Source organism: Caenorhabditis remanei, chromosome II (assembly GCF_010183535.1).
Source record: "Caenorhabditis remanei strain PX506 chromosome II, whole genome shotgun sequence".
Classification (NCBI taxonomy): domain Eukaryota; kingdom Metazoa; phylum Nematoda; class Chromadorea; order Rhabditida; family Rhabditidae; genus Caenorhabditis; species Caenorhabditis remanei.
The window spans coordinates 18,423,892-18,494,691 of record NC_071329.1 but is presented as its reverse complement, the minus strand read 5'-3'; the positions used below and the strand labels follow the sequence as shown (position 1 = coordinate 18,494,691).

Below are 70,800 nucleotides of genomic sequence, written 5' to 3'. Positions count from 1 at the left end.
CGCTGAAACTCGCTGAAAATCGCTTCAGAATTGTCCAAAACGGAAATAGTGTCTGTCTGGTCACCAGAGCAAGATATTTGGATAAAGAGGAGATTTTCAAGTGTCGACCGAGGTAACATGGGCGTTTTTAGCACCAAAATTGGGTCGGAAACCGATTTTTCCCATTCAAAATCGAAAAAATCCCGCCGATGCACCATATAGCTAGTGGGCGTGGCTTAAAACTGATTTTTTGATGATTAAAGTCCGCTCAAAATGCTATTTTCGGCTGTGCAAATCACTAAAAACGGCCAATAGTCTCCAAAAACTCACCGATGCACCAAATTGGGCGTGGCTTAAATTTCCGAAGCTTTATGGGGGAAAACATACCACTAGTACCCGTTGATTATGCTAATTAAAGTGCTATGGTTTTTCCCCATAAAGCTTCGGAAATCTGCCGAAAATTGGTGGCGAAATGCCCCGGAGCCCTGAATTATGGTGGGCGGAGCCTGAAAACCTTTTTTAACACCTTAAAAACTTTTTCCGCTCAAAAAAAGGTCCGCTCAAAAAAATCGAATTTAGAATGCAAAAACGCCAAAAACTAAAATCCGTATATTAGCGGCCCACGTCTTCTTACAACTGCGTAACTAGTTTTAATTAAAAATTTGCCAATTTCCGAGAGAAAATTATGCAAAAATAGATGAAAAATGGTGAAAATCTGTTTCGCGCCAGAAGAAAACTCTGCGTCTCTCGCCGATACTCTCTCGTTTGCGGCGGAGCGCAGTTGTAACGAAAATGCTCCGCTAATAGGTCTAAAAGTGGGTTTTGAAAGATTTTTAGGTCAAAAATGGATTTTTGGCGTTTTTCGAACTAAAATCAATTCGGAAACCATTTTTCCGACATAAAAATCGATAAAATCCGTCGAAAAACTTCTGAAAACTAGACTAAAATACGGCTAAATTCGCGCCGATGCACCATATAGTGGGCAGAGCCTAAAGAGGGTTTTTTGACGTTTTAAAGATAAGAATCCGCTCAAAAAACCGAATTTTGAATGTTAACATCACTAAAAACGGCCAAAAACTCGTCGATGCACCATGTCGATGTTCTTTGTATTTTCAGCATCCGCGTCATGTTTCAATACGATTTGACTGAGGAGGAGATCAATCGTGCTGTGGAAGCGATTGGAGCAGCTGCTCGTCAACTTTAAATTTCTGAAATTCCAGAATTTTTGGATTTTGACGTCTTCTGATTCTCCAGAATTCAGAATTTTTGAATTTTTTCTTTTTTTTTGTTGAATATTTCATTTCATTTCATTCATTCATTATGATAATTACTATGACAATCAATTATAGCCAATTATAGCCAATTTTATAGACACCCAAAGAGAATATACTGTACTTGTTACCCGTTTTATTGATTGATTATGAAAAATTTGCTTTTTTTTTCTGAAAAATTTGAAAAACTTGAAGTTTTTGGTTACAGAATCCCTTGATTTTATATATTTTTCAGAATTTTCAGATTCCGGAAGATTCCTTTTTTTTGGAAAAATTGATATGATTGGAAAGCTGAAGACGTGAGGATTCTGAATCCGTTTTCAGATTTTGAAAAATGTGAAAATTTACCGATTTTTAGCGATTTTAAGTCTGAAAATTGCTATTTTCAGCCAAAAAATCGCTATAACTCCGCCCATTTTCACATTTTTCGAAATCTGAGAACAGATTCAGAATCCTCACGTCTTCAGCTTTCCAATCATATCAAAAATTCCAAAATCCATCCGAAATTCCAGATGTCCCTTCCCCTCTCAACTGGAACATACTCAATCAACGGTCGGAAATACCGTAAGACTGCGTATCAGAAAGTGGGCGGAGCCTCCGCGACGGAGATTACTGTAGATCAATTCGAAGACACTCCAGATGTCTATGAGGACGAACCGTCGATTGGATGCATCGCGCCGCCACGTTAGTCTGAAAATCTGAAAATTTTCAGACAAAAAATTTTTTTTTCGAAAACATGTTTTCTCTAAAAAAGTCATATATATACATTTTCAACTACGCTGAATCTGAAAATCACGTTTATTTTTATTGAAAACCTCTAAAAATCCCGAAAATCCCAAATTCCGTCGTGTACTCCTCGTGGACAAGTGAAAAAAAATTTCAAAATTTTTTTTTCAGCCGGTCTCCCCGCTCTAAAACAGAAAATCGGCAAAGCGACGGCAAAATCTGAAACTACAGTATCCATGGATCCACAACCGACAGAAGACGAGAGGATTACTGTAGTTGGAGGCAAGAAATGGATGGCGACGTGGGTTTTTTGGAATTTTTATGAGTTTTTAGCTAAAAAATGCGATTTTTGGTGAAAAATCACATTTTCAGCACGAAAATTTGCTTTAAAATCGTTTTTTCTACGTAAAAATCATTAAAAACCACTAAAATCTCATTAAAACTGGTCGATGCACCATATGACCAGTGGGCGTGGCCTGAAAATGTAATTTTGGAGTTTTTAGGCTGAAAATACGATTTTTGTCGGTTTCAGCATAGAATTTTGCTTTAAAACCGTTTTTTTTTTACGTAAAAACCATTAAAATCCGTAAAATTCCGCGAAAATCCCGCCGTGCACCATTTGGTCAGTGGGCGTGGCCTAAAATCGGTATTTCTGAAATTTCCGCGTTTTCAGTCTGAAAATGTGCTCGAAACGCCTTTTTATGCGAAGAACCTTCAAAAACTGCCAAAGATCCTCAAAATACGGCTAAAACCCTGCCGATGCACCATGTGGTTAGTGGGCGTGGCCTAAAAACGGAATTTCTCAAATTTTTGCCGTTTTCAGCCTGAAAATGTGCTCAAAAACCCGTTTTTCAGACCGAAAAAATTGAAAAATTGCCAAAAATCACTGAAATGCGGCTAAAACGCCGCCGATGCACCATGTGGTTAGTGGGCGTGGCTTAAAATCGTGATTTTTGAAATTTTCGCGTTTTCAGTCTGAAAATGTGCTCGAAACGCCTTTTTATGCGGAGAAACCACAAAAATTGCCAAAAAACCACCAAAATACGACTAAAACTCCGCCGATGCACCATATGGTTAGTGGGCGTGGCCTGAAAACGGAATTTTTGAAATTTTTGCGTTTTCAGCTTGAAAATGTGCGCTACAAATCCGTTTTTTAGGCCAAAAAACTTGAAAAATTGCCAGAATTCACTGAAAGTGGGCGGAGCCTAATTTTAGAATTAAAAAAAAAAATTTTTGACGTTTTGAAGCTAAAACCCCACCACCGATGCACCATATCTCGCAAAAATGGGCGTGGCTTAGCTAGTGGGCGGAGCCTAATTAGCCTAATTAGATTAATTACTCTTCAGAATCCAAGTCCCTGCATGCTTCATAGGAAAATTGATTGGAATGAATCGACGCGCACTGAATTCATTGGAAAATGATACGCAGTGTCGAGTGAAGACGCCGCGAAGGGAGCAGAAGGATAAACCGTGTGGTAAGTGTATGGCTGAAAATGGCTGAAAATATGGCTGAAAATTACTGAAAAACGCCGGAAACTATCTGAAAATCGCTGAAAATCGCCAAAAAACATCTGAAATTCACCATGTTACATGAAAATGCATAAATTAGGTCTAGTTTGGCTGAAAATTTACTCAAAACACTAAAAATATCGAAAAAAGCGCTAAATTTTGCTTAAAATTGTTGAAAATCGAATTTGAATTGTCCAAAATCCAAGAAATTTCCTTTTTCTTGAATTTCAGAAAAAATTTCAGAAATCACGTCGATCATCAGTCTGGAATGTGTTCAACGCTGTCTCGATCGCATCGAGATTTTTGTGGATGACGCGAGGAAATCTGTAATTAATTAATTAGTAATTAATTAATCAAATAATTAATTCCAGTCCCGCCCCACCCACTTCGTCGCCTTCCCCTGCGATCACCCTGAGATTCAGGAGAATTTCGAAGTGTTCAAGAAGTTGGTGATGGATAGTAACGAGTTTCATGTAAGCAAGATTCAGAATTCCGATTTTTGAGAATTTCTAGAATCTGGAGACTCAGAATGGTAGAATTCCGGAGATTCTGATAGTTCAGAAGACGCCAAATTCAAAAAATTGAAATTCACGACTATAAAATTATTTTGACGAAATTCAAAGTTCTGAAAACGGCTTCAGAATCCTCACGTCTTCCGCTTCCCATTCATATTAAATTCCAAGACATCCCGACAGTCTGGACACACAGACAGACACTCCCTAAGCTCTCTTGCCTAAATGATGTCTGTCTGTGTGTCCCGAATGTCCGGATATCCTGGAAGTTTACACGAATGGGAAGCTGAAGACGAGAGGATTCAGAATCCGTTTTCAGATTTTGAAAAATGTAAAAATTGACCGATTTACAGCGATTTTCACCCAAAACTAGTGATTTTCAGACTTAAAATCGGATTTTTTGAATTTGACGTCTTCTGAATAACCAGAATCTCCAGAATTCTATCATTCCGAGTCTCAGGATTCTCAAAATTCAGAATTGCGGGAATTCAGCGTCTTCTGAATCTACAGAATCCAAAACGCGGTATCAGATTTTGAAAAACGTGAAAATTGTTCGATTTATAACGACTTTCACTCAAAAATAGCGATTTTCAGACTTAAAACCGCTGTAAATCAATCAATTCCCATATTTTTCAAAATCTGAAAATGGCTTTAGAATCCTCACGTCTTCAGCTTTCCAATGATATCAAATTCGAGGACATCCAGACATTCTGGACACACAGACAGACACTCCAAAGCTCTCTTGCCTAAATAGTGTCTGTCTGTGTGTCCACAACGTCCGGATGTCCTGAATTTGATATGATTGGAAAGCTGAAGACGTGAGGATTCTGAATCCGTTTGAAGATTTTTAAAATTTTGAATTCCAGGAGTCCACTCGTAACCCGCAACTATTCACCAAGACGTCTCGCCTCCATTTGACAATTTCAGTCGTCCGACTGTTCGATGAATCGGATATGAAGAAGATGGAGGAGGCATTCAGAGTGATTCACGACGAGATTAAGTATGCGAATTTTGGATTTTTAAATCTGAATCCGGATTCTGAATCCTTACGTCCTCAGGATTCTGAATCCGGTTTCAGATTTTGAAAATAGTGGAAATTGACCGATTTACAGCAATTTTAAGTTTGAAAATTGCTATTTTCAGACTTAAAATCGCTGTAAATCGGCCAATTTTCACATTTTTCAAAATCCTAAAGCGGATTCAGAATCCTCACGTCTTCAGCTTTCCAATCATATCGAATTCCAGGACATCCTGACATTTTGGACACACAGACAGACACTATTTAGGCAAGAGAGCTTAGGGAGTGTCTGTCTGTGTGTCCCGAATGTCCGGATGTCCTGGAATTTGATATGATTGGGAAGCTGAAGACGTGAGGATTCTGAATCCGTTATCGGATTTTGAGAAATGTGAGAAGTCATCGATTTTCAGCGATTTTAAGTCTGAAAATCGCTATTTTTGGGTGAAAATTGCTGTGAATCGATTAGATATTCGCGTTTCGGATTCTGTAGATTCAGAAGACGTTGAGTTCCCGAAATTCTGAATTTCAATTTTTCCAGAATCCGGAGACTCTGAATGGTAGAATTCTGGGGATTCTGGTAGCTTAGAAGACGTCAAATTCAAAAAATCCGATTTTTACCTAAAAATCACTATTTTCAGACTTAAAATCGATGTGAATCGATCAATTTTTACATTTTTCAAAATCTGAAGCCGAATTCAGAATCCTCACGTCTTCAGCTTTCCGTTTATATCAAATTCCAAGACATCCGGACATTCTGGACACACAGATAGACACTATTTAGGCGAGAGAACTTAAGAGTGTCTGTCTGTGTGTCCGGATTTCCGGATGTCTTGGAATTTGATATGAATGGAAAGCTGAAGACGTGAGGATTCTGAATTCGGTTTCAGATTTTGAAAATAATGAAGATTGATCGATGTACATCAATTTTAAGCATACTTGTCACGGGCCGGGCCGGGCCGGGCCGGGCCGATTTCCAAATTTTCACCGGCCCGGCCCGGGTCGGCCCGGTCGGCCCGGGTGAAGCGACTTTTTTCAAAAAACATGTTTTTTTCAGCAGTAATTTTAGAAAAAGTGGTGTTTGGGGCATTTTCTGCAAAAATTCGACTGAATTGACGATTTTTATTATTTTTTCTACAGTGAATTTAGTGATAAAAAAGCACTTGAAAATTATTTTTGGGGTGCAAAAATTAAAAAAAATTTTCCACCCGGGCCGACCGGGCCGGGCCGGGCCGGCAAAATTTTTCCTCGGCCCGGCCCGCGGGCCGGGCCACCCAAATGACAAGTATGATTTTAAGTCTGAAAATCGCTATTTTTTGGGTAAAACATCTGAATTCAGATTCAGAATCCCCCACGTCTTCTAGAAATTTCTGATTTCCAGACCCCTTCTCGACTCCGCCCCCCTCATCGCAGACATCCAAGGAATCGATATGATGAACGACGATCCGTCGCAAGTTTCTGTGATCTACGCGAAAATAAAAGGAGAAAAAGTGCAAAAAATCGCGAATTTCGTCTCCAGACGACTCGTTGAACTTCTCGGTGGAAATTCTGGAAATTCAGAAGACGTCGTCACGGATTCAGAAGACGTCAAACTTCACATGACACTTATGAATTCGAGATATGTCTCACAACAAGACAAAAAGAATTCAAAAAATTCGTTTAATGCGAAGAAAATGTTGGAGGATTTGAAGGAAATGCACTTTGGAACCATTCAGATTAACGAGGTAATTAACTAGGCCACCGGTTGGGAAACTCGGCCACCAGTTGAAAAATTCAGAAAATTTGAAGAAAATCGGTGAAATTTTGACAAAAATCCGTTAAAAACCGAAAAAATTGACGTGGCCGAGTTTTTGCGTTTTCAAGGCCACCGGTTGGAAAACTAGGCCACCAATTGAAAATCAAAAAAAATTGGTTAAAAACGGAAAAAATGGGTAAAATTTTGGAAATTTTGGAAAAAAAAACCGAAAAAATTTAATGGCTGAGTTTTTTCGTTTTCTAGGCCACCGCCTGGAAAACTAGGCCGGCAGTTGAAAAATTCAGAAAATTTGAAGAAAATCGATTGAAAATGAGCCAGATTTCGAAAAAATCCGTTAAGAACCGAAAAAAATGACGTGGCCGAGTTTTTGCGATTTCTAGGCCACCAGTTGAAAATCAAAAAAAAAGTTAAAAATGAAAAAAAATGATGGCCGAGTTTTTTGGTTTTCTAGGCCACGACTTGAAAAAGTTAGGTCACCATGAATTTTTTTTTGAAAATTGGTTAAAAATTGCTGAATTTGCAAAAATCCGACAAAAACAAAAAAAATTGGGGTGGCCGAGTTTTTTTATAGTTTTCTAGGCCACCAGGAAAATCAAAAAAAGGTTGAAAATGGGTAAAATTTAGCAAATTTTCTAAAAAAAACCGAAAAAAAATTGATGGCCGAGTCTTCGGATTTTCTAGGCCAGCGGTTGGAAAACTAGGCCACCAGTTGAAAAATTCAGAAAATTTGAAGAAAATCGGTGAAATTTTGACAAAAATCCGTTAAAAACCGAAAAAATTGACGTGGCCGAGTTTTCGCATTTTCTAGGCCACCGGTTGGGAAACTAGGCCACCAGGAAATTCTACTATCTCGTCGTTTCAGATGTGTCTGTGTCCACTCAACTCCTCGACAACTTCTTCCGACGGGAAATTCTACGATAAACTGGCGACGATTCAATTGGCATAATTAATTAATTGAGATTTAATTGTTATAATTAAATTTTGAATTTTGGTGAAAAATGATGAAGCATCTCTGTAGTTTGATGTGCAGGTTGTTAGGATAAGGTACAGTAACCCGATCCTGGATCCAAGATCCGTAGGATAAGATCTCTCCGATCTAGGCACCAAGATCCGTAGGATCAAGTACAGTAACCCCGATCCAGGATCCGTAGGATCAAGTACAGTAACCCTATGCAGGATCCGTAGGATCAAGTACAGTAACCCTATGCAGGATCCAAGTTTCGTAGGATCAAGTACAGTAACCCGATCCAGGATCCAAGTTTCGTAGGATCAAGTACAGTAACCCGATCCAGGATCCAAGATCCATAGGATCAAGTACAGTAACCCGATCCAAGATCCCTAGGATCAAGTACAGTTACCCGATCCAGGATCCAAGATCCCTAGGATCAAGTACAGTAATCCCGTCCTGGATCGCAGATCCCCAGGATCAAGTACAGTAACTCTGATCCAGGATCCAAGATCCCTAGGATCAGGTACAGTAACCCGATCCAGGACCCAAGATCCGTGGGATCAAGTACAGTAACCCGATCCAGGATCCAAGATCTGTTGGGTCAAGTACAGTAACTCTGATCCAGGGTCCAAGATCCGTAGGATCAAGTACAGTAACCCGATCTAGGATCCAACATTCGTTGGATCAAGTACAGTAACCCGATCCAGGATCCAAGATTCGTAGGATCAAGTACAGTAACCCGATCCAGGATCCAAGATCTGTTGGATCAAGTACAGTAACCCGATCCAGGATCCAAGATCTGTTGGATCACGTCATGCCGGATCCTAGCGACGTTGATCCTATAGTCCGGATCATAAAACTACAGTAACTCAATCCAGGATCCGAAAAAAAGATTTATTGATAGAAATATATTATTTTCAATTATGAATCAGGGATAACTTTGGATTTGACATTCGTAGCTGTACTTTGCCTTCTCAATTGCATCTCTTATTTTCTTATCCATCGCCAAGTACTCTTCAATCATTCTGTCGACCATCTTCCTGTCCATGACCATCTTTCCCCCTTTTCTCATCATTTTCTCGAATTTCCCCTTAAAAATCATTCGAATCACGGGGAACCGCCCATCCATAAAAGCGACACCACGTGGAATATCCTTCTCCAGCAACCACCAACTATCGAGACTTCTATCCAGTGACTTTGGCTCTTTTAGCTCATAATACTCCTCCAGAGTGGCCGAAGCGAGTTCTTGCTCACTCGGCTCCGTATAGGTCAAATGGGTCCATGGAGCTATCGGGCCGAAGTGAAGAGCCCCTCGGAGCTCCATGAGCCCGATGGTCGAGGCACTCTCCTTGACTAATTCTCTTCCTATCATTAAGGCGATCCACCAGGTGACATCTTTGGTGGCTAGTAGTTTGTAGTCTGAGAACGTAATACATCCCTTTGAGATCTTTTCCAGTTCGGTGTCCATATCGATGGGAGGAGGAGCCATAGATTCAGAAGTTGCATTAGTGGGTCTGGTAGTGATACCTGCAAAAACAGTAAATTGAGATCGGTTGAGATCGGTTGAGATCGGTTAACAAACTTTGAGATCCCGTCATGGCTTTTTGGGTTACTGTAGAATTTAAAATTAGTCATGGTTAGGTAGATCATGTCTAGCTCTTCATTTTACAAGTTGACAACTTTTCAATAGCTCCGCCCACTTTTGAGATACGCCCCCTTTGAAGAAGTGACGTTTGCAAGATTTTGGGGTTTCTTTGAAGCAGCTGGCGCAACTGAGGCGCGTTTTCTGTAAGAGTGCGAAATTGGCTGGGGTGACGTTGGCGCGTTTTCCTGACGCGTTTTTTTTAGAAATTTTATAAGGCTGGGCTTCCTTCGGCGCGCTTCATAAAGTTTTTGAGCAACTTTTTTGTAGTTTTTATCGAAATTGTGGCGCGCATTTGTCCCGTTTCCTACTTTTCTTGAGTTTCAGGGCCATTTTTTGCGGAATTTTTGCATTTTTTAAGTTTTTTAAGAGTCGGGGTCAGGGTGCTCCACCGGCGGTAAAATCGAAGAAAAACCGGTTTTTTTCAACCGGTGAAAATCGTTTCTTCAATCGGTTAATTTCAACCGGTTTTTCAAAAACAAAAACCGATTTAAAACCGAACAAAAATCGGAAGAAATCGATTTTCTTCGATTGTGTTTTGAAAAAAAAACCGTTCGGTTTCGGTTTTCATCGGTTTAGAAACCGGTTAAAAAACCGATTATTCTTCGATTTTTACCGATTTTTACCGATTTTCATCGGTTTTTTCTTAAAGTTCAAGTTCTACAGTAGTTTGTCACGTTTCAATAACGTCACACGTTTTTTCTATTTTTATAGAAAATTTGAACAAAAAAGAGAAATCATTAATTTTAACATAAAATCTAAATTGAGAACAGTGCAAAATATGATAGAAACGTGACAAACTACTGTAGAACTTGAACTTCAAGAAAAAACCGATGAAAATCGGTTAAAATCGGTAAAAATCGAAGAATAATCGGTTTCTAAACCGATGAAAACCGAAATCGAACGGTTTTTTTTCAAAACAAAATCGAAGAAAATCGATTTCTTCCGATTTTTCCCCGGAGAAAAATCGATTTATTTTTCTAAAAACCGACGAATATTTCAACCGATGTTCTTACCAATAACCGATTTAAATCGGTTTTGAAGTATCGGTGGAGCACCCTGGTCGGGGTGCTTTAGGTGCCCTTTTTTGGGCGATTTTAAAATAAAAACTTGACAATTTTTTGGGTTGTCTCGGGCGCGCCTTTGGCGCAAATCTCAACTTGATTTACGGGCGTAAATCGACACGTATTTTACCATTATTTCGATTATTTTAAGAACCATTTTCTATCCAATAACTAAAAGAATTCAGACTCTCGACACGCAACCTCAAAAGCAAAACTTCCCCGGATTTCCATATCTCAGGTTTGAAACTCCCTTTTGTCAGGCATATTCGAGATCTAGGAATATTCTTTTCGGACGACCTGTCATTTACACATCATGTCAATATTATTTTAAGGAGATCTCAATTCAGAGTGAATATGCTTTTCAATATTCTGAAGAATTCGACTATGGAAGTGTTTATTAGATGTTATATTATATATATTCGACCTATCTTGGAGTATGGATGTACTATTTTCTCGCCCTATCTCAAACTTCACATTCGGAAGATTGAATCTATTCAGAAGTCATTTGTTCATCGAATTTTCAAAAAGTTTGGAATAGAATATACATCCTATTTCAACGCTCTGGATATATGTGGACTGGACTCTCTGGAGCTCAGAAGATTAGTTTTCGATTTGGTATTCATATATAAATCAATTATCAGCAGAGAGATCTATTGTGCAAATGCCTTATTTACATTTATTCCATCTGTTAAATCTCTAAGAAGACACCCATTTTATTTGCGTTGTAATATTAAAAATAGTCACAAATCCAGCTCCCAGTTCTTGACCAACCGTACTTTAAACTGTTGGAATTCTCTACCCGTTTCTTCTTTCCCGGTTAAATCCTCCTCCCGTTCGTTTAAAACTAACTTGAAACATGTTGATTTGTCTAAGTATCTAACTCTTTCTCCCCTCAACTATTAATGTTTCTACTTGTCTCCCCCCTCCCTCTCTCGTTTTTGGCCTATTCACGAGGTAGCAAAAAAAGGGCAAAACTATTTTTCTCTTTTTTACTACTTCCAAAGGGAAAAATAGTTTTTTACCACCTAATTTTGCGTCCTCCAGAATCGGCCCATCAAATATTTATTTATCTTTTTGAATCCTCTTCGGTTGTATCAGTGGCTCCTTGCCCTTCATATCGAATTAAAATAAATAAATAAGAATACCTGCAGTTATAGAATTTGCAAGGAAGAGACATATGATGAGTGTTGTAGTGCCCATTTTGAAGACACACAATAAATAAACAGATATGATTAGAAAGCTGAAGACGTGAGGATTCTGAATCAGTTCTCAGATTTTGTGTCGGGTGAAAATGAAGCGAGATGTAAAGATTCAAAGGAGGATGACCTGGAAACATTAATAAGGAGGACAGAATATGAAGCGGAAGGTCGAGTGACCCGATACTATCTGGATATCGGGGGGCCACTAACAAGGGAAGTATTTGGAGACGCCACTTTCAAACAATCTATAAATTTGATTATAAGTATTTTCAACCACGGGGAGTCCATTTCTGCAGTCAAAACGTGCTAAATGTCTCTGCGAGCCGAGTTATGAGCTCTGAAACTTGTGACGTGAACTGGCCTAGCCTAGTGAACGTCTAACCCTGAGATCACACGTGACAAGAAGCCTATATACAGTACCGGAAAAAAGGTATCAACTTTGGCTGTTTTCAGTGAGGCGCCCCTTAGGAAAACGCGCCAACTTCACGCCAGACACTTTCCCGCTCTTATTGTCTAAAGGGCCCAGACGGAAGACACGGGAAAAGCGCGTCTCAGGTGCGCCAGACCTATGAGCTTGCTTCTTTAAAGCTGCATATCTCAAAAGTGGGCGGAGCTATCAAAAGTTGTTAACTATAAAAATGTAGCCCTAGATTTGATCTACAATGTACAAAAAAAATCCGAAAAAGAGGTTTATTGGTAGAAATAGTGAATTTATAATTATGATTTAAAACAAAGAACTGCGATCCCAACAATAGTTGTTGTAACTCGTCTTTTCAATTGCATCTCTTATTTTCTTATTCATCGCCGAGTACTCTTCAATCATTCTGTCGACCATCTTCCTATCCATGACCATCTTTCCCCCTTTTCTCATCATTTTCTGGAATTTCTGTGCAAAAATCATTCGAATCCCAGGGAACCGCCCATCCATAAAAGCGACACCACGTGGAATATCCTTCTCCATTATCATCAAACTATCCAAACTTCTCATCATCGATTTCGGCTCTTTTAGGTCATAATACTGCTCCAGAGTGGCCGAGGCGAGTTCTTGCTCACTGGGCTCCGTATAGTTCGTTTTTGTCCATGGAGCCATCGGACTGAAGTGAAGAGCCCCTCGGAGCTCCATAAGCCCGATGGTGGAGACACTCTCCTCAACTAATGCTCTTCCTATCATTGAGGCGATGAACCAGGTGACGTCGTTGTTGGTTAGTAGTTTGTAGTCTGAGATCGTAATACATCCCTTTGAGATTGTCTCGAGTTCGGGGTCCATGGGAGGAGGTGCCGTGGGCTCAGAAGTTGTGGGTCTGGTAGTGGTACCTGCAAAAACAGGTTGGTAAATTGAGATCGGTTGAGATCGGTTAGATGGCTGGCGTGACGTTGGCGCGTTTGGAACGAAATTAGAATGGCTGGGGCGCCTTCGGCGCTAGATCGGTTGAGATCGGCTAACTAACTTTGAGATCCCGTCATGACTTTCCGAGCTGGCAGGGCGATGATAACAGGAATATCAGACTCAGATAATGTCGCATTACTGGGTCTATCGATGATACCTGAAACTAACAGGCTGAAAATTATATTCATTTTGTAGATCAAATCTAGAGCTACATTTTTCTAGTTGACAACTTTTCGATAGCTCCGCCCACTTTTGAGATATGCGCCTTTAAAGTTGGAAATTGCGTCATTTTTAACACCAAAATGTGATTTTTACATCGAAATAACCGGAAAATTCCATTTCTGACGTTAAAAACTACTCAAAACCTGATTTTTCATGTCAAAAACCACATTTTTAGCAAAATTTGACCGAGAAGAAGATTTTGGTCAAGGTGCACCACTTTGAGAATGGGTACCAGGGTTCGATCCCGCTTGGGGTCAATTTTTTGATTTTTAAATTATCTTTGTTTTTATTTAGTTTTATCTTGTAGACCATGTTGAGATATTTATTTTTGTAGTTGACAACTTCTCGATAGCTCCGCCCACTTTTGAGATACGCCCCTTCAAAGAAGCAAGCTCACAGGTCTGGCGCGCCTAAGACGCGTTGTTTTCCGTGGCTGTTGGCGCGTTTTGAACGGAATAAGAGTGGCTGGCGCGACTGGGACGCGTTTTTCTTGTGCCTTGGAAAATATAAGAAACTGGGGCACATGTGGCGCATTTTTATAGTTTTTTAGAGACTGGGGCGCCTTAGACGCGCTTTTTATGATTTTTATCGATTTACGGGCGTAAATCCCACTCGAATTTTTGGTATCATGTATGGAAAATTAGGATTTGAACAGATTTTAACGTCAGAAACGGAATTTCCCGGTTTTTTTAATGTTAAAAACAAATCTTGGCGATGAAAATTACTAATTTAGGAATTTTTGAAAACTTCCATCTTTAAAGGCGCATATCTCAAAAGTGGGCGGAGTTATCGAAAAGTTGTCAACTACAAAACTAGAGATTTAGATTTGATCTACAAAATGAGAATGTCTCGATGATAACAATACTCACCTGTAATTACAGAACTCGTGAGAAAGATGGATATGATGAGTGCTGTAGCAGTGGCGGTCCTCATGGTGAAGGAAGACCTGGAAATTTGGTTGTTTTTTTTGAGTTTTAAGCTGAAAATTTGCATCGGAAGAGTCTACATAGATTACATTAAATGTAAATAGAAAGGGAGGATTCTGAATTTATTTTCAGGTTTTTCGTAGATCAAAAATGGGCTAAGATTCTGAATTCGGTTTCAGATTTTGAACAAAGTGAGAATTAATAAATCGAAGTGATTTTCATCCAAAACTGCAATCTTTGGACCTAAAATCGCTATAAATTGGTCAACTCTCACATTTTTCAAATTCTGAGAACTGATTCAGAATTCTCACGTCTTCAGCTTCCCATTCATATCAAATTCCAGGACATCCGGACAGTCTGGACACACAGACAGACACTCCTCAAGCTCTCCAGCCTAAATATAGTCTGTCTGTGTGTCCAAAATGTCCGGATGTCGCGGAATTTTATATGAATGGGAAGCTAAAGACGTGAGGATTCTGAATCCGTTTGAAGATTTTGAAAAATGTGAAAATTGATCGAATTACAGCGATCTTAACCCAAAAATAGCGATTTTCAGAAATCGGATTCTCTGAATTTGACGTCTTCTGAATAACCAGAATCTCCAGAATTCTACCATTCCGAGTCTCAAGATTCTCAAAATTTGGAATCCCTGAAACTCAGCGTTTTCTGAATCTACGGAATCCGAAACGCGGCAACGGATTTTGAAAAATGTGAAAATTTATCGATTTATAGCAATTTTCACCCAAAAATAGAGATTTTCAGACTTAAAATCGCTAAAAATCGATGGATTTTTACATTTTTCAAAATCTTAAAACAGATTCAGAATCCTCACGTCTCCAGCTTCTCTTTCAAGGACATCCGGACGTTTTGGACGGACACACAGACAGACACTTTTTAAGCTCTCCCGTCGAATTTGAGATCAATGGAAAGCTGAAGACGTGAGGATTCTGAATCTCTTTTCAGATTTTGAAAACTGTGAAAACTGATCGAATTACAGCGATTTTAAGTCTGAAAATCGCTATTTTTGGTGAAAATCGCAGTAATTCCATCAATTTTCAAAATCTAAAAGCATATTCAGAACCATCATAATCTAAGCTTCCAGAATAAATTACTAATTACCCCAATTAACATCAAAAAGTTTTCAAAAGCGGGATATAACGATTTAAAGGATAATTGTAGGAAAAAAACGATGGGTAAAAATGGCCAACCGCCTTATATAGTGGCCCCTCTGAGATACAATCTGGCTGCCAGCTGATTCATTATTTGTGACATGGTACTAAACCTTATCTCTATTGTCGTTGCAAAATGTCTTATTGTACCTTGAGATAAGATTTAGTGTCACCGATAATGGATTGGCTGGGAGGAAGGTAGATAGTATCGGGACCGGGTCACTATGGCCTTCATCACCTCTCATTCTCATTCTGTCCTATAATTGCATGCCATCTCTCGTTTCATATACCTTTAAATATTTATATCATATGTGTGTGTCAGAGTTGCATGGATATAGCAAATAGACCAAACTCATGAAAACGCGCCAACGTCACCCCAGCCACGCCGTTATTCTTATAGAAAACGCTCCTCAGGTGCGCCAAAGTCAAAAATTAGAAAAATTGACCCCAAGCGGGATCGAACCTTGGTATCCATTCTCATAGTGGTGCATCTAGCTTCATTTTTGTAACAAAATCTGAAAAATCTTCGAAAAACGAGGAAAGTTTATTGGTTTCAAATCTAATAACTGCGGTTTTCACATTTGTAGCTGTTATATATCTTATCAATTGGATCTCTTATTTTCCTAAGCATCGCATTGTACTCTTCAATCATTCTGTCGACCATCTTCCTATCCTTCGCACTTTTCCCCAACATTTTCTCGAATTTCTCTCTAAACATCATTCGAATCACGGGAAACCGCCCATCCAGAAAAGCGATACCACGTGGAATATCATTCTCCACTATCATCAAACTATCCAAACTTCTCCTTATTGATTTCGGTTCTGTTAAGTTGTAATACTGCTCCAGAGTGGCCGAGGCAAGCTCTTGCTCACTGGGCCCCTTATAGCTCCGATGGGTCCATGGAGCCATCGGACCGAAATGAAGAGCCGCTCGTAGCTCGATGAGCCCGATGGTCTCTACACTCTCCTTGACTAGCTCTGTTCCTATTGCGTAGGCGATGTACTCGGTGACGTTCTTGGTTAGTAGTTTGTAGTCTGCGATCGTAATACATCCCTTTGAAATCTTCTCGAGTTCGGTGTCTATGTCGGTTGCCGCTGGCTCAGAAGTTGCGTTAGTGGTTCTGGTAGTGATACCTGAAAAAACAGACTCGTAAATTGAGAGATTTGTTGAGATCGGCTAGCTTTGAGATCCCGTCACGGCTTTCTGGGTTACGGTAGAAACTTAACATGTGTTATGGTTATGTAGATCAAGCCTAGTTTTTTATTTTTGTAGTTGACAACTTTTTGATAGCTCCACCCACATTTGAGATATGCCCCCTTCGAAGAAGTGACGTAGGCGCGTTTGCAAGATTTTGGGTTTTTTCGAAGCAGCTGACGCAACTGAGGCGCGTTTTCTGTAAGAGTGCGAAAGTGGCTGGGGTGACGTTGGCGCGTTTTCCTGATGCGTTTTTAGAAATTTTAAAAGGCTGGGCTACCTTCGGCGCGCTTCATGAAGTTGTTGAGCAATTTTTTTGTAGGTTTTATCGAAACTAGCGCGCATTTGTCCCGTTTCCTGCTTTTCATGAGTTTCAGGGCCATTTTTTGCGGAAGTTTAGCATTTTTTGACACGGAAAGCGTGAAAAAAGAGTGTTGAAGTTCGTTTCGAGTTATACCGTAACCCAGAAAGTCATGACGGGATCTCAATGGTAGTTAGTCGATCTCAACCGATCTCAATGTGTGTTTTCAGGCGTAAATCGACTTTTCCATTATTTCGATTATTTTAAGCACCATTTTCTATCAAAAACAAAAAGAATACCTGCATTTATAGAACTCGCAAGGAAGAGACATATGATGAGTGTTGTAGTGCCCATTTTGAAGACACCTGAGAAAATGTTGAATAAATTTGAATAGAAATCAACTAATTTCACTTAAAATCGCTGTAAATCGGTCGATTTCCACTATTTTCAAAATCTGAGAATAGATTCAGAATCCTCACGTCTTCTGCTTTCCATTCATATCAAATTCCAGAGCATCCAGCCAGTCTGGACACACAGACAGACACTCCCTAAGCTCTTCCGTCTAAATAGTGTCTGTCTGTGTGTCGGATGTCCTAGAATTTGATATGAATGGAAAGCTGAAGGCGTCGGGATTCTGAATCCGTTTTAAGATAATGAAAAATGAGAAAATTGATCGAATTACAGCGATCTTAACCCAAAAATAGTGATTTTCAGACTTTAAATCGGATTTTTTGAATTTAACGTCTTCTTAATAACCAGAACCTCCAGAATTCTATCATTCTGAGTCTCAGGATTCTCAAAATTTAGAATTCCTGGAACTCAGCGTCTTCTGAATCTACGGAATCCGAAACGCGGCATCAGATTTTGAAAAATGTGAAAATTTATCGATTTACAACGATTTTATCTCAAAAATAGTAATTTTCAGAATTAAAATCGCTGTAAATCGGTAAAAGTCCGTTATTTTCAAAATCTGAAGCCTGATTCCGAATCCTCACGTCTTCAGCTTTCCATTCATACTAACTTTAAGGACATCCGGACAGTCTGGACACACAGACAGACTCTATTTAGGCGGGAGAGCTTAGGAAGTGTCTGTCTGTGTGTCCCGAATGTCCGGATGTCCTGGAATTTTATATGAATGGGAAGTTGAAGACGTGAGGATTCTGAATCCGTTTGAAGATTTTGAGTAGAGTAAAAATGAAGAGAGTTATAACGATTTAAAGGGTAAATGTAGGAAAACCGTGGGTAAAAGAGAGGACAGAATGAGAATGAGAGGTGATGAAGGCCATAGTGACCCGGTCCCGATACTATCTACCTTCCTCCCAGCCAATCCATTATCGGTGACACTAAATCTTATCTCAAGGTACAATAAGACATTTTGCAACGACAATAGAGATAAGGTTTAGTACCATGTCACAAATAATGAATCAGCTGGCAGCCAGATTGTATCTCAGAGGGGCCACTACCTTGTCTCATTCCTATTCTGTCCTCATTTTTACCCATCTTTTTCCTACATTTATCCTTTAAATCGTTATATCCCGCTTTGGAAAACAGTGGATATTGGTGTTAATTGGGGTAATTAGTAATTTATTCTATATATTTATTGACAAATAGAATAACAGAGGAAAAAAAACATTAAGAAAGGGGGAGACTAGATACATCCCTCACGAGATGGACTAGTAACATATGAAGGAAAATGTGAGAGAATTGGGATAAGGGGTAAAATAACCGGGAGAAAATTAATGAAGTTAGCAAGTTAAGAGAAGAAAACCGGGGGAAAACAGGCAATTAATTGAAATACTAAAAACGAGTAATAGCGGAGTTAAGGAGGGTTTCGAATTTAGATGGAGGGAGGAATTGGGGGACATTAGTAGTAATCGCATTCCAAATTGGAATGGTGGAAGCAAAAAAAATCGGGTATAGAAGGATGGCAGCAGATTAACGTCATGGGACGACGAGGGGATTGGGAGATTTTAACATGATAATTGAGGTGGGGGAAATATGAGGCACAACTAATGAAGCTATAAAGGAGGAGAAGTTGGGATTTAAGTCGGCGGTGCCTAAGGGAGACAAGGTTCAGAATTTCGAGACGGTGGGGGTATGAGGAAAAGGAGATGTTACAGCGTTGTAAGACTTTACGAGAGTAGAGACGGAGGGGTTTTTCAAGAGAGTGAGAAAGGAGGCTGGATGCAGGAGGGGAATATACTGTGCCACAGTACTCCAGGAGAGGGAGGACATATGTTTTAAACAAAGAAATGTAGAAATTGGGAGAGAGGGATTTAAAGGACTTAAATAGTTGGTTACACCTGAGGAGAGAGAGATTGACAGTGCGGGTGATGTGGGCGCGGAACTTGAGTTTAGGGTCGGTGAGGAGACCGAGATCTCTAACAACGGGAGAGTCGGGAATGGAGAAGGAGTCAATGTGATAAGGATGGGACATGTTATGAGAACCAAGGCGGAGCAAAGTGGTTTTGGAAGGGGCTAGAGGAAGAAGGTTTGTGTTAGCCCAAGAAACTAAAGTATCAATGCCAGATTGGAGGAGAGAGGGGCTGTGGGAGAATATTTTGACATCATCAGCAAAGGCACAGAAATGGAGGTCGGGAGGGAAAGAGGAGAGGAGGTCATTGATAAATATGAGAAACAGGAGGGGACCACTGCATGTGCCTTGTGGAACACCGGAAGGGATGAGGGAAATAGAGGGGTCAATATGACCGTTTACCATGACAGAATAGGAACGGTTACTCAGGAAATCAGCAAACCAGTTAATAATAAGGGAGGGGACACCAAAAGAGTGGAGTTTGGCAATAAGAAGTTGGTGATCGACCTTATCAAAGGCTTTCTGGAAGTCCAACAATATAATATCAAGGGTTTTGTGAGATTTGAGGATGGATTTGTAGGCCGATATAGAGTAAATTAGAGAAGACGTACAGGAACGACGGGGAAGGAAACCAAATTGATAGGGGTTGAATTTGTGGCTAAAGGAGACAACAAGATATCTACAGATAATACGCTCGAAAATACGGGCGAAAGGATCGGTGAGGGATATGGGGCGATAGTTACTGGGGTTGGAGGAGATACCTTTTTTAAAGATAGGAATGACAGTGGCGTGTTTCCAAGAATTAGGGACTTGAGAGGATTCAAAAGAACTAGTATAAATAATAGAGAGGGGGAGGGCAAGAGATGTGGCACAGTATTTAATAATGAAGTAATTGATGAGATGGGGGGAGAAACCACAACGAGGGGGAAGTTTAGAAAGTGCAAGTTCAATAGCCCAGGGAGAGAACAATTCAGTCGGGGAAGGCTCAGAATTTGAGTGAGAATGAGGTGCAAAAATAGGAGGTGAGGAAGATGGGGAGAGGTTGAAATTTTTACTAAATTCGGCCGAGAAAGCAGAAGCTTTAGAAGGGTCTGTAGTGAGTGAGGAGCAAGCTTAGATTTTGATGGTTCTGAATATGTTTTCAGATTTTGAAAATTGATCGAATTATTGCAATTTTCACCAAAAATAGCGATTTTCAAACCTAAAATCGCTCTGAATCAATCAATTTTCACATTTTTCAAAATCTTCAAACGGATTCAGAATCCTCACGTCTCCATCTTTCCATTCATATAAAATTCCACGACATCCGGACATTTTGGACACACAGACAGACACTCTTTAGGCGGGAGAGCTTAGGAAGTGTCTGTCTGTGTGTCCCGAATGTCCGGATGTCCTGGAATTTTATATGAATGGGAAGTTGAAGACGTGAGGATTCTGAATCAGTTCTCAGAATTTGAAAAATGTGAAAGTTGACCAATTTATAGCGATTTTAGGTCCAAAGATTGCAGTTTTGGATGAAAATCACTTAATTCTCACTTTGTTCAGAATCTGAAACTGAATTCAGAATCTTAGTCCATTTTTGATCTACGAAAATCCTGAAAATAAATTCAGAATCCTCCCTTCCCGTTTCCACTAAATTTAATCTTTGTAGACTCTTCCGATGCAAATTTTCAGCTTAAAACTCAAAAAAAAAACAACCAAAAAGATGGGTAAAAATGAGGACAGAATAGGAATGAGACAAGGTAGTGGCCCCTCTGAGATACAATCTGGCTGCCAGCTGATTCATTATTTGTGACATGGTACTAAACCTTATCTCTATTGTCGTTGCAAAATGTCTTATTGTACCTTGAGATAAGATTTAGTGTCACCGATAATGGATTGGCTGGGAGGAAGGTAGATAGTATCGGGACCGGGTCACTATGGCCTTCATCACCTCTCATTCTCATTCTGTCCTCTCTTTTACCCACGGTTTTCCTACATTTACCCTTTAAATCGTTATAACTCTCTTCATTTTTACTCTACTCAAAATCTTCAAACGGATTCAGAATCCTCACGTCTTCAACTTCCCATTCATATAAAATTCCAGGACATCCGGACATTCGGGACACACAGACAGACACTTCCTAAGCTCTCCCGCCTAAATAGAGTCTGTCTGTGTGTCCAGACTGTCCGGATGTCCTTAAAGTTAGTATGAATGGAAAGCTGAAGACGTGAGGATTCGGAATCAGGCTTCAGATTTTGAAAATAACGGACTTTTACCGATTTACAGCGATTTTAATTCTGAAAATTACTATTTTTGAGATAAAATCGTTGTAAATCGATAAATTTTCACATTTTTCAAAATCTGATGCCGCGTTTCGGATTCCGTAGATTCAGAAGACGCTGAGTTCCAGGAATTCCAAATTTTGAGAATCCTGAGACTCAGAATGATAGAATTCTCGAGGTTCTGGTTATTAAGAAGACGTTAAATTCAAAAAATCCGATTTAAAGTCTGAAAATCACTATTTTTGGGTTAAGATCGCTGTAATTCGATCAATTTTCTCATTTTTCATTATCTTAAAACGGATTCAGAATCCCGACGCCTTCAGCTTTCCATTCATATCAAATTCTAGGACATCCGACACACAGACAGACACTATTTAGACGGGAGAGCTTAGGGAGTGTTTGTCTGTGTGTCCAGACTGGCTGGATGCTCTGGAATTTGATATGAATGGAAAGCAGAAGACGTGAGGATTCTGAATCTATTCTCAGATTTTGAAAATAGTGGAAATCGACCGATTTACAGCGATTTTAAGTGAAATTAGTTGATTTCTATTCAAATTTATTCAACATTTTCTCAGGTGTCTTCAAAATGGGCACTACAACACTCATCATATGTCTCTTCCTTGCGAGTTCTATAAATGCAGGTATTCTTTTTGTTTTTGATAGAAAATGGTGCTTAAAATAATCGAAATAATGGAAAAGTCGATTTACGCCTGAAAACACACATTGAGATCGGTTGAGATCGACTAACTACCATTGAGATCCCGTCATGACTTTCTGGGTTACGGTATAACTCGAAACGAACTTCAACACTCTTTTTTCACGCTTTCCGTGTCAAAAAATGCTAAACTTCCGCAAAAAATGGCCCTGAAACTCATGAAAAGCAGGAAACGGGACAAATGCGCGCTAGTTTCGATAAAACCTACAAAAAAATTGCTCAACAACTTCATGAAGCGCGCCGAAGGTAGCCCAGCCTTTTAAAATTTCTAAAAACGCATCAGGAAAACGCGCCAACGTCACCCCAGCCACTTTCGCACTCTTACAGAAAACGCGCCTCAGTTGCGCCATGCAAACGCACCTACGTCACTTCTTCGAAGGGGGCATATCTCAAATGTGGGTGGAGCTATCAAAAAGTTGCCAACTACAAAAATAAAGAACTAGGCTTGATCTACATAACCATAACACATGTTAAGTTTCTACCGTAACCCAGAAAGCCGTGACGGGATCTCAAAGCTAGCCGATCTCAACAAATCTCTCAATTTACGAATCTGTTTTTTTCAGGTATCACTACCAGAACCACTAACGCAACTTCTGAGCCAGCGGCAACCGACATAGACACCGAACTCGAGAAGATTTCAAAGGGATGTATTACGATCGCAGACTACAAACTACTAACCAAGAACGTCACCGAGTACATCGCCTACGCAATAGGAACAGAGCTAGTCAAGGAGAGTGTAGAGACCATCGGGCTCATCGAGCTACGAGCGGCTCTTCATTTCGGTCCGATGGCTCCATGGACCCATCGGAGCTATAAGGGGCCCAGTGAGCAAGAGCTTGCCTCGGCCACTCTGGAGCAGTATTACAACTTAACAGAACCGAAATCAATAAGGAGAAGTTTGGATAGTTTGATGATAGTGGAGAATGATATTCCACGTGGTATCGCTTTTCTGGATGGGCGGTTTCCCGTGATTCGAATGATGTTTAGAGAGAAATTCGAGAAAATGTTGGGGAAAAGTGCGAAGGATAGGAAGATGGTCGACAGAATGATTGAAGAGTACAATGCGATGCTTATGAAAATAGAAGATCCAATTGATAAGATATATAACAGCTACATATGTGAAAACCGCAGTTATTAGATTTGTAACCAATAAACTTCCCTCGTTTTTCGAAGATTTTTCAGATTTTGTTACAAAAATGAAGCTAGATGCACCACTATGAGAATGGATACCAAGGTTCGATCTCGCTTGGGGTCAATTTTTCTAATTTTTGACTTTGGCGCACCTGAGAAAGCTGGCGCACCTGAGGCGCGTTTTCTATAAGAATAACGGCGTGGCTGGGGTGACGTTGGCGCGTTTTCATGAGTTTGGTCTATTTGCTATATCTGGCGCACCTGTGACGCGTTTTTTGAGTTTGTAATATTGTAATGCAACTTTTAGACTAAAAACTTGAACATTTTCAGATTTTGAGTTGTTTGAACTGAAAAATTCCAGAAAATCAGAAACTATTAAGTCAGGCGCACCTGTGACGCGTTTTTTAAAAGTTGGAGCAGGGCTATGACATTGAAACCCCCGGAAGTCGGAAGTCGGAAGTTGGAATTAAATTTTTTCGCAACTATTCATAAATTCCACAGTTATGGAATGGCCGAAGTCGGAAGTAAAATTCCTCGGAAGTCGGAACTCGGAAGTCGGAAGTGAAAAAGTGCCTGGAAGTCGGAAGTCGGAATGGAAAAAGTTCCTAGAAGTCGGAAGTCGGAATGGAAAAAGTTCCTAGAAGTCGGAAGTCGGAATTCCATGCAACTCTGGTGTGTGTGTGTGTGTGTGTCTGTGTGTCCAGACGTCCAAGTCAGGGTACTATCTCCTCCGTAGATCATATGACATGACATATGATCTACGGAGGAGATAGTATTGGAATCGCTAGATAAATCGGGTAGCCTATTCCTCTCCTAGACGTTTTATATTCTATTTTTTTTATGAATTGAAGGCGAAGACGTGAGAATTCAGAATCAGTTTGTTGATTTTTAAAAATGTGAGAATTACAACGATTTTCACCTAAAAATAGCAATTGCCAGAATTAAAACCGCTGAAAATGGGGACGATTTTCACATTTTTCAAAATTTGAAGCCGGATTTTGAATCCCCACGTCTTCAGCTTCTCACTCATATCAATTTCAGGATGTCCGGACAATCTGGACACACAGACAGACACTATTTAGGCGAGATAGCTTAGAAAGTGCCTGTCTGTGTGTCCCGAGTGTCCGGATGTCATGGAATTTAATATGAGTGAGAAGCTGAAGACGTGGGGATTCTGAATCCGTTTTAAGATTTTGAAAAATGTAAAAATTGACCGATTTATAGCAGACTTGCAACGGGCCGGGCTGGGCCGGAATGAAAATTTCTAGGGCCCGACCCGGCCCGGAAGTTCAGTACTGAAAAAAATTCAAATTTTTTTTTCGAAAATTTCCCGATTTTTTTTTGAAAAATATTTCTTAAAAACAATTTTTTCAAAGGTTTTTGAAAAATATACTTGAGGAAAAAAATGAAAAATTTTCAGAAAATAAATTTTTGGACAAAAATTGTAGTGAAAAAGTTCAAAAATTCAAATCCGGGACGAAGGAGCGAGCGCCGCCGACACCCCAGCCAATCTTTAAAGACCCCTAAAGTTGGAAGTTTGCAAAAATTCCTATGTTAGTCATTTTTATCGCCAAAATATGATTTTTACATTAAAAAAACCCGGAAAATTCCGTTTCTGCGCCAGTTTTCACAGGAAAAACGCGTTCCCGTGACGGGATCTCAACCGATCTTCCGCCGGAGGCGCCCCAGCCATTCTAATTTCTTTCAAAACGAGCCAACGTCACGCCAGCCATCTAACCAATCTCAGCCGATCTCAATTTGGGAGTAAATCGACATTTTATTAATAGATTTGTGAGCCACAATCATGTTTCGCACTCGAAATTATTCAATATTTTGTCCATCGCTTTGTAAACTTTCTCCTTAATCGCCGAGTATTCTTCAATCATCCGATCCACCATCTTCCTATCCTTCTTTCCACCTTCCTCTCTTATTTTCTTGAATTTCCCTCTAAAAATCTTGCGAATCGCGGGGAAATGTTCATCGAAATAAACGACCGCCGGTGCCATATTCTTCTCCAACAACCACCAACTATCGAGACTTCTCATCTTCGACGTCGGCTCTTTTAGGTCATAATACTCCTCCAGGCTGCTCGCGGAGCTCAATTCTTGCTCACTGGGCCTTGTCAGATTCCGGTGGCGCCATGGAGGCAATGGACCAAAGTTAAGTGCCGCCCGTAACTCGGTTAGACCTATCACCGGTCCGGTTTCTGTCATCAAAGGGTATTTCATTGCGGCGGCGACCAGATCTCTGACAATATTCCCTGTTAGAGCTTCGAAGTCAGTAGTGTTCATGCAGATTTTTGAGATCTTTTCCAGTTCGGTGTCCATGTCGATTGGGGTAGGAGCCGTAGTGATACCTGCAAAAACGGACTCGTAAATTGAGAGATCGGTTGAGATCGGTTGACATCGGCTAACTAACTTTGAGATCCCGTCATGGCTTTCTGGGTTACGAAACAATTAAAAATTAAATATGGTTATATAGGCCATGTCTAGCATTCCATTTTTGTAGTTGACACTTTTTCGATAGCTCCGCCCACTTTTGAGATACGCCCCTTCAAAGAAGCAAGCTCATAGGGCTGGCGTGACGTTGGCTCGTTTTGGAAAATAAAAGAGACTGGGGCACATGTGGCGCGTTTTAAGAATGGCGAAGTGTCTGGCGTGACGTCGGCGCGCGTTTTCCTGAGTTCCACCCATTTTCTATAGCTGGCGCACCTGTGACGCGTTTCTAGAGCTTTTGAGGGTCTGGGGCGCCTTAGACGCGCTCTTTATGACTTTTGTCGATTTACGGGCGTAAATCCACAAGAAATTGCTTTCTTTCGCCTGAATTTTTGGTTCCATGCATGGAAAAGTAGGATTTGAACAGTTTTTAACGTCACAAATGGAATTTTCCGGTTTTTTAAATGTAAAAATCACATTTTGGCGATAAACATGCCTAATTTAGCCAATTTCCAACTTTAAAGGCTCGTATCTCAAAAGTGGGCGGAGCTATCAAAAAGTTGTCAACTACAAAAATGTAGCGCTACTTTTGATCTACAAAATAAGCAACATTTCAGTACTTACCTGCACCTACAGAACTCGTAAGAAATGTGCATATGATGAGTGTTGTTGTAGTGGTGGTCCTCATGGCAAAGACCTGGAAAATTGTGTGTTTTTTAGTTTTTAGCAGTTTTTATCAGAAATCGGAAAAGTCTACAAGGAAGGGTTCGGAATCCAAAAAAATAAATTGAATGTTTGGGGGGTTTTGAAAAATCTATTTTCGAACTGACGCAGAAAAAGCGTCAAAGGCGCGCCAGTTTTAATAAATTTTCGAGTTCTTAGTTTAAAAATTGCTTAAAAAGCGCGCCTAAGGCACCCCAGACGCTTTCGCATTCTCATAAAAAACGCGCCTCAGGTACGCCAGTTGTCTCAAATAGCCCAATTTGTTTTAAAAAAGGATTTTGAGCAGAATCCTACGTAAATCTTTCAAAATCCCACTTTTAGACCATAAATATCGTGCATCGGTGAGATTTTTTGCCCTTTTTAGTCGATTAAAGTAACTTTTACATCCAAAAATAGCATTTTGAGCGGATTTTAATGTTAAAAACGGTAAATAATCAGTTTTTGGGCTCCGCGCACTAGTTATATGGTGCATCGGCGTGGTTTCAGCCGTATTTCAGAGATTTTTGGCAGTTTTTAAAAAAGTTTCTCCGCTTAAAAAAGTGTTTAAAACACATTTCGAAACTGAAAACACGGAAATTTCAGAAATTCTGTTTTTAGGTCACGCCCACTGGCCATATGGTGCATCGGCGGGGTTTTAACTGTATTTCAGCGATTTCTGTCAATTTTTGAAGTTTTTCGGTCTAAAAAATGGGTTTGGAGCACATTTCAAAACTGAAAACACGGAAATTTCAGAAATTACGTTTTTAGGTCACGCCCACTGGCCATATGGTGCATCGGCGGGGTTTTAACTGTATTTCAGCGATTTCTGTCAATTTTTGAAGTTTTTCGGTCTAAAAAATGGGTTTGGAGCACATTTCAAAACTGAAAACGCGGAAATTTCAGAAATTACGTTTTTAAGCCACGCCCAATGACGATATGGCGCATCGGCAGGGTTTTAGCTGTATTTTAGTGATTCCTGATAATTTTTGAAGTTTTTCGGTCTAAAAAATGGGTTTGGAGCACATTTTCAAGCTGAAAACCCTGGAAAAAAGAAAAAAATTCAGAAATACCTATTTTAAGCCACGCCCACTGGTCATATGGTGCATCGGCAGGGTTTTATCTGTATTTTAGTGATTCCTGATAATTTTTGAAGTTTTTCGGTCTAAAAAATGGGTTTCGAGCACATTTTCAAGCTGAAAACGGCAAATTTTCAAAAATTACGGTTTTAAGCCACGCCCACTGGTCATATGGTGCATCGTCAGGGTTTTAGCTGTATTCCAGCGATTTCTGTCAATTTTTTGAGGGGTTTCAGTTTGGAAAACGGGTTTTTTTTCAGAGAACAGAATTTCGCAATTTACACAAAAGAGACCAAATGAGAATGAGAAGGGGATGGTCAACTGCCGTATATAGTGACCCCCGATACTATCTCGCCGATCCATGGTAAATCTTATCTCAAGGACAATTGACTCCCCTCTTATTCTCATTCTGTCCACCTTTCCACCCCTTGTTTTCCGACCTTTATCCTTTAAATCGTTATACAGTACTGGCCATAAAGAATGCGACACTTGCAGTTTTTAGTTGAAAATGATCAACTTTGTGACTGTGAAACGGCCTCCCTGATAGTCTTACAATATTGTTTTTTTATGGAGTGTATAGATCACAAATAGAACTTTATTTTTGTAGTTGACAACTTTTTTGTACGGACACATCCAAAAAAGTTACAGGCAGTCTATCTAAAAAGCTCAAAAAGTTCTCCTTTTAGCACTGAAAAGGACAACAGTTGCGAGCAATTACTTTGACGATTGATATCTTCTTAGGATGTGTCCGTACAAAGATGTCGTCAACTACCAAAATGAAGCTCTATTTGTGATCTATACATTCCATAAAAAAACAATATTGTGAGACTATCAGGAAGGCCGTCTCACAGTCACAAAGTTGACCATTTTCAACTAAAAACTGCAAGTTTCGCATTCTTTTTGGCCAGTACTGTATCTCGTTTCATTTTCTCCACACACTCAATTTGAAAACTGATTCTGAATCCTTATGACTTCAGCTTTTTGAACATGTAAATTCTCTGAAATCGAACAAATTCTCGCCGATGCACCATATCGGTGATCTCAATGTGTGATTTCAAAGATTTTTATGTTAGATATGGAAACCGATTTTTCAAAATCCCGAAAGTTCAATAGAGCGTACCACCTACTGTTTGAATAGCTCGCCCCGTATCTCAGCTCACTTTTATTTTCTACCGAAAAACTTGAAAACAGATTCAGAATCCTAAAAGCTAAAAAACACACAATTTTCCAGGTGTTCGCCATGCGGACCATCGCTACAACACTCATCATATGCATCTTTTTTGCGAGTTCTGTAAATGCAGGTAAGTACTGAAATGTTGCTTATTTTGTAGATCAGAAGTAGCGCTACATTTTTGTAGTTGACAACTCTTTGATAGCTCCGTTTTACATCAAAATAACCGGAAAATTCCATTTCTGACGTTGAAAACTATTCAAAACTCGATTTGTCTCTTCTGGCGCACCCGAGACGCGTTTTTTGTGGAAAAGTGTGAAGTGGCTGATGCGCCCTCAGCGCGTTATTTCAAGCTCAAGATTTTGAGCTTTTTTTTACTGAAAAATGAGAAATTTCCAGATTTTGAGTTGTCTGTTGAAAAACGCGCTTAAGGCGCGCCAGATTCGTCAAACAATGGGACGGAGCTATCGATTTTAGCCGATCTCAATTTACTGTTTTTGCAGGTATCACTACCAGACACACTAATGCAACTTTTGAATCTATAGCTCCTCCACCCACTGACATGGACACCGAACTCGAGAAAATCTCAAAGGGATGCATTACGATCGCAGACTACACACTACTAACCAACAAAGACGTCACCTGGTACATCGCCTCCATGATCGGAAGAGAGCTAGTCAGGGAGAGTGTCTCTACCATCGGGCTCTTGGAGCTCCGAGGGGCGCTTCACTTCGGTCCGATGGCTCCATGGACCAAATTGAACTATACGTCTCTGAGTAAAGATGAACTCGCTCCGGCCACTCTGGAGCAGTATTATGACCTAAAAGAGCCAAAGTCACTGGCGAGAAGTCTCCATAGTTTGATGATAATGGAGAAGGATATTCCACGTGGTGTCGCTTTTATGGATGAGCGGTTCCCCGGGATTCGGAAGATTTTTGCACAGAAATTCCAGAAAATGATGAGAAAAGGGGGAAAGATGGTCATGGATAGGAAGATGGTCGACAGAATGATTGAAGAGTACTCGGCGATGGATAAGAAAATAAGAGATGCAATTGAAAAGACGAGTTACAACAACTATTGTTGGGATCGCAGTTCTTTGTTTTAAATCATAATTGTAAATACACTACTTCTACTAATAAACCTTTTTTTGGAAAAAGTGCTACAGATTCCTGTCTTACAAAGCGCAAATCTCAAAAGTGGGCGGAGCTATCCAAAAACTGTGAAATACGAAAAAAATAGGGCCACTTACGATCTACAAGATGAAATAAACTAAAAACAGGTAAAATAAAAAATTTAGAGAAAATTGCCGTGATCGTGATTAATGAGAATCAATATTTGTCGATTCGTTGTTCAGAAAACAGTACACATTTTGAAAAGAAAAAACATTTATAAAATCACAAAATTTAGTTCAAAAGTTTCCGAAAAAATTTGGAAAAGTATTCGCTCATAAACGTTATCACCGGATCATATACACCTAGTATCACCGCGTGGATGTAATCATCGCGAATTAGGTAACTCTAACTCCAAAAGGAGAGGATACAAACTTTCATGCGGACAAACTTCGACGGGAGTTGCTCCCATTTTTTGAGCAGGATTTGAATTCTGCTCCGGCGTGCATAACTCAATCTCCAAAATGCACGGGTCCGTTAAAACCCGGAGAGGTTACATCGGAGCCTACATCAACACGGAGTCTCTCCCATGCAGGATTTGTGAAGCCTACTTCGGCGTTTGTAACTCCATCTCCAAAACGCACGGGTCAGTCAGCAGATACCACCCGGAGAGGGTACATATTCCACCGGACCAATACATCAACCGGCGTCTCTCTCACTTTGCGGAAAAAACTTCTACAGGAGTATCACTTGAAAAAAGCTAGAGTGATCGTTGTATACACTCATCATCGCTTTTTTCTCCAAGTTGTCTTCGAGAAGCGTCGGTTCTGAAAAATGAGAAATTTAAAAGAAATTTTGGAGAGAAACAAGAAAGATGATAAGAAAACAAAAGTGACGATGAACAAGAGTTTAAAAAGCAGCCGAGCGCAAGAGAGTAGCGAAAACGGGTTTCAGCAGAAAACAGTTTCCCAAAGAACTGGACGTGCAAAGGAAAATAGAGTTTGGCAGAACATTAATGTTGGAATTTTCTTATCCGGAAGTCGGAAGTGAAATTTCTTATTTGGAAGTCGGAAGTCGGAAGTAAAAAAACACCCGGAAGTCGGAATTCCCAACAACACTGATGCCAACCACAACGATACAGCAAGCGAGAATAGAATTTTTACAAAAATAACTGTAGAAAACGGTGGAAAGCAGGTGCCAAGGGAAAACAAGTTTTGAATAGTTTTCAACGTCAGAAATGGAATTTTCCGGTTTTTTAATGTAAAAATCTAATTTTGGCGATAAAAATGACTAATTTAAGAAGTTTTGCAAACTTCCAACTTTAAAGGCGCATATCTCAAAAGTGGGCGGAGCTATCAAAAAATAGTCAACTACAAAAATATAGCCCTAGATGTGATCTACACAGTCATAACACATTTCAAATTTCTACAGTAACCCAGAAAGCCGTGACGGGATCTAAAAGTCAGTTAGGCGATCTCAACCGATCTCAAACAATCTCAATCTTACGATCTTAAATTTTCATTTTTCAAAAATAATTTCCACGTACTCTTTTATCTATCTGATTTGATCTACAGAGTGGTTTTTTTTCATTTTCATTTATTTTCTATTTATTTCAAATATTGAATAGCAGAAGAGTATGAGCGAATCGTTCTTGCAGGTATTTTTTCAATAGAATTCCAGAATTTCAGACAAAAATCTTGAATTTACAGACATGGTGGCTGTCACTAGTACACCTCCTCACATTTCTTCTCATCACTTGGGTCTCGTGTACTTGTATATCAAAACCCTCGACTATAAGGACGCGGGGAAACAAAAAAAGATCCCATCGACGAAGAACTGGAAAACAACAAGACATTTTTCTCCGAAAATCAGCAAAATTAAGAAAAACCGAGGTGGAAAATGCCGACGACAACTCGAACTGATATAAAGCTCTATTTTGTTTTAAATAAAGCTTTTTTCAAAAATTTCCAGTTTCCAGATCCAATTTGTCGATTTACGCCCGTAAATTTACATTGAGATCGGTTGAGATCGGTTGAGATAGCCTAACTACCTTTGAGATCCCGTCACGGCTTTCTGGGTTATTGTAGAAACTTGAAATGTGTCATGGTTATATAGATCACATCTTTAGCTACATTTTCATAGTTGACAACTTTTTGATAGCTCCGCCCATTTTTCAGATATGCGCCTTTAAAGACAGTAAGGTACGCGCTTCAGGTGAATTGAGATTCTGCCGTACCTTTCAGAGTTGCATGGAATTCCGACTTCCGACTTCCGGGCATTTTTGTCATTCCGACTTCCGACTTCCGGATAAGGAATTTTACTTCCGACTTCCGACTTCCGGATAAGGAATTTTACTTCCGACTTCCGACTTCCGGATAAGGAATTTTACTTCCGACTTCCGTCATTCCATAACTGTGGAATTTTCGAAAAGTGCGTTTTGCAGAAATATAAGGAAAAATGGTCTAAAAAAACAGAAAATTGGCTTTTCTTCATCCGAAACCTGATTTTCCACTGATTTTGGCGAATTTCATGATTTTTCTCTTGGAGTTTTTGAAAGTTTGAGAAAAAATCTAATTCCGACTTCCGACTTCCGACTTCTAACTTCCGACTTCCGGACGTTTTTTCACTTCCGACTTCCGAGTTCCGACTTCCTGATAAGGAAAATCGCTTCCGACTTCCGGATAAGGAAATTCACTTCCGACTTCCGACTTCCGACTTCCGACTTCCGGATAAGAAATTTTCACTTCCATGCAACTCTGGTACCTTTGACGCGTTTTTCCGAAATCCAAAGACACACCAAACAGGTCGAATATACCTTGGACTGCTAGCCGAATTTCTTTGCCTAACGCGCCAACGTCACGCCAGCCTCCATCTACTCACCTGCTCTGAAATCTCTAGTCTGGGGCGCGTTCTCTTGATTCCCACATTTCTCTCATCTGGCGCGCCTGAGGCTTTTAAAAAGGAAAATGTGATGTGCTTGGGGCGCCGGGGACGCGTTATTTCACGAAAAAGAGAAACTATGACATTTTCAGTGAAATGTAAAAAATTTCCAGATTTTGAGTTGTCTGAACTGAAAAATTTTAGTAAAAACAGGAACCAAGTGCCTTTTTGATAACTGAGGCACTGAGGGGGCTTTCAGATTGATTTAATGTAGCTGAAACCTTATTAGTGTCGATTTACGCGCGTAAATCTACACATAAACGTTTTTCGTTCAAAATTTTGACTAATATAATTTCCACGTGCCCTTTTATCTATCCGATTTGATCTACAGAGTGGTTTTTTTTCATTTTCATTCATTTTCTATTTATTTGAAATATTGAATAACAGGAGAATATGAGCCAATCGTTGTTGCAGGTATTAGAATTTCAGAATTTCAGACAAAAATCTTGAATTTCCAGACATGGCTGTGGCCACTAGTACACTTCCTCACGGTTCTTCTCATCACTTGGGTGTCGTGTTCTGGCATGCGGAGAAGAAAATACCATGTGTGCAAAACAACTGAAGAAGAAAGTACCATTCAGCCCGCCCCGAAAAAAGGAATAAAATAAGAAAAACCGAGATGAAAAATGCCGACGACAACTCGATATAAATACTGATATAAAACTCTCTTTTGTTTTAAATAAACCAATTTGAATGAGTTTTCAGAGATCCAGGTTTGTCGATTTACGCCCGTAAATCCACATTGAGATCGGTTGACTGACTCTGAGATTCCGTCACGGCTTTCTGGGTTACTGTAGAAACTTGGAATGTGTGATGATTATGTAGATCACATCTAGGGCTACGGTTTTGTAGTTGACAACTTTTTGATAGCTCCGCCCACTTTTGAGATGTGCGCCTTTAAAGTTGGAAATTCGCTTAATTAGTCATTTTTATCGCCAAAACGTGATTTTTACATCAAAACAACGGGAAAATTCCATTTCTGACGTTGAAACTATTCAAAACTTGATTTGTCTCTTCTGGCGCACCCAAGGCGCGTTTTTTTGTGGAAAAATGTGAAGTGACTGGGGCGCCTGAGACGCGTTTTTCAAGCTCTAGATTTTGAGCTTTTTTTTCACTGAAAAATGAGCAACTTTAAGATTTCACAAGTTCTAGTTGGAAAAACGCGCTTCAGGCGCGCCAGATTCGTCAAACAGACCAATACATATGGCGCATCTTTGACGCCTTTTCAATAACAAGGACGTGATTTTTGACGAATCTGGCGCGCCTGAGACGCGTTTTTCCAACTTTAGGAGTCTGAATTTCTAAGAACGGCCTGGCAACGTGTCGAACTCAATTATTTCAGAAGGTGAGTCGCAGAATTGTTGAAAAGATTGGTTGAGATCGGTTGAGATCGCCTAACTCACATTGATATCCCGTCACGGTTTTCTGGGTTACTGTAGAAATTCAAAATGTGTTATGGTTATGTAGACAACATCTAGTTCTACATTTTTGTAGTTGACAACTTTTTGATAGCTCCGCCCCTTTTTGAGATATGCGCCTTTAAAGTTGGAAATTTGCTAAAGTAGTCATTTTCAACGCCAAAATGTGATTTTTACACCAAAATAAGCGAAAATTCCATTTTTGACACTAAAAATTACTCAAAATCTGATTTTCCAAGTCGGAAACCACATTTTTAGCAAAAATTTGGCCGAGAGGTTTTGGTCAAGGTGCACCACTATGAGAATGGGTACCAGGATTCGATCCCGCTTGGGGTCAATTTTTTGAGTTTTTGGTTTTTTGTTGTTTTTAGTTTATTTTATCTTGTAGATCAAAAGTAGGGCTACATTTTTGTAGTTGACAACTTTTCGATAGTTCCGCCCACTTTTGAGATGTGCGCCTTTAAAGATGGGCGGGGGGTGTCTGCTTTGCTATCTTTAAAGGCGCATATCTCAAAAGTGGGCGGAGCTATCGAAAAGCTGTCAACTACAAAAATGTAGCCCTAGGTGTGATCTATATAACCATGACACATTTCAAGTTTCTACAGTAACCCAGTAAGCCGTGACGGGATCTCAAAGGCAGTTAGGCGATCTCAACCGATCATGCGCTGAAGGTGCCCCAGACATTCAAATGTTGTTTCAAACGCGCCAACGTCACGCCAGCCATCTAACCGATCTCAGCCGATTTTGTTTTTGGGGTAGATCGACACTTTATTAATAGATTTGTAAGCCACAATCATATTTCGCACTCGAAATTATTCAATATTTTGTCCATCGATTCGTTCACTTTATTGTAGGAATGATAAAATTTGCTGAAATTGGTTCTAGACACGAAAAACGCAATTTCCACGTGCCCTTTTATCTATCTGATAAGATCTACGGAGAAGTTTGTTTCATTTTCGTTTATTTTTAATTCACAGAAAATTGAATAGCAGAGACACATGAGCGAGTTCTTGCAGGTATTGTTTTATGGAATTCCAGAATTTCAGACAAAAATCTTGAATTTCCAGACATGGTGGTTGTCACTAGTACACATCCTCACATTTCTTCTCATCACTTGGGTCTCGTGTAGTACTTCTAAAGAATCTGCACAGGATACGGTACCCGAAGAACAGGCTCCGCCCATTCAAGAGGCTCCACCCATTCAAGAGGCTCCGCCCATTCAAGAGGCTCCGCCCATTCAAGTGGCTCCGCCCATTCCAGAAGAGTCTAAACAGGCGAAAAAGTCGAGACATCCCAGAAATAGGTAAAATTCGTCAGTTCGGAAATTAAAAAAAAAAAAAAACGAAATGATACAAAGAGACCGGCCATTGACAAGTATGGTTCTAACATCTAAAACATGAAAATGTGTGCTTTCAGGGACATGCCAACCGTCAAAATGGGGGAACAATCGAAACATCCAAAAAAATCGAAACATCCAAGAAAAATAAGAGAAGAACAATCGTCCAGCGCGATGGCAGCACGAATGCCGAAAAAAGGCAAGAGACGCCAATAGAGACAAGAAGCAATGTTGAAATCAATTCCGATGAGAAAATATGAATGAATTTGTGTTTTGTATTTACTTCTAATTGCGGAAAACTATTTTCCCAAGGTTTTTCGTACAAACAGTGCATAGAGACGCTGGCGTACCTTGGACGCATTTTTTCGAACTCCAGGCACTCAAAATTTGGCTAAAATAAAGAGCCGTGTCGAGATCTTAAAGTCTGTTAGCCGCTTTCAACAGATCTCAAGCTTAAAGGCGCATATCTCAAAAGTGGGCGGAGCTATCAAAAAATAGTCAACTACAAAAATGTAGCCCTAGATGTGATCTACACAGTCATAACACATTTCAAGTTTCTACAGTAACCCAGAAAGCCGTGACGGGATCTCAAAACTAGGTAGCCGATCTCAACCGATCATCTTCTGGAATTATTGAGTTCGACATGTTGCCTGGCCGTTATTTTTTAAATTCAGATTCCTAAAATTGGAAAAACGCGCCTCAGGCACGCCAGATTCGTCAAAAAGCACATCCTTGTTATTGAAAACGCGTCAAAGATACGCCATATGTATTGGTCTGTTTGACGAATCTAGCGCGCCTTAAGCGCGTTTTCCAACAGACAACTCAAAATCTAGAAATTTCTCATTTTTCAGTAAAAAAAGCTCAAAATCTTGAGTTTGAAAAACGCGGCGCCCCAGTCACTTCACATTTTTCCACAAAAAACGCGCCTCGGGTGCGCCAGATGATACAAATTAAGTTTATAATAGTTTTTAACGTCAGAAATAGAATTTTCCGGTTTTTTAAAATGCAAAAATCACATTTTGGCGATAAAAATGACTAATTTAGCGAATTTTCCACTTTAAAGGCGCATACCTCAAAAGTGGGCGGAGCTATCAAACAGCGTCTCAGGCGCCCCAGTCAATTCTCATTTCTCCAAAAAAAAAATCGTGAAAACGAGGCTCGGGCGCGCCAGACTAGAGATTCGAGAGAATTTAGGTAGATGGAGGCTGGCGTGACGTTGGCGCGTTTGGGCAAAAAAAATTCGGCTAGCACTCTAAGGTATGTTCGACCTGTTTGGCGTGTCTTTGGATTTTGGAAAAACGCGTCAAAGGTACGCCAGAATCTCTAAAACCCGATGATCATCATTTTTAACCAAAAAACGCGCTTCTCTAGGCACTCTCGTCTGCTACCAATCTTTAAAGGCGCATATCTCAAAAGTGGGCGGAGTTATCGAAAAACGGTCAACTACAAAAGTGTAGCTCTACTTTTGCTTTACACACATAGATTAATTTCAAAAAGTTTTTGTTTTCAATTTTGAGAAAAACAACAGCGTCCTCCTTGCTGTTTCTGTCAGTGTCCCCAGTTCGTCATATACATATAGGTATATAAATATGTATTCAATTCAGTAAATGCAACCTACAACCACCACAAAATCGAAATCGCTAAATGTTCCTGTCCTCCCGTCCCCTTTTCTCTCGTCTCTTCTCTATCTCTCCCCCCATTATTCCATATCTTTTTTATTCTGGTTGGACTGTGACCGGTTGACGCCACACCATCTCTCCTACCCGCGCATCAATCGTTTTTCGAGGTCAATTCTCGGTTTTTGGCTTTCCTCATCCGCTCTAGATTATCATTTTTGGATATTTTTGGGATGTCTGACACCGTCTAGACCCCTAAACCCTTCTTGCATCTGTAGAATACCTAGGTGTTCCCTTAAATTAAATTATATTACTAGTAATTAGCTAATTAAGATGGGTAACCTGTTTCGACTTCCTTATGAGAAATAGGTGTGGTTGTTTCAATGATAACATGTTATTGTTATCTGAAATTGGTTTGAAAACTGTTCTTTTTTGTCTTTTCTGTGATAGTCTCGGTCTTTTTTCTTCGAAAAACTTCGATAATCATGTTTCTAGTCTCAAAAAACGTCAAAAAAACAGATTTTCTCGTTGAAACTGCTTCAAATCTTGAAATTCCATTGTATACTATTGTAGATGCACCATATCTCACGACAAAATGCCCAATTTTTTTAAAAACTCAGAAAACTAGTTCCTAGATTCAAAAAACATCAAAAAACCAGATTCTAACGTTGAAATTGTTTAAAATCTGTCAAAATAAGCAGAATATCATCTAATTCTACTCTAGACTACTGTAGATGCACCATATCTCACGACAAAATGCCCAATTTTTCGAAAAACTCAGAAAACTTTTTCTAGACTCAAAAAAATGTCAGAAACGAGAATTTTATAGCTAAACTTGTTAAAATCTATCAAAAAAGGTTAAAATCTCAGAATTCCATTCTTGACCTCTGTAGATGCACCATATCTCACGACAAAATGCACAATTTGAAAAAAACCGAGAAAACATGTTTCTAGACCCAAACAATGTCAAAAAACCAGATTTTCACGTTGAAATTGTTTAAAACCTATCAAAATTTGCTGAAAATCTTAAGATTTTACTCAAGACTACTGTAGATGCACCATATCTCACGACAAAATTCACAATTTTTCAAAAGCTTAAAGTAACAGGTTTCTAGACTCGAAAACTGTTAAAAAACCAGATTTTCACGTTGAAATTGTTTAAAATTAACCAAAAAAGGTAAAAATCTCAAGATTTTACTCTAGACTACTGTAGATGCACCATATCTCACGACGAAATGCACAGTTTTTCGAAAAACTCAGAAAACTTTTTCTTGACTCGAAAAACGTTAGAAACACGAATTTTAAGGTAAAAATCGTTGAAATCTATCAAAATAAGCTGAAAATCTCAAGATTTTACTCTAGACTACTGTAGATGCACCATATCTCACGACAAAACGCACAATTAGAAAAACAACTGAGAAAACATGTTCCTAAACCCAAACAACGTCAAAAAACCAGATTTTCACGTTGAAATTGTTTAAAATCAACCAAAAAAAGGTAAAAATCTCCAAATTTTACTCTTGACCTCTGTAGATGCACCATATCTCACGACGAAATGCACAATTTTTCAAAAACTTGAAGTAACAGGTTTTTAGACTCGAAAACTGCCAGAAAACAGATTTTTATAGTTAAAATTGTTAAAATTTCTCAAAATAAGGAGAAAATTCTGAACCTGTTTCCAGATTTTGTGTACATCAATAATGTCCCCCCGAGATACACCGATTTTTTGAGAGCTACCTTGAAAACATTGTCCTCTGAATGTCTGTCTGTGTGTCCGATGTGTCCGGATGTCCAAATTATATATAATTAGATAGCTGAAGGCATGAGGATTCTGAATCAAATTTCAGATTTTGTGCAGGTCAGATTTAAACGGAGTTATAGAGATTTTCAGTCAAGTTTCCTGACAAAAAATCCTTGAAACTCGGTTTATTTAAAAGCTAGACGGATTCTAAAAACAGGTTCAGAATCCTCATGACTTCAGCTTTCAAATCATATATAACGTGGACATCCGGACATCACGGACACACAGACAGACAGATATTTCGAAGAATCACTCGTTTTTAGTAGTAGATTTGTCAGTTTTTGTCGATTTTAATCCATTTTTTTCGTTTTTTTCCAATTTTCTTGTCTGTCTCAATAAACCGATGTCCTCTATCCATATTTTCAGGTAACCACACCATCTGAAAATGCCGCCAATTATCTCGACGACCACGGAACTCACGGACAGTCCGAAATCGAATCGATCGAGTCAAGCGGTGATAGACGCCAAGTACACACTGACCTACTTGTAATCACCCGATCAATTATCCAATTAATTAATTATCTTTTTACACTATCTTTGGGTTCCAATTGATTCGGTTATTGCATGCAATTAACTTTCGATACTTAAAAATTTTCAGCAAAATTAAAATCTGGAATTTCAGATCTGACTCATCAGAAAAGGGAAGCGAATCACCGAGGAGCTTGAGGGATTATCATAGAGGAGGTGAGGGGCTGGCGTGACGTTGGCGCGTTTGGAAAAATTTAAAATGGCTGGGGCGTCGTCGGCGCAATGTCGTAGAGTCGAAATGGGAAAAGGCTGGGATGACGTTGGCGCGTTTTTCTGAATTCGACATATTTGCTATACCTGGCGCACCTGTGACGCGTTTTATGAAATTTTTGAGCTAAAAACTTTAAAAATTTCAGGTTTTGAGTTGTCTGGCGCGTCTTTGCCGCGTTTCCTAGTCTTCATGAGTGTCAAGACCAGTTTTTATGGCATTTTTTAATTTTTTGATATGAAAAACGTTAAAAAACAAAATTTTTCAATTGTTTTGATATAAAAATCACGTTTTGGCAATAAAACGACTATTTTATGAAATATTTTTCAATTTTTGCAAATTTCCAACTTTAAAGGCGCATATCTCAAAAGTGGGCGGATCTATCGAAAAGTTGTCAACTACAAAAATGATTTACTAAGTTTGATCTACAAGATCAAGAAAATCAAAAACAGAAAAAACCAAAAATTAAAAAAAATTGACCCCAAGCGGGATCGAACCCTGGTACCCATTCTCATAGTGGTGAACCTTGACCAATACATTTTCGGCCAAATATTTGCTAAAAATTTGTTTCCCAACATGGAAAATTAGGTTTTGAACAGTTTTTCACCTCAGAAATGGAATTTTCCGGTTATTTTGATGTAAAAATCTCATTTTTGCGTTAAAAATGAGTAATTTAACGAATTTCCAACTTTCAAGGCGCATATCTCAAAAGTGGGCGGAGCTGATTAAAAAAGGTCAACTACAAAAATGTAGCTCAAGTCTTGCTCTATACACCTTTCTAAAATTTTCAGCTCGAAAATTTCAGCCATTCCTAATTTAACTAATTTTTCTTTCAGGATCCGGCAGTCTGACAGGCGGTGGGGCGATCGTGTTGGCTAATGCGAAACCGGTATGGTTTTACTTTTCGCTTTTTTCTTTTTCTAATGAAAAAAGACATTTCAAATAGTTTGTTAAAACCCAACCAAGCGAAATTAGTTGTGTGTCTATGTGTTGGGGGGAACGAAGGCGAAACGGCAAAATTGAGAAATTGCAAAAAAAAAACAGAGATAGCATGATAACAGGTGGAGACGCAGAGAAAGAGAGGGGTCAAATTGATAGGGAGAAGAGATAGAAGGGGGGCCCATCCCCCTCATCAACCAATTTTCTTTAGTTGTTTGGCAGGTAACAACGTTTTTTGGTCACTTTTGGTCTTTTGTCAAAAATTTAAGATCGGTTGAGATCTGTTGAGATGGGCTACCTACCTTTGAGATCCCGTCCCGACTTTCTGGGTTACTGTAGAAATTTTATTGTTACATGGTTGTGTAGATCACATCTAGGGCTACATTTTTGCAGTTGACCATTTTTTGATAGCTCCGCCCACTTTTGAGATATGCGCATTTAAAGACTGGCGGGGTGTCCGCTCTACTATCTTTGAAGGCGTATATCTCAAAAGTGGGCGGAGCTATCAAAAAGTTGTTTACAACAAAAATAGGGAACTAGATTTGATCTACAAAATGATTATTAATTTAATATAAAAAAAATCCAAAAAGGGTACCGTGACGGGATCTCAAAGTCACAACCGATTTCAACCGATCTCGGTCAATTATTTAGTGAGATTATCGTGTGAAAACGGATTTTTGAAAAATAATGTTTACTTTTTTTATTTCTGAACAATTTTTATTATTAAAATTTTTGTTTTACAACATTAACTGTCAAAAATAATTTTTTTTAGTATATGTTCTTGTAAAGACTGTTTGAGATCGGTTGACATCGGCTGAGATCGGCTACAGAATTTGAGATCCCGTCACGACTTTCTGGGTTACTGTAGAATATTTAATGTGGCATGGTTGTGTAGATCAAATCTAGACCTTCATTTTTGTAGTTGACAAATTTTCGATAGCTCCGCCCACTTTTGAGATATGCGCCTTTAAAGTTGAAAATTGTTTGAATTAGTCATTGTTATAGCAAAAATTTGATTTTTGTATCAAAATAACCGGAGAATCCTATTTCTGACGTTAAAAACTATTTAAAACCTAATTTTCCGTGTCGGAAACCACATTTTTTGTTAGCAAAAACCTTTTTTTTTGTTGAAAAAGTTTTCATGAAATTTTTTTTGGTTTTCAATTATAAAAGTGGCTCAAACTGTTCAGAACTGTAATTTTATGGAGAATTGTTTTAAAAAATCTTGAAAAACTATGAAAATTAAAAAGTTCATGCAAAAAATTAGTTAAAGCCAGTTGAAAGTCGCCAAAATACTGTCAAAACGCGCAAAAAATAGTGTAAAAAATCTCTCAGAAACAGAGTCACTCTGAAAGCGCGTCAGGGCCTTTATTTTTGCCTAAAATTTAAAAAATGTGTTTGAATTTTGTAGATCAAAGCAAGCGCTTCATTTTTGTAGTTGACAACTTTTCGATAGCTCCGCCCACTTTTGAGATGTGCGCCTTTAAACTCTCTCGCTTCTCTAGGCACTCTCGTCTGCTACCAAACTTTAAAGGCGCATACCTCAAAAGTGGGCGGAGCTATCAAAAAGTTGTCAACTACAAAAATGGAGCTAAAGATTTGATCTACATATCCATAACACATTTCAAATTTCTACAGTAGCCCAGAAAGCCATGACGGGATCTCAAAAGTAGTTAGCCGATCTCAACCAATCTTGCGCCGAAGGCGCCCCACCCATTCTAATTTCTTTCCAATTCCAAACGCGCCAACGTCACGCCAGCCACCCACTTACCTCCTCTATAATCTCTCAAACTCATCGGTGATTCACTTCCCTTTTTCTGATGAGTTTTTGAATCGCGCCAACGTCACGCCAGCCTCTTCTAAGATCCCTACGCTCTCAAAAAACGGATCTCAGGAGCCAAATTCCACCTAGAGAGCTCAAAAATGAGAACTCTGCGTCTTTTTCTCTTCTCTGAAACAGTTGTTTTAAAAGAAACGCTGCTCATCGTTTCTCTTTTTGTGTAAGTATGTTCCTTTCCTATCCGTCCGCACTTATCACTGCCCCTCTCTCATCTTCTTTTTCTCTTATTCTCTTTTGTCTTTTTTCTCAATTTTAGTCTCTTTTTATTTACTCAGAGTACTTGTGGTAGTTGAACACAATATAGGTTACTCGCAGTCCCATTGCCAAACACTTTTTGACACAAGATGGCGGCGAACAATAGACGAGTTGTAAGTTTCTTTTTTGTTGGGGTTTGGCGGTTTTAAAACGTCCCAGTTCTTAAATGTCTCAGTTTCAGTCTTAGTAGTTCCGGACGGTTGCCAAATGTCTCGGTTTTAAAAGGTCCCGGCTTCAAAATGTCCTTTTTACGGTCGAAATTTCGTAACTCAGTTTCTCCAGTCTTCACCATCAACCCTTCCTTTCTTTTGGGTTTCGAAACGTCCCAGTTTTAAAATGTCTCGGTTTCCAAACGTCTTAGGTTTAAAGAGTCCAAAAACGCCATTTTGAAACCGGAGGGAACTGGGCTACCAGATGTCCAGATGTCTTGGGTTTAGAATATCCAACAAAAAAAGATATATGCCGTTTTGAATCCAGTACACTTCGAAACCGGGCTATTTGGAAACCGAAATGAATATTGTACGCGTTGCGGCAGTGTCACGGCTAGGTTACCCAAAGTTTGCTACAAAACAGTTTATAGGTACTTTCAGACATTCTGATTTCAAAAATCATATTTTCTTGTTTGTAAAAATTTAGGTTTATGAGATAATTGACTTTGAAAATCACTTCCAGTCAGTTGAACAATAAACCTTGGCATCTTCATAGTTGTATGTCTCATGACTTGACTAATTTGTGTTTTTGGGAGGACAAACGTTTTCAAAATTTTCTAAATAAAAAATTGACTAAACGAATCACTTGGAAACAGAAAAATCATTGGAAGGCAGAAATTATTTTGTTTGAAAATCCACCTAACTTTGAGATTCCGTTATGGCACCCCATTTTATTTAAATTTTTCTAATTTACATTTGTTTTGTAGATCAAACCAAGACCTCCCTTTTTGTAGTTGATAATTTTTTATTAGCTCCTCCCACTTTTGAGATATGCGCCTTTGAATAGCCGACACCACCAGCCAATCTTTAAAAGCGCATATCTCAAAAGTGGGCGGAGCTATCAAAAAGTTGTCAACTATGTAAATGATCTACTAGTTTTGATCTACAACATGAATATAAATTTAAATTATTTAAAACTCCTAGAAAACCGTTACGGGCTCTTAAATTTAGCCCCTTTCAACCAAGTGGCTGGGGATGCGGTAGAGCGCGCTTCTTCCATTTTTGACGCATTTCGGCGGGGTTTTCGCGGGAAAAATGGGAATTTTTGACATTTTTTTACAGTAACCAATTTGATTGCAGGATATGAAAAAGTACAAGCAAAAACTGGACAGTCGTCTCGGTTTCGTGCTCCTCCTATGTCTGGTGACCATGTTTGTCATTCTAGGTAACCAATCTCCAATAATTTGATCTACTTAATAATATCCACAGGTATCTACGGAACAATGCATTCGTCCGTACACGATGAGCTCACCGTCTACGTCAACCGGACGCATCAGATAGCGAGTGAACTGAAGAATGCAATGGATGAGAATTATCCAAAGGAGAATCAGACGAATGTCGATAAGCACGGAAGGGTTTGGATGACTGTCGAGGAGTTGGAGGATTACGCTTATTTGATAGATAAGGTGATTACTGTAGACTTTGAAATTTGTTATGGTTGTGTAGATCAAAACGTGTAGATCATTTTTGTAGTTGACAACTTTTTGATAGCTCCGCCCACTTTTGAGTTATACGCCTTTGAAGATTGGCGGCGGCTCTGCTATCTTTAAAGGCGCATATCTCAAAAATGGGCGGAGCTATCAAAAAGTTGTCAACTACAAAAATAAAGAGCTAGATTTGAACTGTTTAGACTAAAATTCATGTTACAGACCAACTCGACGGTCTGGAATCTGTTCTTCTGGAATCTCGTGTTATCCATTTTCCTTGCCCCAATCGTATTGGCTATTCATTTGGAATGGATTGGAGGGAATGGCGCTAAGTTGGCTTATCGGGTTAGTTAATTGGTGGTAATTGGGGTAATCAGTGATATATTCTGGAAGCTTAGATTATGAGCATTTCTGAATATGTATTCAGATTTTTTGAAAATTAAAAAATGACGGAGTTACATCGATTTATAGAAGGCTAGCTAGACACTATGTCTTGGTATCACTATTCCTTCAAATGCCTGACTGTCTGTGTGTACGAGGTGGCCGGATGTCCACATTATATATCAGTTTAAAGCTGAAATTATGGGGATTCTGAATCTGTTTTTAGATTTTGAGTAAATCAAAAATGAACCGAGATACAGCGATTTTTAGAAGGCTAGCTGGACACTATGTCTTGGTATCACTATTCTTTCAAATGTCTGCCTGTCTGTGTATCCGAAGTGTCCGGATGTTCAAAATTTGATATGAACGGGAAGTTGAAATCATAAGGATTCTGAATCTATTTTCAGATTTCGTCTAGCTTCCAAATGAACTAAGATACATCAATTTTAATTCATAATTCCGTGTTTTTTGATAAAAATCCTTGTAACTCGGCTCATTCAGAAGCTAAAAGGATTCTGAAAACAGATTTAGAATCCTCATGGTTTCAGCCATCTAATGATATATAATTCGGACATCCGGACACATCGGACACACAGACAGACAGACAGACATTCAGAGGACAATGTTCTCAAGGTAGCTCTCAAAAAATCGGTGTATCTCGGGAAACTTTGGATCTACAAAAAATCTGAAAACAGATTTAGAATTCTTATAGCGTCAGCTATTCAATCATACTAGTTTTGACTTATTTGGAAATCTGGAGATAGACACAGACAGACAGACGGACAAAAAGGGAATTTCAAACATATTTTGAAAAAAAAGACATTTTCAGCAGATTTCACGGTCTAGGTGTCACTGTTATTTTGAATGTGTGTCTGTCTGTGTGTCCGAAGTGTCCGGATGTCCATATTGTATATGATTGAAAAGCTGAAAACTTGAGGATTCTGAATCTGTTTTTAGATTCCGTCTAGCTTCTAAATGAACCGAGATACAAGGCAAAAAATCCCTGTAACTCGGTTCATTTAGAAGATAGACGGATTCTGAAAACTGATTCAGAATCCTCATAATTTCAGCTTTCGAATCATGTATTTTTTATTATTTACCTTTTTCAGGTCATCCTCCTCATCGGTCTCCTTTTCTGCATCGCCCAATTCCTGTACCTCGTGCATCCAGTCTTCTGGGGAGCCGTTCGTTTCCCGGGAATGCTCGACCGTCTCTTCCTCGAAGCGTATCCACGTGACGAATACCAAATTGACAGTATCCAACGACGATTCGCTTGTGAATTCCGGCCACACGAGACCCTGGTCCAGTTGGATTTACAACAACCGTGTATTCCGAAAATGAAGAACTCCCTGCTCCCTACTTACTCGACGCTTCTGTTGATCTTCATCGATCTGTTCCCATTCCTGTTCGGAGCGTTCATTTATGCATGGAGTGCGTGGATTAAGAATAGTAATGTGGTGAGAACGGCCAGGCAACGTGTCGAACTCAATAATTCCAGAAGGTGAGTCGCAGAATTGTTTAAAAAATCGGCTGAAATTGGTTGAGATCGGGTGAGATCGGCTACCTACGTTTGAGATCCCGTCACGGCTTTGTGGGTTACTGTAAAAACTTGAAATGCGTTATGGTTATGTAGATCGAATCTAGGGCTACATTTTTGTAGTTGACAACTTTTCGATAGCTCCGCCCACTTTTGAGGTATGCGCTTTTAAACTTTAGATTGGTTTAGATTGGCTCAGATCGGTTGAGATCGGCTCCTAACTTTGAGATCCCGTCATGCCTACCGGTTTTTATCAATTTTTTCAAATTTGCATCTATTTTGTAGATCAAATCTAGTTCTTTATTTTTCTAGTTTACAACTTTTTGATAGCTCCGCCCACTTTTACAAAATATGCGCCTTTAAAGTTGGAAATTTTCTAAATTAGTCATTTTCAACGCCAAAATGTGGTTTTTACACCAAAATAAGCGAAAATTTTTATTTCTGACAATAAAAATTATAGAAAACCTGATTTTTCATGCCGAAAACCTCATTTTTAGCAAAAAACTTGACCGAGAAGATTTTTGTAAAGGTGCACGACTATGAGAATGGGTACCAGGGTTCGATCCCGCTTGGAGTCAATTTTTTAATTTTTTCTGTTTTTAATTAATTTTATCTTGTAGATCAAATCTAGGGCTACATTTTTGTAGTTGAAAACTTTTCGATAGCTCCGCCCACTTTTGAGATATGCGACTTTAAACACAAAGCGCCGCCGACACCCCAGTAAATCTTTAAAGGCGCATATCTCAAAAGTGGGCGGAGCTTTCGAAAAGTTGTCAACTACAAAAATGATCTACTAGTTATGATCTATAACAAATATAAATTTAAACTATTAAAAAATCATTAAGCCATTTTCAATGAAAGTTGCAAAACATCGAAAAAATGGGTTGTTCCATTTTTTTCAAGTATCCAATAAAAAACTACTAATTAAATGTTAATTACCCCCAATTATGTCTTCCAGAGTGCCATTCCCAACACACAACATCTACTCACCACCGGAGCGCAACACAAAGTTGGTCGAAGTCTAAGAATCACCGGTTTTCAGTTATTTTCAGCATTTTTTCAGCCTATTTTTTTGATTTTTCTGATTTTTTGTGTCTAAATACTCTCTTTTTTTTCAATATTTTTAGTTTCAGCTCATTTTGTATATGCTATATGCCGGTAACAGTTGCCATACACCCCACACAACACCCTTTGATTCTTTTTTCACACTTTTTTTTTCAAATCACAATAAAAATTCTTCTTATTTTTGTTTGGTTGCGATACGGAGTCTGTCAGGGACGTTTTGAAACCAATTTGAGATGATGATAGCGATGATATCGATTTTGTTTTGGTTTCCAAATGTCCCGGTTTCAAAACATCCCGGTTCTAAAACGTCCCCGAAAATCATATGCATTTCAGACCGCTGGAAGCCGGGAAGATAACGATTCCAGAACGATATTGAAATATGAATCTAATTTTTTGAAATGCTCAATAATTTGTTTTTTTAATAAAACCCTGATAAAAATTTCTTCAGAACCGTCACGTCGGGAAAATTCGGTTATACCCCCCCACACCGATAGCTTCCCCGCATGTTGGAATACACCCCCCACCAACTGAAAAGTGGGGGGTTATAACTGTGGGGTTGTATAATGGAACAGAAAGTGTGGGGGGTTATAATGAAACCATTAAAGCCCCCCACAGTGGAAAGTGGGGGTTCATATCAAAACACCAGGCAATCTTCTATTATAACCCCCCACGTGTATCAATAAACACCCCCAAAACGCCATGTTGGTATACCACCCCCGGGGGGTGTTTAATAGAATGTCTCCTGAATTTCTGCCTAAGCCTAAGAATTAAGGAAAATCAGCTTCCAGGGCGCTAAGCTTATGGGCGGGGCGAGAGTAAGCTCCAGGGTGTCCTGTTTTAAGGTAATCACTACTTCCAGGGCGCTGAGCTTAGGGGGTGTGTAATAGAATGATACGGGAATTTCAGCCTAACTAGGGAAGGCCCTCGAGTCAAAGTGGAGATATGGGACGTGACCTATATCATTGGAAAGCTGAGAAAACGCTGATTTCAAATATATATTCAGTTTTTGCCCTCGAGGCCTAGTATTCGAGAAAAACGGGGTCAAAGTTTGGACCCCTAACAAGGTATTACCTTACCGGCGTGTTAAAAACGTCGGCAGCGTGGTGTAGGCGGTAGCAGAGCGGTCAATGCGCAACCACTTTTTGGTTCAATTCCGTCCGGCCACCAAATTTTTTTGGTTTTTTAAAATTTATTTTTTTATCTATTTGAACAAAACTTTTAAAAAAACCACTTCCCGATCCAAAAAAACGAAACTTTAAAAACCAAAAAAATTTGGTGGCCGGACGGAATTGAACCAAAAAGTGGTTGCGCATTGACCGCTCTGCTACCGCATACACCACGCTGCCGACGTTTTTAACACGCCGGTAAGGTAATGACTTGTTAGGGGTCCAAACTTTGACCCCGTTTTTCTCGAATACTAGGCCTCGAGGGCAAAAACTGAATATATATTTGAAATCAGCGTTTTCTCAGCTTTCCAATGATATAGGTCACGTCCCATATCTCCACTTTGACTCGAGGGCCTTCCCTAGTAAGCCTAAGAATTGTGGAAAATCAGGGGGAATTTCAGCATAAATCGACGTTTTAGTTTTAACCTAAAGATAGATTTTAAAGTTTTAGCGAAAAACTGCTGAAAAACGCACAGAAAACCCGAAAAAACGAAAAAAAATCGGAAGAAAATAATTATTTTTGAGTGTAATCAATATTCAATTTGACTGCCAACAATGATACTCAGTCATTGGGGGGCCTATATCAAAATGATGCTCACATTACAATATATACCCCCACATCTGATTGAAATTTGGGGGGTTATATTGTAATGTGTGGGGGTCTATAATAGAATGTTCATAATATAGTCCCAACATTCCAATAAACACCCCCATCCAAATGACTAAATCACGCATTGTGGGGGGTGTATTCCAACGTTTACCCAGGGGGGTGTATAACCTAATCTTACGGGGGTCTATAATAGAATGTACCCAGTACTTCTACTATACAATCCTCCTCGTTTTCCACTCATCTGCGCATGAAACCGCCCGCGCGAAGTTCTCAATTCAACAATTCAATTCGGAAAAAAGACACAAAAGAGAAAGAATAGTAGTCATTCAGTTGAGTGGGGGGAAGGGGCGATTCCGTTTTGCAAATCATTTCTCGGCGGGTCAAAAAAAATGGGCGGGAAACTGGGAAAGTGGGGAAAACGAAAAGAAGAAACAGTAATAAGACAAAGAAATTGGATCCGAGAACTGTTTTATATGATTTTTGACGGTTTTATGCAGTTTTTCTAATTGAAAAATGGTAAAAGATGTCATTTTTAGTTTAGTAAAGCGACTTTCACACCTTGCATACATTTTCACAGCATAATATGATCGAAATTTGAATAAAATACAAAAAATTAGGTCGAATGACTTTAGATTCCTCGATCTATTCTTTCAAATAAAATCATTGTTTCATTCAACAAAAATCATCTCCTTTGCAAAAAAGTATTCTTCGTTTCTTCTTTATTAATAATATACATATAAAAACTAGTTATTCCTAATCTCAGAAGCTTAAATAAGAATAAAAACGTGACGACGCTTATTAAGAATGGCAGAAAATGCTCACGTAATGATGTTAACGTTCTTTCGGTTTCAAAACATTGCCAATTCTAAAAAAAGACATTTGAAAACCGGACGACGTTTTAAAACTGAGACGTTTGGTAACCCAGTGTCCTCAGTCTTCAGTTATTTTTTTTTTTTCTGTTATCATCGCTATCATCGCTATCATCCGTCTCTCAAAATGGTTTCAAAACGTCTCGGTTGCGATACGTCTCAGTTTCAAGATTTCTGTTTTCCAAGACAATTCAACTACCAAAAAACCAGATTTTGACATGTAAACGCCGAAAAAAGGTGTAAAAACTAAATTTTCAGGCTCAAAAGTCCGTTTTTACAGTTTTTACTCGTTTCAAGAAAAGAAAAGTGAAAAATCACTATTCTGAACTCAAAAATCAATGAAAACCTCATTTCTATGTCAAAAAGCACAGTTTTATATGATTTTTAACGGTTTTAGGCTATTGGAAAACGTTGAAAACTGTCATTTTTAATCTATCATAGCCATCCGGACACCTCGGAAACACAGACAGACACTGTTTTTAGATAAAAAGTTGAAAAAGTGTGAAAAATGAGGTTTAATAGCTTACAAACCGCTTAAAACCCCTTAAAAACTGAAAATTTCGGTCAAACACCTGATTTTCCAATTTTCCAAAAAAAGTGGTGGCCGAGTGGTTAAGGTAGACAGTGACACAAAAACTACCAGGGTTCGACCCCCACCCCGGCCAATTCTTTTTTTTCTTTTTTTGCATCTCTATTTTGGACATCCGGACACATCGGACACACAGACAGACCAAAATCCATAGAAACTCAATTTGAGGCTGGTGAAAAAATGAGGAAAACTATGAACGAATGAAATTTTTTCACTCGTTTCAAAACGTCTCATAGTCAGTTCTAAACCGTCGTTCCAAAACTTGAAGCGTATAAACCTGATCCCCCCCCCCCTCTCCGTCTTATTCCTCCTCCTCCAGCCAACCCACCATAAGACTATGCAAACAGAAGAACGATTCTTCACGTTTGTTGTTGTTCAATTCTCTGTGTCTCTGACTGTCTAAATCTCTCTCAATTCCACACTATTTCTCCCTGTCTCCCTCCAACCGTTTGTTAATTCAACACCGCCCCAACCAACCTCAGTCCCCCCCATTGATTTGATATCACTCAATTTCCCTCTCACTCAACTCTTTTCGTTATCATCGTTACACTTTTTATCACTTATTTTCGAATTTTTAATGTAAAAGTACGTCGCATACTAATTGGTATGGTCGCGGAAGTCATACGACCTAATTTTCTTGGCTTTCATAGAATGTCGATATCATTAAATGTAGTCGCTTTTCTTAATCAAAAATAACATTTTTTAACGTTTTTCAATATCCTAAAACCGTTTAAATGGGTGCTTTTTGACCAAAAAATGGGGCTTTTAATGATTTTTACCGTAAAAGCTTTATTTGAGAGTCGAAACTGTCTAAACTTCTTTCAGAAGCTAAAAATGGCTTTTTTCACAGTTTTTCACACAGAAACTGTCTGAAAACGATTAAAACAAGTAATTTTCGGCGAGAAAAAGGTTGCTTATGGTTTTGGAATGCAATTTTCATAGTTCTCGTGTAGAAGATCACAGTTTTATAACGATTTTCTCCCGAAAAACTCAAAATCAATATTTTTGGTATTCGATTATTGCAAAAATTCATAATTTTTTAATGTTTATAAGGATTCTGAATCTGTTTTCAGAATCCGTCTAGCTTCTAAATTAACTAAATTTGAAGGATTTAAAATCCTCATAACTCAGTTCATATCTGACCTACACATAATTTGAAACTTGATTCAAAATTTTCATAATTTCAGCTTTCTAGTCATATATAATGTGTACGTCCGGACACCCCGGACATCCGGACACCCCGGACACACAGACAGACAGACATACTTAATTAAGAAAAAATTATATATGAATGGATAGCTGAAATTATAAGGATTCTGAGTCTGTACTCAAATTTTGAGTAGATCAAAAGTGAACGAAGATAGAACGGTTTGAAGTTTGGACCTTTCCAATTTCCAACTTCACTTCATTTCTTACCAATTCAACCTCCGTATTTCTATTCTCATGCGCCTCAAAAAAAAAACTTGAATACCCAGGAAATTGGGTGGTTTCCTCTCCTTCCACTTCACGAGTCTCCTTCATGTTGCCATAGCCACGCGGACAGAGTAGAGCCCCCTGAGTAGTTTCAATCTTTATTTGTGAGCACATATGCGGGGGGGGGGTGACGTTTCCCTAAAAACCCCACGTTCTAGTTTCTTATTATTGTGATACTCTAATAATTGTTTTTTATTCGAAAAAGTTCATATTATACTTGTTTTCCTCATAACTAACCTCAGGGGAGTTTCTGGGGGATAACGTCTGTCTGCCTGTGTCCGCAATGTCCGGATGTCTACAATATATGACACATTCTCTGTATGACTCAAACATAGGACCTGTATGCATGGTATAGCCTAAAAACAAAACGTTTTGGACTCGGGCTCCAGGTTACGGTAGTACTGTAGGAAATTATGAAAATTTTGAATCTGTTTTTAGAATATTCGTAAGACAAAAACTGAGTAACATTGATTTTTAGAATTGTTACCTGGAAACGGTGTCCTGGAATTGGAAAACTGTCTGTCTGTGTGTCCGGTTTGTCTAGATGTCCACGTTATATATCAGCTTAAAGCTGGCATTATAAGAATTTTGAATCTGTTTTCAAATTTTATCTCAGAAAATTGCATATTCCCAATAAAATCACATGAAACCAATAAATCTAACATTTTGACCTCATAAATAACAAATGACACCTGTCTTCTTCCTTTTCGGCTTCCGCCGTCTCTCCCGATATCTTGTAGAACATTCTCACCCCGGCCATAGAGATACCATCTCACAAATATGTACCAAAACGGATCTGTCTGTGTGTCCAGATGTCCTAAACAGGAATGCAAAAAAGAAAAAAAGCAATTGGCCCCGGGTGGGGGGTCGAACCCCGGTAGTTTTTGTGTCACAGTCTACCTTAACCACTCGGCCACCACTTTTTTTGGAAAATCGGAAAATTTGTTTTCATGGGTTTTTGAGCGGTTTTTAAGTATTTTTTGTAGTTGACAAGCTATTTTCGACCTTAAAAATTGAAAATTTTCACTTTTTGATTATAATCTTCTAGAACACTCTCACGCCCGCCATAGAGATACCATCTCATAAATACATACCAAAACGGGCGGATCAGCTGTCTGCCTATATACCTATTCCTCTCTTTCTCTAACACCCTCCTCGATTTCCATACTCTCTCGCTCTCTCCGCGCGCGCATTTCCTGTTGCCAACCCACTCTTCCGCAACCCTTTTCCCGCACAGTTTCTGTCTCTTCTCTGTTTTCTCTGCGTCTCTCCATTCTCTATACTCTCTCTCTCGCTCAAGGGATTGTTTTGTTTCCCCTTTCCACCCGTTTGCCTATATTAGGCAGATTTCTGTGTCTCTCTCTACCTGTCTGTGTCTCTCTCTCTCTCTCTCTCTCTATGAATGTGACCCCCCTTGGAGAGGACGGACGTCTACTCTGTGTACCTCATACTGTTTCCTCATTTTCCGACTGCTGCCACCCGACTAATTGTGAGGGTATTCTTTTTTTCTACCAACCAACTTTTTTCTTTTCTTACATTCAGTTCCCACTTTTGTGGCCTTCAAATTATCGAATTAGGTGGTTTTCTTGGAGAAAATTTAGTTAAAACAAGGATTTTAAGGCTTAAAATCTTTCTATTTCTCACCAGAAACCCGTAATAAGAATGCAAAAAAAGAATTGACACGGGTGGGGGTCGAACCCCGGTAGTTTTTGTGCCACAGTCTACCTTAACCACTCGGCCACCACTTTTTTCGGGAAATCGAGTTTTTGACTAAAAACTCAGTTTTTAGGGGGTTTATAGTGGATTTTGAGCATTTTCATGCTAAAATCATTGCATTTTTCTGTGTTCTTAAGTATAGTCTTTGTTTTTATCGAATTTTTTCAAGATTCCGGTGTGAAACCGAATTTCAACATCTTTGAAGTAATTTGTCCGAATTTTTCAAAAATTTTCAATTAATATTTTTCTTTTTTGTTGTGTTCTGCTAAAAACTGACGTATTTTTTTCAGTTTTATCGTCTATATCAACTTTTGACAACGTATTTTTCAGTTTCCTGTCTAATTTCCGTTTTTTATAGTCGAGCGTCGGTTTTTTGAACTCTTGAAGCCCTTTTTCTCTAATTTTTTACCACAATTTGAATTCAGAAATTTCAAAAATACCCAGAACGATTTTGGGCTCATTTTTACCCAAAAAATAATAATTTATCAGCAGATTTTCATGGTTGTATGTCTGTGTGTCTGTCTGTGTGTCCCTGGTGTCCAGATGTCCAAATTGTACATGACTGAATAGCTAAAGTGATGAAGATTCTGAATCTGTTTTTAGATTTTGTATAGGTCAAAAATGGGCCGAGATACATCCCTTGTATAGTTTTTTGCTGACTTTTTCTAAAAATGGTCTCAATTAAAAACTGCTGTATCTCGGTCAGTTTTTGAGCTACATAAAATCTGAAAACATATTCGAAATCCTTATAATTTCAGCTTTTTGGCCATATAAGATTTGCTCAGAAAAAGTCCATTTTCTTCAATACGAAACTAGGACACCTAATCACTCCCTTATCAGCCTTGTATCTCGGTTCATTTTGCTCCCACATAAAATTTGAAACCTGATTCAGAATCCTCATAATATTAGCTTCCTAATCATATAAATCTTAGACATCCGGACACCTTAGGCACTTAGACAGACACTCCATAAGAATTTCAACTTCATTTTTGATTTTTCGATCTCTCTGATCAGTTGTTTTCTTTTTTCTCAAAAGTTTTCCCATTGTTTCTCATGACTACACATTCGTCATGGGTATGTATATTGTGGGTATCGGATTCAGATGATTTCAGTTGACTGACTGAACATCAGAAGCATGGGGGGGGGGAGGATTCAGAATTCAGAAGCTTAGTCAGAATATTCTGTGTAGTTTTTTTATATAATTGGAGTAGGTGAGGTGACTAGTTTTTTAAAAAATACCCTCTACTCGGAGACCCCCCCCCCCCCTTCTATTGTCTCCTCCATTCAGTTGTTGAAATGTACACAAAATTTGTGTCTTTGTTATTTGAATTCCTCGTCTTTTTTTTCGTTTTTTTTTCGGTTTTTTTGACTCTCTGCTTCCTCAAACTCAATTATTTCCACGGTTTCTGAGATTATTAGATTCTTGGATTGTCACCTGCATTTTCTAATTGAAAACTGCAATTTTAGAACTTAGAATCATTTTCAGGTGCCTAGATAGATATTGCAGGAAGTATGTATTTTTAGTGCCATGTGGAAACCACGCCCACTTTTGTCTGGTACTGAAAATGATGGCTTTCAGATCTAGAATACATAGAGAATCTGAAATTCTAGAAAAATTTTGAATTTTTCCTGAATAAATCACAATTTTTAATAAAATTCTCCAGATTTAGAATCTGGAATTTTCGTGTAATTTTAACTTGCCTCCGCCTACTTTCTATCAAAAAAAGGCGGAGCTTCCTTGCAGTGAACATTGAATTAAGCAAATTCAATGTCTGTCGGTCTGTCTGTATGTCCGAATGTCCAAATTATGCATGATTGAAAAGCTGAAATTATGAGGATTCTGAGTCTGTTTTTAAATTTTCTGTTGGAGCAAAACGAAGGGAGATACAACGGTTTTAGTTTAAAATTCGGATTTTCTGAGAGAAATTTTCCTCCAAAACGAAAATCGCTGTGTCTCGCTTCATTTTCAACCAAAAAAAAATCTGAAAACAGGTTCAGAATTCTCATAAAATCAGCTTTTTGGTGATAGAAATGTGGACAACCAGACAATTCGGACACACAGACAGACTGAGATCGACAGCACCACATTTTCAGAGTAGCTGTTCAAAAATCAGTGTTTGTCTTCAACCTAGGTAGATATACGGACACTTTATTCTGTTTTTTAGGATTGCGGTACAGTAGGGTTACTGTAGGCTTACTGTAGGCTTACTGTAAAGCCATGGACCACTATGATACTGGATGCTGAAACCAGAAGGAGATGTGTTGCTATATACATAGATTTTTTCAGATTCTTTATACTTCAATCAGTAGTTAGACATTTTTAAAGGGCTTGACGCTGCAGCACAGTGTATCGAATTCAGAATAAGTTCGAGTTTTATTTACCAAAAAAATATGAAGGCAGTAGAATAAGCATGAGAATTATTATAAGGCATTGAATATGAATAACAAACTATATAAAACCTGAAAATTTTAAAATGTTTCTTTCTTAAAAATACACATCTTAAATATTAACCTGAACCTCTTTTTCAATTATTTCCGTTGTGTTCCCAAGTGGCACAAGCTCAATGCAGCTTAGCAACCGTGCAAACGTACGCAACCATTCACAGTCCTTAATTGAATCATGAATTTGTAAAAATGAACGGAATATACTATAGTGAAAGGTACTTTTTAGAATTGTTTCAAGATGTTCAGTTTCCCTTACCTCGTAGAGTCAAAACCATGAATATGATAATAGTAATAATATAAATTCTAGTATTCAATAAAAATCAAAAAGAGACGGGGGCCACTATTCCGGTAAGTGGCCTTGGGAAGAAACATTAAACTGATATAAAAAGTTGACAAGAACGCTTATAAGGGAGCGAGGGGCGGGGCCTCATTTTTTCTTTCATTTTTACTGTTGAGTCACCGAATGCGTCGCAGTACAATTTTGTATAAAAATATGTAGAAAATTTGGCTATTTTTAGTTAGAAAACAGCTAGAGAAAAAATTCTGGCGCGCCTTTGGGCGCGTCGGTACTTGAGATCGCTAGCAGCGTTTAGAAGAGGTTTATGAAGTCTCTGGTTAAGAAATTAGACGGTTTAAAACCAAACTTTAATAAAAATCCCTATTTTTAACTTTCATTTGTAATAATTGACGGTGAAAACATATTTCCGGTGTTTTGACACACGTTTTTACCAGCTCCACTGATAGTGAGATGAGCTGTTGTCACGGAGCCAGTTTTTGCTCAATTTTTAAACATATACATTTATTTTGTAGATCAAAACCAATTATTTATTTTCGTAGTTGACAACGTTTTCATAGCCCCGCCCACTTTTGAGATATGCGCCTTTAAAGATTTGTTAGTTAAAGTGTATGTCTGTGTGTCCGAGACGTCCGGATGTCCATATTATATATGAATACATAGCTTAAATTATGACTATTCTGAATCTGTTGTCAGAATTTGTTTTGGTTGAAAATGAACCAAGATAGAACGGTTTTAATTTAGAGACTTGAATTTTTTGAGAGCCTCCAAAACGAAAAATGTTGTATCTTGCTTCATTTTCAATCAAAACAAAATCTAAAAACAGATTGAGAATCCTCATGAATTTAGTTATAAAATCATATATAATTTGGACATCTGGACACATCGGACACACAGACAGAGAGTCGTCCAATTCCAGGACACTGTTTTCAAGTTAACCTTCTAAAAATCAATGGGATTCTGTCAGTTTTTGACCTAAACAAAATCTGAAAACGAGTTTAGAATCCTCATGAATTCAGCTTTTCAGTCATATAACCAAATATATCTTATGGAGTTCGGTTGAGCGCGTTTGCTGCATTTTACAGTTTCCAGCTTCAAATCTCTTCCATCTCCTTCTTTCAAACCCAGAAGATGACAATCTCAGTTTATACAAAAGGTCTTCTCCTTTTTCTTTCTTTTTCTGTCAGTCTATTCCCCGGCCGTCTTCCAACAGAGAATATTATTATAAGCATATACATATGAAGAGATGATTCATCTCTTTCTTTTCTTCAAAAAATTCTCCCCTTGCTGCACCGTACAAACATTTCCTTCTTTTCCATTCCCACCCACTATCTTTTCCATTCGCTTTGTCATACCCTCCCTTTCCGTACTATATATTGTTGTACAACACCGCCGTCCGTTTTTATCATCATTCATATTTTTCTATCATGCTATGTAGTACTATATAGTTGGAGTTAGGAGAGAGCATGTGTATTTGTACATAGTGGTCACGATTTGTAGGGGGGTGTTCCAGCTCTAAGTATGGTCAATACAGGGTGATAATCGGATTAGGAGTCTCCCCCCGGGCGGAGGTTAGCAAAGACCAGAGCACAATATTTGAGGTGTAAAATGATAATTGCACTATTTTTTTTTTCAAATTTTCAAGTTGATTTGAGATCGGTTGAGATTGTTTAAGATCGGTTAAAATCGGCTACCTAACTTTGAGATCCCGTCATGGCTTCCATTTTCAACATATTTTTTTAAAATTACATGCATTTTGTAGATCAGACCTAGCTCTCTATTTTTGTAGTTGACAACTTTTTAATAGCTCCGCCCACTATAGAGATATGCGCCTTTGAGGATGCGCGAGCCTTTAAGGATGTGCGAGGAAAACCCCGAGTTTTTAGTTAAACAGCCTTGAAAGTTTCAACCCGAAATATCCGGAATTTTTCTTGATTTTTACTAAAAATAACTGCGATTTTTAAAATCAGCATCTTTGAAATGACCTATACACCAATTAATAACAACATCTCCGCCTTTTTTGTGATATGCGACTTTAAAGTTGGATTTTTGCTAAATTAGTCATTTTTTACGCCAAAATGTAATATTTACATCAAAATAACCGGAAAAAATCCATTTCGGACGTTAAAAACTGTTTAAAACCTGATTTTCCCTGTCGGAAACCACATTTTTAGCAAAAACCCAGTTCGGCCGAACAGGCAGTTTTAAGTGTTTTTCATTATTTTTCTCGAAATTTTATCAATTTTTGATCAAAAACGGTAAATTTTATTAAAAATAACATATTTTTCGATGTTTATTGAGTTCTTTGTGTTTAAAAATGCGGTTTTCCAGCAGAAAAATGTTCAAAAACCAAGTTTTTCATAAAAAAATAGATTTGAAACTTTAACTTCCCGTTACTAAATCAATTTCAGCCTATTTTTTTGAATTCACATGTTTTTTGTAGATCAAAACCAGAGCTCCATTTTTGTAGTTTACAATTTTTCGATAGCTCCGCCCACTTTTGAAATATGCTCCTTTAAAGATGGGCGGCTCTGCCATCTTTAAAAGCGCATATCTCAAAAGTGGGCGGAGCTATCGAAAAATTGTAAACTACAAAAATGGAGCTCTGGTTTTGATCTACAAAATAAATGTAAAATTAAAAATTTTCGGTTCAATAGGGTGCCGTGAGGGGATCTCAAAGTCAGTCAGCCGATTTCAACCAATTTCAAACAATCTTTGAAACTATAAACTACTATTTTCGCAAATTTTTTTTCATTTCACATTTTTCATTAAAAATCTTCTCTCTCCGTCTCATTTTTCATCAATTTCATCTTGCGGAGTAGTCCAAACATTGGTCCCCTTACTCATCAATTTCAATATATTGCCCCCCCCCCCCCCATTTTTTCTAATTTCCTCTTTTTCTTGTGCTCACGGAGCACACAATTTTTTGGTGCTCTGGGAAAAGAAAAAAGGAGAAGAAGTAATAGAATATTCAATTAGATAGAGGGCGCCAGGAGAGCACCCAAACTTTTTCATTCTTTTCACCTTTTTTGAGGGTTTTTCAAAAAAAAGTTAGTCTTGAGACCCGTAAGTTGTCTGTCTGTGTGTCCGGAGTGTCCGGATGTCCGGAATAAAAATGCAAAAAAAGAAAAAAAAGAATTGACCGCAGTGGGGAGTCGAACCCTGGTAGTTTTTATGTCACAGTCTACCTTAACCACTCGGCCAACACTTTTTTGGAAAATCACTCATTTTCAGTTTTTAAGGGGTTTCGAGCGGTTTGGAAGTGGTTTTTTGCAGTTTTCAAGCTATAACAAGTGGATTTTCGCTATTAGAACTGCCTTCTAAGTATGCTTGCTTTGTAATCCCCTCTAAACCTATATGAAACGATTCGGTAGTGAAATAAAACGAAGAAAAAAAAAAACGCGTTTCATCTTTTCCTCGCCCAAAACTATTCCAAAAACATAAAACCACCACACACACACACCGGATTGTTTCCATTTCCTCCCCTCCCCTCTCACTTTTATTTTCCAATTTCATATTCTCTTTTCACAAAACAAACATTCGTTCCAGCCACACACACAATCAGTTTGTGACCTACAACTTATGCGCCCTACCGTACTTCCGGTTTGGGTTGAGGCTTATAAAAATCCAAGAATAAGACGCTCACGAATTTTCAAAAAAAAAAGTTCTGAAGTTTTTTTTGTGAAATTTCAAATTCCACAACTTTACCTTACTGTAGGGATACTGTAGATATACATAGGAATTTGATCTATCAGGTAGTACTGTACCTCACTTATTCTTAAGTTATCTGAAAATGGCTTTCTAGACTTGACAATTAAAAAAATTTTGAAAAAAAAGATCAAACTTTTTGCCTCCAATTTCGATTTGTAGATCAAACTAGGCGTTCTACCATTTTCTAAACTGCTCATTCGTTTTTTTTCCGTTTTCCCTTGTATCTCACTTCACTTCTGTCGTAGATGAAATTTGAAAACGGATTATGAATCCTTGCGTCTTCCGCTTCATTCTTCTTCTCCCAATTTTCCCGATTCTTCCAACAAAAATGAATTTTTCCAGATAAATGCCGCCAACAACATCCACTACACCCACATGCATCCAACCGTCGTCCTCATCGATCGGCGGATTCGGAAAAGCCGACGACAACGTGCGAATCCTTCTGATGGCGTCGGTACGCAATGAGTTTGGCGACACGTCGATATTCTCGCGGCTCGGTGTGACGGCTCTCGGACAACACTATGTGTTGGTTGTGAGGAAGAAGATGTTCGGAGGGTATACGGTAGGTGATATGTCATGAAAATGAAAAAAATATCAATAAAAATGACAAACTCTATAAAAATACATAGAAAATTTGGTTATTTTTAGAATAAAAATGTCCAGATAACTAAATCTTGATTTGAGATCGGTTAAGATCGGCTCCTAACTTTGAGATCCCGTCATGACTTCCGTTTTCAATCAATTTTTTTAAATTTACATTTATTTTGTAGATCAAACCTAGCTCTCCATTTTTGCGGTTGACTGTTTTTTGATAGCTCCGCCCACTATAGAGATATGCGCCTTTAAAGACGCGCAATTCCTCGTCTGGCGCGCCCTTGGCGCGTCCTTACTTGAGATTGGTAGGAGCGTTAAGAAGGGGGTTTAGAACCAGAAAATGTGTGTTTCATGTTTTTTTTGTTAATGTTTATTGTTTTTACTTTTTATATATACTAATCGACGGTTGAAACGTATTTTTCTGCGTTTTTATCAGTAAAATCGACTAAAAATGACCATTTTCAAAAAAACAATTGTTGAAAATTGGCGCACTTGCTACGGAGCCAGTTTTTGCTCATTTTTGAAAATATGTAAGTTTGTTATGTAGATCATGTCTAGTTCTCCGTTTTTGTAGTTGACAAATTTTTGATAGCTCCGCCTACTTTTGAGATATGCGCCTTTAAAGATAGCAGAGCCGACACCCCAGCCAATCTTTAAAGGCGCATATCTCAAAAGTGGGCGGAGCTATCAGAAAGTTGTCAACTACAAAAATAAAGCTTTAGGCTTGATCTAAAATATATTTATAAACTTTTTAAAAAATGATTTGAAATTGGTTTAGTGACAGGGTGTCAAATGTGGAACATTTCTTCAAAAAAAAAAAAGGAAAAATTGGGTTTTTGAACATCTTTAGGTTGAAATACCGCAATTTTAAACACAAAAATTAGAAATATCAAAAAATTTGCTATTTTTAATAAAATTTACTGTTTTTCCAACCATTTTCTTCAAGAAATAGCCGTTTTATAGCAAAAATTGCTAAATTTCGATTAAAAACTTAAAAATTTTCAGATTTTCGAAGTTTAACCGTTTTCAGACCGGTTGTTTCAGAACTGGTGCAAAATAAAACTATCCCGTTTCAAAACCATCTAGCTAGACGGAATCTCAAAATTAGGAGTCGATCTCCACCAATCTTATCTTCCCTACAGTATTTTAAAGGCGCATATCTCAAAAGTGGGCGGAGCTATCAAAAAGTTGTCAACTGGAGAAATAGAGAATTAGGTTTGATCTACAAAATAAATGTAAATTTGAAAAAATTGATTAAAAATAGAAGGCATGACGGGATCTCAAAGTTAGCTAGCCGATCTCAACCGATCTTGCGCCGAAGGCGCCCCAGCCAACCGGTGATGAGTTTAAAACCGTTATATCTCGATTTCAATAGATGCCAATCGATTTCAAATCTCTTTTATTTCCAGACGCACATGATCACGGCCAACATGCGTAACCGTCCATTCATCTCTCCCCCATTCAAAGTGTCCACCGGCTCCCAATCGATCGAAGAATCTCGAGACCTCATCGATCGTCTCACCACGGCTCTCGGCCGCCCGGGAATGTTCAGTTTCGACGATCCACCGATTGGATCTCAATTCCAAGTGGGCAAAGATCTGATTCAATTGGATGAGGTGCCCGTGGAGGTCCATAACAATCAGGATAAGTATTTGGAGAAGGGCGACGAGATATTCTGCGAGGTCAATGTGACCGGAGTGAAATTCTATCATACGGGAATATATGCGGGCGATGGAATGGTTTATCACTTTGTTTGTGATGGACGTAAGTGTTTTTGATCTACTAATTATCCAATTATTAATTTCCAGAAGAATCCGAATCCCTCGCCGAAGCGCTTGCAGTGTTCAGTGGTGTATCCGCACATGTTGTATACGATACGTGGTTTGAGTATGTCTACGCACTCGTCGAGGTGTCAGATGTGCCGCCCAAGATTCTCAGGGCATCACATCCACTCATTTGTAGGAGTGGAGATCAGGTTGGTGTTTAATTTTTTGTTTTTTTTAATTTTTATCAAAATTTTAAAAGTTTATTTGTATTTAAGAGCTCATCACAGAGCTCAAAACTAATTTTTTGAAAATTAAAATTATATGACTGTATAGAACATGTCCAGAGCTTCATTTTTGTAGTTGACAACTTTTTGATAGCTCCGCCCACTTTTGAGATATGCGCCTTTAAAGATTGGTAGCAAAGAGAGAGCGCGCGCGCCGCCGACACCCCAGCTCCTTCGCAGTTGCATCTTTAAAGGCGCATATCTGAAAAGTGGGCGGAGCTATCAAAAAGTTGTCAACTACAAAAATGAAGTGCTAGTTTTGATCTACAAAACTAATATAATTTTTTGAAAATATATTCAAAAATGGGTTAGTGACGGGGTGTTGAAGTCGGTAAACTTTTTAAATTAAAAATTGAGTTTTTGAACATTTTTCAGTTAAAAAACCGCATTTTTAAGTGCAAGCAACTTCAGAAATGAAATTTTCCGTTTTTTCCAGTCTTTTTATTCAAGAAATAAGCATTTTTAACCAAAAATTGCTAAATTTTGGAGAAAAGCTTCAAAATTTCAGATTTTCAAAGTTCCTAACCGCCTAAACCGCCCATTTTTGAAGAAAATTACTACAACACAATACATTTTATTAAAAGAAACACATTCTTTTATGTTTCTATGTTTTTTTCGCTTAAAAATGCGGTTTTGTACTCAAAGAATGTTATTTAAAAAAATGTTCTCATTTTTTCAAAGAAAACTTGATCATCTTTGGCACACCTCCAATTTCAGCTCATTTTCTTTAATTTTATAGCTATGTTGTAGATCAAATCTAGATCTCTATTTTTGTAGTTGACAACTTTTTCATAGCTCCGCCCACTTTTGAGATTTGTGCCTTTAAAGATGGGTAGATGGAAGGCCCTCTTCCGCGCGCCTGGCTTCAGGTTTCCATCTTTAAAGGAGCATATCTCAAAAGTGGGCGGAGCTATCGAAAAGTTGTCAACTACAAAAATGGAGTGCTAGTTTTGATCTACCAGATAAAATAAATAAAAAAACAAAAAAATAAAAAATTGAAAAAAAATTGACCCCCAAGTAGGATCGAACCCTGGTACCCATTCTCATAGCGGTGCACCTTCACCAAGATCTTCTCGTCCAAATTTTCGCTAAAAATGTGGTTTCCGACATGAAAAATTAAGTTTTAAGTAGTTTTTAACGTCAGAAATAGAATTTTCCGGTCATTTTCATATAAAAATCACATTTTGGCGATGAAAATTACTAATTTAGCGAATTCCCAAGTTTAAAGGCGCATATCTCAAAAGTGGGCGGAGCTATCAAAAAGTTGTAAACTGGAAAAATATAGGGCTAGGTTTAATCTACAAAATAAAAGTAAATTCGAAAGAATTGATTAGAAACGAAAGCCGTGACGGGATCTCAAAGTTAGTTAGCCGATCTCAACCGATCTAGCGCAGAAGGCGCCCCAGCCATTCTAATTTTGTTCCAAGCGAGCCAACGTCACGCCAGCCTATCTCAAATCAAAAACTCATTGCAGATCGTAAAATACGCGGAACACCTGCAACGTGAACTCGAAAACTACGACATCCGTCGCTCGAACTGTCAACACTTCTCATCGGAGTGCTCCACCGGCGTCGCCTTCTCCTACGACATGACTTCAGCCTTCAAATATTTCGCGTGTTCCGTTCTGAAACCCACATCGACCGTCGTCAACGCGATGACTCGCTCGAATCGAGATCGATCGAGCTTCGCGAGTAATAGCACGTCTTCTTGACTCTCTGTATCTCACACTATGAGTCGCTGCTCAGCTAATTCATAAGTGCAATGTCTACATAGCCATCGGGTGTAGTTTTTCTATTCCACACAAACTTTATATATAGTCAATCAATCTGTCTCTCAGGAATCTTGTGATATTTTAATTTATTGATTACTTTCCATTTGTGTATAGTACATAAAATCGATATCATTCGAATTTTTCATGAATAAAATTACTTTTTCTCCTTTTTTAGAGGCAAAATTTTCCCGGTATGATTTTAAAACGTCACAGTTTTCAAATGGAACAGTTTTAAGACGGTCAAATGACCAAGTGACCAAAAGGGCAGGGTTTTCAGAACCCCGATTTGAACTACTGTCTGTCTGGGTCTCCGAGATGTCCGGATGTCCACATTATATATGAATCAAAAGCTGAAGTCATAAGGATTCTGAATCTGTTTTTAGATTCCGTCTAACTTCTAAATGGACCGAGATACAAGGCTTACAAAAGAGCGAGCTATGGGCCAGGTGGTCCTACGCCGAGCAAATGCGCTCTAATGAACTTTTTAAAAGAGAATTATATATGACTAGAAAGCTGAAATTATGAGTATTCTGAAAGTGTTCTCAGATTTTAAGTAGCGCAAAAACAAAGCGAGATACGGGGCCTTGAAGTTGAGCAGTTTTTGAATAAACGCGTCAACGTCACCCCGGCGCTGACGCGGCATTAAAAATGAACGCATAAAAAAGTTGTCTGCGTCTCTTCACAGAATAACACAGTCTCTCTCTTGAAGGTCACCCCTCACTCATTCCCAGAGTTCTTTTCAACTTTCGAATCTTTTCCCAGGCTACTTACCGGAATAGTGGCCCTTTTTGATTTTTATTGAATAATAAAATGTATATTACTATTATATGATTATCACATGGATTCTCGGAGGTGAGGTAAGTAGGAAAAACACATTTTTTCTTGAATTCTACGTGTCAAATAACCTAAAAATCTGTCATTTTTGAGTATTTTTACCCCAAAAATCTCATTTTTTCGAAAATTTTTGAATCTGGCCGAGTGGTCAAGGTAGAATGCCTATCACTCAACAGGTCGGGGGTTCGGTCCCCGTGGTGGTCAAAACTTTTTTTTGCTTTTTGATTCTACATGTCAAATAACCTCTGGATGTGAAGTTTTTGAGTAATTTTATCTAAACAATCATCTTTTTTTTTAAGTTTCAGGAAGGATGAGCTCTTTCATTGTCATTGCACTGAATTATCCAACCAACTGCTCACTCGTTCAAAATGGAACCGAAAATCAGGTAACATCAAACTATTTGAGAGCAAATAAATAGAATTTTGAGCGTCAAAAGTAGTTTCAGTTTGATTTCAACAGCTTTTGAAAACACAGTCATGTGATTTTTACATCGAAATAACCGGAAATTTTGATTTCTGACGTTAAAAACCTGAGATAGGCGCCTTTAAAGTTGGAAATTTGCTAAATTTTTCATTTTTATCGCCAAATTGGGAGTTTTACATCAAAACCAGCGGAAAATTCCATTTTTGACGTTAAAAACTATCTGAATTTTGATTTTTTCATGTCGGAAACCTCATTTTTAGCAAAAATTTGGGGCCTGGAAGATTTTGGTTTATAAACGATCATCATTCCGAAGAATACTGCTCCATTGTTGAAGAATTGGAATTGAATCCGGCAAAAGAAGAACGTTTCAGAATCATCAAGATGATTGAGGAACTGGATCTGGATGGTTTGAAACAATTGAGAGATTCGGCGAGGAAGGTGAGAATTTCATTTGAAAGGGAGGGATTTTTGTGATTATTTCGAATATTTCAGCCAACTACTAAAACCATACGCACTCGTTTCTACAACACCAATCTTAACTAACAGGAAATTGTAGAATTCTCCGAGGTATGTATATTGCAGCCATCAACACTTCATCCATTTAGCAAATTACAGAAAGCCAGAAAAATTCCATTGGAAACAGTGCCATCGACTCTGGACCAATATCAAAATCATCGGCGTTTATGATTCGCTTTGCGGTGGCATTCAAACTGATGAGAAAAATGAAAATGAATTGTCCTTTCTTCATGCAGAATGTATTGTTCCCCTATCTTTAGAGCAAATGAAACGTACTCCATTTTTTTCAAATAGTTTATTGTTTTTTTTTGGGGCCTTAGCCTAAAACCGATGTTTCTCGATCTATTTTTGACCTACACAAAAACTGAATACAGATTCAGAATCCTTGCGATTTCAGCTTTTCAATCATGTTATTTCATTTTCAAAATTTGTATTTTATTTTCGACAGAACGTTCACTTTGGAAAACTTTCCGATTTCTGTAACGCGGTTGAAAATGGCTAGCTTTGAGAGCCCGTAACGGTGTTTTAATGTTTTTCAATAATTTACATTTATATTTATGTTTTAGATCATGTCTGGATCTTCATTTTTGTAGTTTACAGTTTTTCGATAGCTCCGCCCACTTTTGAGATATGCTCCTTTAACTACTGTAGGAATGATAAGATTGGCTGAGATCGGTTGAGATTGGCTCCTAACTTTGAGATCCCGTCATGGCTCCCTATTTTGCTCCAATTTTTTAAAACTTACATTTATTTTGTAGATCAAACCCAGATCTCTAATTTTTTGTTGATAACTTTTTGATTGCTCCGCCCACTTTGGAGATATGCGCCTTTAAAGTTGGAAATTCGCAAAAATTGAAGAAAACAGTCATTTTTACCGTCAAAATGTGATTTTTACATCGAAATAACCGGAAATTTTGATTTCTGATGTTAAAAACCTAATTTTCCATGTCGGAAACCACATTTTTAGCAAAAATTTGGACGAGAAGGTCTTGGTCAAGGTGCACCGCTTTGAGAATGGGTAGCAGGGTTCGATCCCGCTTGGGGTCAACTTTTTCTGAATTTTTGTCTACTATCATCATCTTTTGAAAACGCGTCAACGACACCCCAGTGTTTGAGTGTCTGTGTTTCGGCACTAGAAAAGGACGCGTTCGGTGACTCACTTCTTTGTGTCATTGAAAAAAGTCTGCGTCTCTTCACAGAATAACACTCTCTCTCTCAAAGGTCGCCCCCTTCGTTCCCTTAGCTTCTTCTCAACTTTTTTATATCATTTCAATGTTTCTTTCCGTAGGCTACTTACCGGAATAGTGGCCTCTTTTGATTATTATTGAGTACTAAAATGTTTATTACTATTATTAGAACGTATTACAAATCGATGCTCAAAGATGAGGTGAGTCAACAAAAACTTGAAAAATTAAAAATGTTATTTCGTATTTTTATCAAAAATCTTGAATTTCGGAATAGTGATGTGGGTTTTTCCAAATTTTTCCGCGAAAATGACATTTCCCTGTCCTATAATAAGATTTTCACCCCAAAATTCCCTCCCATTTCCAGTCCACCACTATCAAGTCGAAGACACCTGAGGTCCTCCTCACCTGATGATGCAGAAATCGAAGATGCTGAAATTGATGGATCGGAGCCCATGAATCCCACGAGTAACGCTCCGCACGGATGGAGCTTGTGAGTAGGCGAAAATCAAGAAGTGGCTGCAATTTGACTCTATGCGGAATTTTCTTCGAATTTCTATTCGAAAAATTAAAAAATTTGAGATTTTTGATTTTGAATCTGAAAAATCAGATATCTGGCACTCGCTGATCACTTTCAGCTGAATTTCACTCACCAAGTGTGCTCGATCTGAGCACCTTTCTTTCATTCCGAGTATTCTTTCTTCTTTTTAATATATATATATCTTTTAATGTATTTCCTCCTCACCCACGCTCTACATCACGACATCTTGATCTTTCTTATCACAAGCTCTTGCTTGTGTGTGGGAAGATGAAGATGTAACTCTTGTCCTGGACAGATGCTGCAACTCCAGCACTGTCCACACTCTCTAACAATTATGACACATAACATTTTTGCAGACCAATTGAAAGACTTCCCGCGTGGCATCAGAACTCTTCTGATTAAGGCGAGCATCAAATTCAAACTACCGGACGGACATCAACAGTGGACAATTCGACAATTGGACACTAAAAATACAACTTCTCCAGTGGACAATCCGAAAGATTGGACACTAACGTGACAAGCGCTCTCGGTACGTGACTTGAGAAGAAATGTTATCGAAGAAATGAAGAATGAAGAAGGATCTGAAACAAAATGCATTGTGATTGAAAATGGACGCATTTTTTGTTGCCAAAAAGATTGTGGACAAAGAATTGAATACTGCGAATCTTCGAAACCTCAAATAGGTGAGTAAATTAAAATGTTCAAACTATGCCATTTGCATTTCTATTTTACTGGAGATACATTCACCATTGAAAAACGGGTGGCACCCATTTTCATAGAGAAGGGGGCGTGGCTCCCAAATCGACAAATATTCCTGAAATTTACAGGGTGTATAGAATAGACAGAGATCTTCAAGTTTGTAGTTGTCCACTTTTTGGTATGAAGCCGATTGAGGCAGCTCTTGAACACTCACTAGGAATGGTCTCCGAGTGACCGCGGAGTTATGGAACGTGGTCTATATCATTGGAAAGCTGAGAAAACGCTGATTCCAAATATATACTCAGTTTTTGCTCTCGATGTCTGGTATTCGAGAAAAACAAGGTCAAAGTTTGGAAAAATGTCAAAATATTGCCACGCAACAATTGCAAAAAATTACAAAACAATTCACTGTTTTTCCCAACTTTGACCTTGTTTTTTTCTCGAATACCAGGCCTCGAGGGCAAAAACTGAGTATATATTTGGAATCAGCTTTTTCTCAGCTTTCCAATGATATAGACCACGTCCTATAACTCCACGGTCACTAGGAGGCCTTCCCTAGTCAAACACTTTGGAAATCATTGGGGGATGTGCTTACATCATTTCCAGAATAGCTCAAAATGCCTATGTACTCTCAACTTGTTTTACAGAAAACGGCAAAACGATAGACGACCGCTGGAATTGGAGAAATTTAAAAGAAACATGTAAATTTTTTGTCCTTTGTAATAAAAGTGAACTCTCTTTTAATAAAATAATTTTAAAATTAATAATGTTTTCTTTTCCCAACTCAATTATCGCTCATGTCCACACCATTCGGTTTCTAAATGGCTGCAAAACGTCCTGTTCTGAAAAATGGAACGAAACTATGAAACTGTTTGAATTTCCAGAAAATTTTGAGCATTTTAGTGCTTTGAAGAGCCAAAAAATATAAATTATGACGAGAGTGTCGCTTTTCGCGAGACGAAACTCGCAAAAATCCCGGTTTCCCGGTTTCGGCTCGAATCGGTTTGTCCCGATTCGTCTCGCACTCTGTCTCGGTTCGGTTCGGTTCGTCTCGATTCGCAGTCTACTCCCAGTTTCTAAATTCCGTGGTTGAAAAACGTCCTGCTTGTACAAAACTATAAATTTCAGATTTTCCAGAAAATTCGTAACATTTTACTGCTTTGAAGATTCAAAAATCTTCATTTAGACCCCCTCATCCTCTCATTCCGGCATTTTCTTTTCGGCTTCCACTCTCTATTCCGTTATCCTTTATAGGATCTGTCTGTGTGTCCGGAGAGTCCAGATGTCCAAAATAAAAATGCAAAAAAAGAAAAAAGAATAGGTGGGGGTCGAACCCTGGTAGTTTTTGTGTCACAGTCTACCGTAACCACTCGGCCACCACTTTTTTGGAAAATTCGGTTTTCTTTACAATTAGTTTTTAATGGGGTTTGAGCAGTTTTTAAGTAGTTTTTTGTAGTTTACTGGCTATTTTTGAACTGAAAAATTGAAAAACTTGAATTTTTTGTTGATAAAATAGGTATGTTTCTATAAAACTCTCTCCTCCATTGGCAAATCCTAAAAATGAACCCCGCCACTTCGTTTTTCTCCTATAATTCCACATTTTCATATATTCACCTCTATGCACTTGAAAGTGAAAACTAGTCCTTTAACCTCTCTATCCCCATAAGTATCGTTTACCTCAATTTGTTTTCCCCTTTTCCTCCACACAAACCGAATCCTGCCAATTACCCATTCACTATTCTTTTCGAGAAGTCAGTTTCCACACTAAAAAAAGGGGGAATGATTGATATTTATTGTGTTCCAATTCCACAGTCTCACAAATGAATAAAAAAAAAGAAAAAGTTGTGTAATACACTGTGTAGACACTTGACGGATTGCGCCGTGTCCAAGAAGATTTCATTTTCTATTTAAAAAAGGACAATTGAAATGGGATTTAGTGTGAAATCCAAAGTGTTGCGACATATTCATTGATGACATTGGTTTTTGATTTGTTAGAGGACAGACAAGGATATCAAGCTAGATTCATAAAAATGGCAAGACGGAACTAAAAATAATTGGTAGGTTAAAATTGAGAT

The 70,800-nt window shown here is 38.5% G+C and overlaps 12 protein-coding genes across 12 annotated transcripts in view; 7 read left to right on the top strand and 5 right to left on the bottom strand.

Moving 5' to 3' along the window:
• The window catches only part of GCK72_007842 (uncharacterized protein), a gene marked incomplete at both ends in the record, with an annotated part of 2,724 nt that extends 1,541 nt beyond the window's left edge, over positions 1-1,183 (top strand). Inside the window, 2 exons of the mRNA XM_053726485.1 lie at positions 29-112; positions 1,096-1,183. Coding sequence (XP_053590679.1) covers positions 29-112; positions 1,096-1,183 — 172 coding nt within the window. The remainder of the gene's footprint in view (positions 1-28; positions 113-1,095) is intronic.
• A 579-nt stretch (positions 1,184-1,762) lies between these two features.
• On the top strand, positions 1,763-8,584 carry GCK72_007841 (uncharacterized protein; the record flags this gene model as incomplete). Its single annotated transcript, XM_053726484.1, has 10 exons — positions 1,763-1,934; positions 2,148-2,277; positions 3,323-3,450; positions 3,728-3,810; positions 3,856-3,957; positions 4,863-4,996; positions 6,393-6,735; positions 8,110-8,239; positions 8,300-8,368; positions 8,424-8,584. The coding sequence occupies 10 exons, from the start codon at positions 1,763-1,765 to the stop codon at positions 8,582-8,584; spliced, it is 1,452 nt and encodes a 483-aa protein (XP_053590678.1).
• A 60-nt stretch (positions 8,585-8,644) lies between these two features.
• GCK72_007840 (uncharacterized protein) lies at positions 8,645-9,205 on the bottom strand (the record flags this gene model as incomplete). The annotated part of the gene is made up of 1 exon (XM_053726483.1): positions 8,645-9,205. One exon carries the CDS (start codon positions 9,203-9,205, stop codon positions 8,645-8,647), a length of 561 nt encoding a protein of 186 aa, XP_053590677.1.
• A 3,140-nt stretch (positions 9,206-12,345) lies between these two features.
• On the bottom strand, positions 12,346-14,163 carry GCK72_007839 (uncharacterized protein; the record flags this gene model as incomplete). Its single annotated transcript, XM_053726482.1, has 3 exons — positions 12,346-12,935; positions 13,070-13,165; positions 14,100-14,163. 3 exons carry the CDS (start codon positions 14,161-14,163, stop codon positions 12,346-12,348), a joined length of 750 nt encoding a protein of 249 aa, XP_053590676.1.
• Positions 14,164-15,884: 1,721 nt separating this feature from the next.
• Positions 15,885-17,175, bottom strand: GCK72_007838 (uncharacterized protein; the record flags this gene model as incomplete). Its single annotated transcript, XM_053726481.1, has 2 exons — positions 15,885-16,459; positions 17,121-17,175. 2 exons carry the CDS (start codon positions 17,173-17,175, stop codon positions 15,885-15,887), a joined length of 630 nt encoding a protein of 209 aa, XP_053590675.1.
• Positions 17,176-21,986: 4,811 nt separating this feature from the next.
• On the top strand, positions 21,987-23,253 carry GCK72_007837 (uncharacterized protein; the record flags this gene model as incomplete). Its single annotated transcript, XM_053726480.1, has 2 exons — positions 21,987-22,041; positions 22,679-23,253. The coding sequence occupies 2 exons, from the start codon at positions 21,987-21,989 to the stop codon at positions 23,251-23,253; spliced, it is 630 nt and encodes a 209-aa protein (XP_053590674.1).
• Positions 23,254-25,048: 1,795 nt separating this feature from the next.
• Positions 25,049-25,573, bottom strand: GCK72_007836 (uncharacterized protein; the record flags this gene model as incomplete). The annotated part of the gene is made up of 1 exon (XM_053726479.1): positions 25,049-25,573. The coding sequence occupies one exon, from the start codon at positions 25,571-25,573 to the stop codon at positions 25,049-25,051; it is 525 nt and encodes a 174-aa protein (XP_053590673.1).
• A 3,126-nt stretch (positions 25,574-28,699) lies between these two features.
• Positions 28,700-29,735, top strand: GCK72_007835 (uncharacterized protein; the record flags this gene model as incomplete). Its single annotated transcript, XM_003094277.2, has 2 exons — positions 28,700-28,760; positions 29,134-29,735. The coding sequence occupies 2 exons, from the start codon at positions 28,700-28,702 to the stop codon at positions 29,733-29,735; spliced, it is 663 nt and encodes a 220-aa protein (XP_003094325.2).
• Positions 29,736-35,095: 5,360 nt separating this feature from the next.
• GCK72_007834 (uncharacterized protein) lies at positions 35,096-35,649 on the top strand (the record flags this gene model as incomplete). Its single annotated transcript, XM_003094286.2, has 3 exons — positions 35,096-35,113; positions 35,165-35,400; positions 35,514-35,649. 3 exons carry the CDS (start codon positions 35,096-35,098, stop codon positions 35,647-35,649), a joined length of 390 nt encoding a protein of 129 aa, XP_003094334.2.
• An 8,263-nt stretch (positions 35,650-43,912) lies between these two features.
• GCK72_007833 (uncharacterized protein) lies at positions 43,913-47,199 on the top strand (the record flags this gene model as incomplete). Its single annotated transcript, XM_003094288.2, has 5 exons — positions 43,913-43,994; positions 44,039-44,235; positions 44,479-44,601; positions 45,747-46,138; positions 47,133-47,199. 5 exons carry the CDS (start codon positions 43,913-43,915, stop codon positions 47,197-47,199), a joined length of 861 nt encoding a protein of 286 aa, XP_003094336.2.
• Positions 47,200-60,459: 13,260 nt separating this feature from the next.
• On the top strand, positions 60,460-64,468 carry GCK72_007831 (uncharacterized protein; the record flags this gene model as incomplete). The annotated part of the gene is made up of 4 exons (XM_003094279.2): positions 60,460-60,675; positions 62,117-62,471; positions 62,516-62,682; positions 64,232-64,468. The coding sequence occupies 4 exons, from the start codon at positions 60,460-60,462 to the stop codon at positions 64,466-64,468; spliced, it is 975 nt and encodes a 324-aa protein (XP_003094327.2).
• Positions 62,096-62,419, bottom strand: GCK72_007832 (uncharacterized protein; the record flags this gene model as incomplete). The annotated part of the gene is made up of 1 exon (XM_053726478.1): positions 62,096-62,419. One exon carries the CDS (start codon positions 62,417-62,419, stop codon positions 62,096-62,098), a length of 324 nt encoding a protein of 107 aa, XP_053590672.1.
• Positions 64,469-70,800: the final 6,332 nt, after the last annotated feature.